Raw genomic sequence first — 72,089 nt, forward strand, 5'->3', positions numbered from 1 at the left:
TTGCTTCTTTTTATCTCACATGGTTTGGCGCACTACCATTTCTTCTAGTCTGACCCTCCGTCACTCTCAAAGATTGTCATACAGGCTTTACATTTTTTTCTTTTTTTACTTCAATTTCCCCTCACTCCAAAAGGCTTTCTCGCACAACGTCAACACCTGTCACGTTGTAAATAGGTCTTTTTTCCCTCCTGTCAGACGTCACCATTCACTATATGACGGCAAATCTTTTTCATACCACTAATTTCTTAGGAATCATAATATTTCAACTCTCAAACACAAGGGAGCATTTTATTTTACTCTGGCGAACAGCAGACGATTTTTTCAGCTTAGAAAATACCGCTTGATGTGAAAGTGTTTATAAATTACTTCTTTATGTGTCTTAATTTCAATGAAGCGACCAGATGAGGGTATATATGCACATGTGGATATTTATACTTTTATAAAAATGATAATTCGTCCATTTCATCGATTCACACTTTGTTATGAATTAAGCGGATATTATGAATGCATGGAATATTCTTAACATACCATGTATCGAGAAGATTTTTAAGCTGAGGGTGTGTTCAAAATTGTTGCAAGCTGGGTGAAATAGGCAAAACAGCTTTATAACTAGCTCTATAACGAGCTGGGGGAAGCGGTGGCTGAATCGGTAGAGAGGCGGCCTGCAATCTTGATGGACCCAGGTTCTAATCCCGACTGGAGCAGGGAACAGTTTAAGGATCTGAATTTCATAAAAGCAGACTTTCCTGATCTACCAGATGATCCGCCGACATGTCATTAAGTACCCCCGCTAATACCAATACACCAATCCTGTATGAGACAGCCCTGGCATGTATTCAATATGGACGGTGAGTGTTAGCGCCGAAGTGGTGACATGTGGAGGAGTAGGAGGACTACTGGGCCTTGAGATAGGCTACTTCCCCCGAAATATAGGCCCTGAAGCCTTTGCCCAAGGTCGGACACTTAAAAAAAAAAATAGCCATGTGAAATTTAATAACACCCTTCTTTCATTTACTGCTGACTGTAGAGAAGAAAAAAATAAACGCGATTTACTATGAGGATCTGTTGTAGTTGTGTAGATGATTTATGGTACGAGTATTTTTAACCATCCAAAACCTACTGTTACTCAGGGGTGACGGTCCGACAAACTTCCAGAGCTTAAATGAGAGGGAAACTCATAGGTAGGAACCTGTGAACTTCGCCACCATGAGCCGATTAGCGAAGGTGCGTTCACTAATACTTTCGCCGGAAAATCCTACTTGGAGCAACCCTGGCTCTGGAGGGCTAACAATTTGCTTCTGTTTGTATCAGGTTATTTCATTTAGCTTAGAATCAGTGAAAAGATCTACATATGTCTCGCAGTGGCTTGGAGAAAGGAGAGAACTTTTTGCTGCTTCATTCACACCATCGTCGGACAACTTTACTCAGGTTAAAAATAATACACAAACATTTAATAAGGGCCTGTATAACAATGTATAATTCTATCACTATTCTTGCTATGACCAGATGATCATAAATAATCTCGGATATAATGACAGAAGCGTACATTATGCCATAGACACACATTACAGACTATTCGCGCAAATACCAGCCAATCTTAATTCAACACAGAAATAACAAATAAATGTATGTGTCATTGCATTAGTACCGGTATTAATACTGTTCTTGAGACTACCAGACGAGCTTAATTCAACTCAGAAATCATGAAGAAGCGTGTTTGTGTCAAAGGAACTTATTAAGTATAATTCACTTCCGTCAGACGAATTCATTCAATCTTTAAATAGCAATGAGACAGAAAATATGCAATTACAACGATTTTAACGAACGATTCTTGCTACTTCGATACAATTATGATCTGATATTAAGAAAATTTAGCTAATTTAAAACTAAATTCTTACTACTGCAAGATGACAGTGATAGGTGGTGGATGCTGTCATTCACTACTTCTTCCTTCACCGTAATCGTTGTATTTCTATATCTGCCCTCCTCTCTTCCTACTTCTCCCTTTCCTACCTGTCATTTTTTATTAGTCTCCTTTCCTCTTTGGATGTTTCTACATTGAGTGACAAATCTAATGGTTTACTGTGACCCAGGAAACTATTTACAACACAGGGTGGTAACCAAAGGTCACTGAGTGAAATTGAGCCTTTTTTTTTTATGCGAGGAAGAAAGAACCAAAGGCTGAGCCCGCATTAATAGTTCCTTCAAAGAAAAAAGACAAAAACAATACAAAAGTGAGCCAAATTCAAGATCCGTTCATTTCGAGATGCCTGAACACACTGCGTTTGAAGGACTGGAGATCATAGGAAGTAGGAAATACAGACAGAGGGAGACAGTTCCAGAGTTGACCCGTTGCATAAATGAAGGACTGGGAGTAACGGTTAACTCTTGCATTAGAGAGTTGGACAGAAAAGGGTTGAGAGTTTGTTGCTAGACGGGTGCTCCACACTCGTCGTAGAGGTGGAGGGACGCAAGCTGACAGTTCAGAGGAGCAGCGACCAATGAAGTAGCGATAGAAAAGAGATAAAGATGCCTACTACGGTTCCCCTGTTAAATGGGTGGAGACGCAAATGAGGTATCCATCCAGAAATCAACCCTTCAAACTTTTCCCTGAGCCTTGCTATGGCGAGGCAATAAATTGTAAGGGAATATGGGTTCACTGCATGAGATGGCCCTACAGAGGCAGTTGCTTGTCTGTTGTTGATGCGTCTGTTCAGCCAAACAAACTGGTGTTGGTCAACAACAATAAAAACTGCAAGACGATTTTAGCTGACTTAAAAATACTGTAGTCGAGAGGCATATCAAAGGTACTTTTTAGAATGATGCCTTCTTAATATTTTACTCTCGCTCTTATGAGATTTATTCAACTCAGAAACAGTTAAACAATATGTAATTTTGGGCTTTTATAGTGAGGGTCACTATTAACATTTTCCTTTAGCTATTCGCAGACGATTTTATTCAATTTGAAATTTCTGTCTGGAAATGGAGGAGTTAAAGAAGGCTTGCCTTTTTATGCGTCCGATTCTGGGCATACGTTTAGCAGGGGTTTGAGGCCTGGCAGTCTGCGTGGCACACATTTCCAAATGTCACCATCTCGGCGCTAACACTCACGGTCTATATCGAATACATGCTAGGGTTGTCTCATGCAAAACTGGTGTATTGGTATTAGCGGGGATGTCTGTACATGTTAGTGGGTCATATGGAAAGTCAGTAGCTCCTGTTTTTAATGAGATTATAATAATTAAACTGTCCCCTGTCCCAGCCGAGAATCGAACTCGCATCAGTTAGGACAGCAGGTCACCTCTCTACCGACTCTGCTACCACTTTCCCTTGAGTGTCATGATACAAATTGTGCTTTTTATTCCAAATAACGTCTACCGAATTTTCTATGCCGAAGAGAATCATAGACGCCAGTAATGTGTACAGCTCTCACGACTAATGTTTTGCCTCCGAACTTCTAATTTAGTTTAAACGTACGGCAGACAATTTTCTCCAGTTCTGAAAATCACCGCAGTCAAGGAACTAATCCGTTCAGTCCGAGACGTAGATATTTTCTTTTTAGTATCTGTTTACGAATTTATTCATATTAAGATAGACTTTTCGAGCTGGAGTACCGTAGTTTGATAAAGTGTTCAGTAACCCTTTCATTACCAAGGGGTCTTCTATTATGGTAACTTAATCTCGTGGTATCATGAATAGAATATAAAAGACTTTCGTGCTGATGAAGCTGTTTGGTGAGAGTAGCAGCACAGCAATAATGCAGTAAATAATAGCACAAAAGTAATAGCACAGAGACTAACAGCGAAGTAATAACGCAGTAATAGCAGAGCAAGTACAAAATAGCACTATGTATTGGCACAGTAAGTATATTCGTACCGACACGTCTACAAGGCGCCGCGTGAGTGAGCTTGCCGGGAGAATGAGAACCACACCCACCCGTGACCACAGGCACACTGAGACCCACTCGCCTGCTGCTGCGACTGGATATATAGACTCCCTTTCTCTCTTCACCGCCTGCTGCTGCGACTGTGTAATAACTCCCTTGTTCTCTTCATAGCCTGCTGCTGCGACAGGGTATATTTGCTCCCTTTCTCTTTCTTCACCACCTGTAGCGTCGGACACGGGGAACCAAAAAGCCACTCGACAAAACCTTAAAGAAAACAAAAAAAATCACCGGCGACCATCCACATCCTGTCATCCTCAGATTTTATTCATCTGCGATCTTTCTCGGCATTAAATACTCGTGTTTTCTTTCATCCACATAGTTCTGATCCATCCTTTATCTTTTATGCTCTCTCTCTCTCTCCACCTTTGGATGGTGTAACGTATAGTCAAGAGTTTTATATATATATATATATATATATATATATATATATATATATATATATGGTAGGCTGCACTCTCATTCACTCACGGTTCAGACCTTTTTTTTTTTTTTTTTTTTTAATGTGTCCGACTCTGGGCAAAGGCTTCAGGTCCTATATCTCGGGGGCAGTAGCCTATCCCAAGGCCCAGTAGTCCTCCTACATCTCCACATGTCACCACTTCGGCACTAACACCCACCGTCATGCTAGGGCTGTCTCATACAGGACTGGTGTATTGGTATTAGCGGGGGTATTTTTACGACATGTCGGCGGATCATCTGGTAGATCAGGAAAGTCTGCTTTTTATGAAATTCAAATCCTTAAACTGTTCCCTGCCCCAGCCGGGATTCGAACCTGCGTCCATCAGGACTGCAGGCCGCCTCTCTACCGATTCAGCCACCGCCTCCCCCTGTGGAATCCTTACTGCCCCACAAACATAACATGCATCCACAATGCATGCTTCAAATCAAGTATCTTCTGAAATCAAATGAGTGAATATTACATCAAAGGGAAGTAATAAAAATTCTTCCATTCATCTCAGTCCGCTGCCAGTTTCCTTGCCTAATCACTATCTATAGCTTGATTTCACACACACACACACTCACACACACACACACACACACACACACACACACACACACACACACACACACACACACACACACACACACACAGATACCATTTTTATCCACCCTCCGAGCCTACCACGTCTCCTCCCACCTTCAACCTCACTCATATCTATTAACAACCTTTCCCCACTAAACGAACATACAATCTAACCACACTCTGTTTGACTTAGGTATCCTCAAATTTCCTTATTTCCCATCTTTCTTGAATCCCCCTATTCCCTTTTCTTCCCCCTCTCCGCAGTCTACACATATTTCTCAACAGCCCCATTTCGCTGCTGTTAGCCTACTTTTGACATTTTATTTTCTATGCCTGGTCATAGTCTCACTGTAGAGACTAAAACTCCTTCATGCAGGCTTCTTGCAGGCGCCACATTCAGACCGCTACTTCATAAAAAACTTTTGTAGCTCCAACTACTTTCCCTGTATCACTCTACTTTCCATCATTTCACACAATTATCGTTATTTTCTACCATTATACACAAGTACTAAAGCTCTCTCACTTATTCAGGTCTTTCCAGTCACCGTAACATCACACTGGGAGTCATCTTCTCTCTCAACACTCATCACCTACTTCACTTTCATCTACACTCACATTCAAGCATGACGGCCGAGACATCCATGAAGCGCTGCACCAGCCTATCAAGCTCTTACTTTACAAGCACTGCCGCATCCTCTTCACCCATTTTCAGCCTCGTCATCCCGAAAAGCCAATAGTATCTTTTTAGCTGTTTTCCCTGCGACACCGCACACTGATTTCCTACTCCCAACTAAGCACTCCTTACATGCATTGCCTCCTCCATTTCTTCCCAAATGATTGACTCCAACTCCTACATTACCTTAACCTGGTAGTCATCTGTCATTATTATATATGTTTCCCAGTTTCTCCACTTTTGGTGTGACTGCTCACCTTTCTCTTTATCCGTATCGCTTCTTTCAGGTTAGCCTTCCATACCAAAATGATACGATCAAACAGACCACCTCGTCCTCCTTTCACCGGCCTCGTATTAGTAGCACCCCTAGCATCTTTTTATTTACAAGCACATAATCAATCAGTCTCCCTGAAGCACTGTTTCCTCTCCCTCTGTACCATGTATATTTGTATGCATGATACTGCCTAAAATGTGTATTGCAAATGCATAAATTACATTCCTGACGCATGTCCATCCAGTAGCCGTCCATTGTCGTTCTTCCCCGTTACCTCATTACTACCCATTAAATCTTTCACAGGACCAGTGTCGTATCTCCTGTTCATGTCACCCATCATGAACGCAGTATAACTCATGGGCATTTGTCCCATCACCCCATCCAGCTGATCATAGAATCTGCCCCTTTCTGCCTCGCCCTAATTGTTGCAGGGACTACGTAACACTTCCACCTTCTCGAAATGGAACTTAACATGCATACACCTCACGCTGACACAATTAAAATAATTCATTCCCCTATGTCATTCATCACTCACCAACAAAGCACCTTCCTCCTTGTACCCTCCACGTGCATTCATTTACGACCTTAGGATATGGCCACACCGAAGGCGACGAGCGGGGAGGCAGTGTCGAGCAATGAGCTGCGAGGTGAGCGTCAACGCAATGCCTGTCCAAATAGCAAGCGGCAACCTCGAGGGCGACGGATAGAAGCTGTTCAACGATGTAGACATGTCATTGTCCAAGCTGTTTATGCTCATCTTAAATGTTAGGAGTCGGACCAACTTGCCTAGCCACGGGCTTCTACGCTCCTCATGGGGCAACACTGGATTAGATGATGAAATAATGAATAAAGCTTCAATATCTAACTGATATGAATGTTTTTATTTGACAATTTCTTAAAGATTATCATGTGACTTATTTTTCTTGATTTTTCATGCGTACTCTTTCATGATGCCAGTTTCTACTGATTTCTTATAATGACACATCCGCTGGACCATTCACTGTCTATTGAATCATATATCATAGACTTAAGTATTGATAAATAATAAATTTTCGATGTTCGTTACATATATACATATGCACACACATATACTGTATATACTTATCTATTACCGGTAATTAGTTTTAAGCCTACGGTGTAACAAAGCGAATAGTGCACTTAATACTAGTATGAATTCTAGACATTAATGGTCTTTGATAGGTTTTATAACAACAGTGGAACAAACGTTAATTAAGCAATCGTATGACAAAATAATGATTGATTTTAACTTACCATCTGTATGCAGTTGTTCACAGACATCTTCCCAGTGTTTCTTCAACACTCTAGTATTTTTGTGGAGTGGATCAGTTGGATACCACACAGCTCTCCTGTGGTACACGGCACCAGTATTTCTGTAGACATATTTACCGTAACCCAATGGCCCCAATACGCAGTACCAACACGACTGAATGATGCAAATGCTTGGGGAGTGGGGATGTGGCGAGGCAGTTCGCGACATTTTGGAACTTTCTGCATTGCGCGTAGCGACTAGAGTGGAGGGTGAGAGGGGCGACAAACCTCCAAGCTCATTCAGTGTGGCCACCCACATATGATTTAGCGAGTTTTATCGTGTCGCCTCATGCCTCCCCACCCAAGGCCCCCCGCTCATCGCGTTCAGTGTGGCCTTACCCTTACACATTTTACACCCTCCCATTCCACCATTCTCACAGCAATTCAGCTTTGTTTCACACAGTGCCATCATGACGTACTATACTACCAGGCACAAAGGTCTCTTCCTTCGGTGGACCAAACTATGAGTCTGAAGCAGCCAGAAAAGTTGCCCTGACAGGGCACCAGATGTCACCCCACATAGCTATGAGGAGAGGACAGCACGGAAGCGAAGGTGTGTGAGTGAAAAGAGAGACAGTTTGTATGGGAGGTGACAAATGAAAACATAAACTGATTACCAGAAATCTGTGATGCTTTAGTGACACTAACACCTTTCGTGACATTTCAGTAAATAGAACCGGAATTGAAGCATGTATAAGGAAAAGCACTAAAACTTTTAAACAACTCTGGTGTAATAGTGCTGATTAATTCCCCTTGGCCGCAATATAGCTGCACTGGTAGACTGAAATGCATTAGTGTTGCACGGAATCACTTGACTATATTCCAAGCCACATAGCGGACACCTGACAACTGATGGAAAAAAGCTGAAAGACAGGAAAAACTCGACTACTGATGGAAGTACAGTTTCTGAAATTCTCTGCTAAATAAATGAGCTTTGGCTTTATCAGATGTGGTAGTGCGTGTCATTGGGTCTCTCGTAAAGCTTGGCAGTGTGAGGTGTAAAAGATGAGTGGTAACATGTGTAGTATTGTAAAACATGGTAGTGTAAATGTAAAGTGTGATAATGTAAGTTGTGATAGTGTGGGGTGTAGCATTGTAAAGTGTGGTAGTGTAAGATATGGTATTGTAAAGTGTAGCACTGAAAGATTTGACAGTGTAAAGAGTGATAATGTCAGATGTGGAAATCAGGTGTGTTAGTGTAAGGTGAGGTATCTTCAGGTGAGGTATGTAAGGTTTGGTACTGTTAGGTGTGGCAGTGTGTGATATGAAACTGAAAGGTGTGGTTGTGTGTGATGTAAAGGTGTGGTAGTGTAAAGCGTGGTTGTGTAAGATGTGGTACTATAAAGTGTAGTATTGTAAGGTGTTGTAATGTGTGGTTGTGTGGTGTGGCAGCATAAGTTGTTGCGTATACGGTGTGTTTGTGTAAGGTGTTGCAGTAAAAAGTGTGATTGTGCAAAGTGCGGTTTCGTAAAGTATTGCAGTGTAATGTGTGGTAGTGTCTGGTGTGATTGTGTGAGGTGTGGTTCTGTAAGGTGTAGTACTATTAATTAAGGTCCATTAGAGACACAGACATCCCTGCACGGTCTGTAAGAAGAGCCACAGATGTTATCGCATTTTGTCCACGGGGGCCACAGACCTAAAGTTTGCAAACCATTGTTCTAAGACTGCAGAAATGTAACGAGAAAAAATATTCGTAGATATATAAACGTATAATCGCCAATGGTGTGCTCAATAATCTGGACAACTATAATGACGTTTCACTTACTTGCAATGAATTATACAGGTAATAATCATCAGTTACAAACAAAAAATCAGTGACTGGCTAATCTAAGCAATATTGTTACACCATTCTTTAATTATGCAGCCTTAGAATGTTCTCAGTATGGACAGTGGGTATTAATAGCGAAGTGGTGACATGTGACGGTGTGACACATACAGGTATTATAGAAGACCGCTGGGCATTGAAGAACGGTGTACCTAGAAGTTAATGATGCAGTCTAATATGTACCCCCTCCACAATATGTCTAACCCCGATGTATATATGTCTCCCCCCCCAATGCATACATGCCCCCACTAAACTTGCTAGGTCAGCACGCTTTCCCACGCCTGAGGAAGGCGTTATTGCATCAGTTAATAGCAGGCAGCCGAGACGGGCAGACTATTTTACTGTGAGCTTGTAATAAACTCCTTATCTAGCTGTTTGTACACGGAGTTTCTATCACCAAAGTATAGCAAGTTACATTGGTAGCACCGGTGTTTCGAACCATCAGATTCTGACCGCCTCCACCGCCTTTTAGTGACATCACAAGATACACGACGTCTCGCATCTGCCAGCCTCGCCCCTCCTCAGTGCCTCTAGTGGTGTAATACCTGGCTGTGCTTTCCGAGTGTACAATTTTCCTCACCAGTGCTCACCTCTCAAACAACCCCACCCATATGCCTTGTTCCTGGCCACATGTGTCACCGTCGCCGACCTACGCACCTGTTGCACCTGTTCCCAGCACCTGTTCCCAGCACCTGTTCCGAACTCATCATAACTCCTGCCCCCACGGTGCCACTTATCACTGTCTGCCCACTGCTTGCCCACCACCATTCTCTGCATTTGCAACTCACCAGCTCTACACCTGCCTTGAATCAACATCTGCCCTCACCACCCACCAACGGCCTCCGCCGCCGCCACATCTGGTCCGCATTACGTGAGCCTCCTAAGACCGCCACTCCCTGCCGGTGCTTCATCGCGGCGTCTCTTCTCCTCTCCGCCCAGCTGTCTCTCCACCGCCGCCCCGCCCAGCCCCGCCCCGCCCCGCCCCAGCCCAGCTACACCCAGCCACCCCTGCACGTCATACATCTCAACACTCCCATCTCTACTGTGTAACTATAGTATATCTTTCCTTTCTATAGAGATTATCCTCGATTTTCTCTACAGATTGGTTATTGTAAATATTCCATCTCATTTCCATTACCCCGTTTTCATCTTCACCTACTTTATTTATACTCTATCTCATCCTTCGCCTTTTATTTAAACCATCCATCCCCGCACCTTCATTCATTTTCACGCCTACTCGTGTATTCCATTCTCTCATTGTTATTTATACATTTTCACCTACGAATCCATCTTCATCCTTTCATCTTCCATTGCCGCATTAAATGTCATACTTTCCACGTCAACCGCTTACCACCAGCCCTTTTGACCCGGAAACATCACCTGCTCATACCTCGTCTGCCGATTCTAACACAATCACTCATTTACGAAGTGGCAAAGAGTACCACCGCCCTGTACCTGAGCCTCCCGTTTCACTTCCCGCAGAATCACTTACTACCCGTCCTACACTCGTAAATCCAGATACCTCCTCCTCTACTCCTGCCTCTACACTCCCTTCTTCCTCTACTCCTTCCCCTGTCGTTCCCTCTCCTGCCTCCCTCCATACCCTGTCTTGCTCACCCTTAACTGCCACTCCCTTCTCTCTCTCCCACACCTCTCCTGCTGCCACTTCTGCACTTCCAGCCATGGCCAACCCTCCACAGTCTATCTATCTCGACGATGCCAATCGTCCCAAATTTACCGGCCAGGACCCAACTTGGTCTGTCTATGATTTCCTCAGAGAAGTCGAAACAGAAATACACAATAGACAAATAACCGATGAATCGCTCAAAGTAGCCTACCTCCTCGGTCGCTTGCACCACGGCAAATCGGACATCGGATCCGCGATCCGTGCAGGACATTTCGATAGCATTCGTACCTTTGCTGATTTTCGTACGGAACTCATCAGCCTTTGTTGCCAGCATTCAAATACCGCATCTCTTATGGGATTCATTAATCTCCTAAACCAACTAGATGAGGACTTGCGCGTTCCAGCGCAATATGCCAAGCTCCTCGAAGCTGCCGCCGCCATGAAAGCAACTAGTAGTGAGATGCTCCAATTACTGGTAGGCACGAATTGGTTAGAAGACAAGAATGGCGTTCCAGTGCTTTCACTCACCAACTTTCCTGACTTAATTGGTTATCTGAGATTCCTTCACTGGCTTACTTCTAAACAGCGAGAGCTAGCCTTGGAAATCGGTTTCAGTCCAGGAGATAAAATTATTCAGGTCATTAAAGCCATTCATGAAAGAACAGGTTCGAACTACACGCGTCAGGGCACCACCCAACCCTTGCCCTCCTCAGTCTGTCACACCTCCACTACCCCAGACCAATCTCGCTCCCGTCCCACCACACGCAGCAGACCTGCCACACATCGCTCTCCTACAGCAGGTCGTGATCAATCTAGCGCCCGACGGAACAGACAATCTTCGATTCTTTGCTGGTACTGTGGTCATCCTGGACATCGAGCATCCAGTTGCGACCGTACATACAGACGTCCTCACTCCCAAACCAGACAGCGTACGCCTTCCCGCTCACGTCGTCCACACTGCAAATACCACAAATCAAGCACGACTCACACCACTGAGGAAAGTCATTACCTCAACCGCCAACAGTCGGGGGAAGCGCCACACCCGTATTGGACCAATATCACTTAGAACCAGACACCCAACTCCCCATCCGCCATGTAGGTCCCATAACATCCTCGGGTTTAGTCATTCTTGGCAGCAGTCACGACATACCACCGTCATTCTTCTTGGACACAGGATCTATAGTAAATCTCATCTCCGAAAATTCCTTACAAATTATTCATCGCCATCACAGCCACGTCAGTTTCCTAGAACCACCAGACATTCACCTATGTGGTGTTGAAGGCTCAGAGTTTAAGGTTAAGGGAAGAGTCACCCTTGAAGTCAAACTCCACAGAGATTTGCCCCCTATCCCCATTGAATTTCATGTCACTAATGACTTGCAGTATCCCGCAGATGCCCTTATTGGTTTCTCCACCATGGCCCAACACTCCATTGCATTATTACCTGCTTGTGGTAGTATCGACATTTCTGGATTCCCGGTTTACACTATGGAATATCCCCATCCTGTTCTTATGATCAAATCAGTCCTTCAATTACCTCTGTCCCTATCACTACCAAAAAGTCCAACCCAGCCCAAACCACCACTATCATCATCTGAGAATACAGAGATCCTTCCTTTACTGACTGCGAGCAAGGACATAAATTCCTCAATGTCTCCTGATACATCATCTCAGCCCTCGAACATGGCTCTTACATCCTCTCCCGACAACACTATCGCTGACTCAGACATGCCTCAGTTACCTACCTCACACAGTCTGAATGATCTTCTCCAACACGCAGAGACGAAACGTGCAGTAACGAATACGTGCACAATTTTGTTACCGCATGAGTTCACCAAAGTCTCTGTTTGTGTTGCCGGTGCGAAAGAAGGAGTGGATGTACTAACACTACCTGAGTCGTGTTGTGTGAATGGCTTGACTTATGAGTCAGCGTGGTGTACAGTCTTAGAGGACAGTTTATGCTACGTGTACTTGCTCAATGTCACAAATGCTCCACTAAAACTTAAAAGTGGTGTAAAGATTGGAGACTTCCTAGTATACCCAGCGGCCGTAAAGGTGTGCCAGGATTCCTCAATTCCTACTATTCACACTGATGATACGCCAATCGGTGTATATACTATTAACTCTACGGGATCTGCACCGACATATTCACCCGACATGCTCTCACATCTCACTTGCACAGATTTCCCAGAAAATACACCTCAACTCCTCGACCTTCTGACCTCGTACAGAAATGTGGTTGCCTTACCCGGTGAACTGATGGGTAGAACAGACCCTGTCAAACATACGATTGAACTACTGCCAGGAACTCAGCCGATTTACATACCAGCGTATCAATTTCCTCACAGCCAGAGAAAGCAGACAGATCAAATGGTACAAAACATGTTAGACCAAGACATTATTGAACCCTCCGTCAGTCCATGGAATAGCCCACTTTTCTTAGTACCAAAGAAGGACGGCAACTTTAGACCAGTAGTCGACTATCATAAGGTCAATTCTGTCACCGTTCCAGACCATTTCCCTTACCCGTCCTCACTGATTTGGTAGAATCCCTTGGTGAAAATAACGTAGTCTTTTCATCTTTAGACCTCCTCAGCGGGTACTGGCAGGTCGAAATGGAAGAATCCTCTCGCCCAGTTACAGCCTTTAGCACCACTTCCGGACATTTTCAGTTTAAGAGACTCCCTTTTGGTCTGAGAAATGCTCCTTCTGGGTTCATGCGACTTATCCATTCAGTCTTCAGCGGTATGATGGGACACACTCTTTTTGCTTACCTAGATGATATCATTGTTGTGAGTAAATCCATCCCTGATCATTTTACCAAACTCCAGCAAGTCTTTGAACGCCTCCAGCTCACAGGCCTGAAAATCAATCTCAGTAAATGTGACTTCCTACGAAAGAAAATCAAATTCCTAGGCCATGTCGTAGATGCACAAGGTATTCATACTAATGAGGATAAAACTAAGGCGATTATTAACTTCCCAGAACCTACCACTACCGATGCTGTACGAAGTTTCCTGGGCCTCAGTGGCTATCATCGTCGCTTCATCCGGGATTATGCAAAGATCGCTGCTCCTCTGACCCACTTACTCAAGCAGAATGTGCCCTTTGTTTGGACTAACGACCAGTCACAGGCCTTCCAAAAGCTAAAGACAGCTCTTGTAAATGCCCCTGTTCTAGCGTTCCCTGATTATACCACACCCTTCCTTCTCTGCACAGACGCCTCAGGCACTGGACTTGGTGCCGTTTTGATGCAACTCGATGAAGCATCAAGGAAGCGTGTAATAGCGTATGCTAGTCACACCCTTACAACCGCTGAACGTAACTACAGTGTCATAGATCTCGAAGAGCTAGCAGTAATCTGGTCCTTGAAACATTTCAGAGATATAGTCTATGGTTATCCAGTGCATATCCAAACAGACCACCTTCCACTATGTGATTTGTTCAAGAATCACAACCTAACAGGTAGACTAGCTAGATGGTCTGTCATCATCCAGGACTTTCATCCCACTTTTCAATATGTACCAGTCAAGTTGAATGTAGTCGCAGACGCACTCTCACGTCACTGCAGCCTGAAGTAACTGCAAACACTACACTAACGTCAGAAGTTGTTCAAAACTTTCAGCACCAAGACCCCATGTGGTCCAAAGTCATTTATTTCCTAGAATCTGGCGATGCCTCGATCTTACCTACTCTGTCAGTATCACTAGATGAGTTCATGCTAGATGATGATCTCTTGTACAGGAAAACACTGCTAACAGGCAAAGATATGCCCAATCGCGAAGTACGTCAACTTGTTGTCCCCACTGCCCTGATACCGAAGGTTCTTCATATTGTTCATAATACTCCTCAAGCTTCCCATCCAGGTAAAGACCAATGCTTGTGCCAAGCACGTCTCAAATACTATTGGCCAATCATGCGCCACGATATCAATGCCCACTGTGACTCTTGCCTCTCCTGCCACCGCCACAAAGGATCCACCAGCTTACCAGCACCTCTCTTACAATACCCAATCCCATCACGACCATGGGAAACTTTCTCAATCGATCTCTTAAAACTACCTCTCACAGAATCTGGCGCTGAGTACTTGTTCATAGCGGTCGACCACTTCTCCCGCTACTGTGTCCTCTTTCCCCTCTCCGACAAGACCGCGAAGGGCGTTGCACGTGCCCTTGTAGATCACGTAATTTGCCCGTTCAGTACCCCTCATACCATTCTTACTGACAACGGTACAGAGTTCAACAATAACTTTCTCAATGAGATCTGTCGCCACTTTCATATCAGTAAGTGCAATGTCGTGCCTAACCATCCGGCTTCCAATGGCCTTGTCGAACGCCACAACCGAAAAATCTTAGAGTGCCTCAGACATCTAGGCTCCCATAGTTCGTCCTGGGATGACTGGATTCCCCAAGTGGCATCCTCCATCAATAGCTCCATCAATGCATCCATTGCTGAATCTCCCTGCTTCGTCCTCTTTGGTTTTGACAAGGACCTCCCATACTATCTCTTATCCTCAAAGCCAGAACCCATCTACAACATGGATGATTATGTTAAACTAAAATTGGCCAACTTCCAGACAATCCACCAGTATGTGTAATCCACTTTGGCTTCCTCTCAGGAGGACATGCTGCAGCGCCAACATAAGTCCGCCTCTCCTGTCACTATCAATATAGGCGATCTTGTCTTTGATCATTCCCATACGCGTTCCTCTAAGTTGGATGACAAATTTACAGGGCCCCACCGCGTCCTCACTCAACAAGGCAACAAATTTCACCTGCAGGACCTGTCCACTAGGGACACCAGATGGGTCCACGTCGATGACTTACAGCGAGCACCCCGTGGCCTTGTGTTGGAAGAGTCACTTACACAACCTCCTGCCCCCTCTTCCCCTCCTGCCATCCCTCAGTCTACCTTGTCTCCACCTATCCCTCAGTCTCCTTCATCTCCACCTCCACCTGCTCATTCATCAACCAATCAATATCGGTCCAAACTGCGCTCTGCCCATCAACCTCTTCTCGACCTCCCCCATTAAATCTACCCTGATTTTCTAGGTACGATGTTAGCGATCTCCCTGCTGGCAGTGCTGACCCTCCTGGGGTCTGGGTCAGGTCAGGACGATGGTGGAGTACGTCCCGGGGCCTTGGTCGGCTCGGGAGGCGAGGTAATGCTCATCGACGACATCGCCTCTTTGCGCTACGGTCTTGCACCCCTGGCTGACGTAGCCATTGCCCTACCTGCCTACGCGCACCAGCTCCACGGAATCAGGAACCATCTCACGGCCCTCATGGGGACACACAACCCGAATGAGTATCTCTATAACCTTTTCCTCCCACTCTCCTGGCAATTGCAATACATAAGTAACAGATTCACTGAGCTCTATGACACATTTTCCATTCAGACACCCGTGGGTCGTTCTCGTGTGAAACGAGGTGTCTTCGACTTTGGCGGTGAGATTCTGAGTGGCTTGTTTGGCGTTGCTCCAGCCCGTGATATTTCTGGCTTCAAATCTGATCTCACTCATTTAGCTTCAGCCCTAGAATCACAACACCGAGTCATTAAAATCCAACACACTATGTTACAGAGGCTCACAACGCAACTCAATGAAGTCACATCTCCTCTAAACAATTTCACCAATATCTTACAACGCCACCTTTCAGATCTCAACGTTATCTCTCAGTTCTTCTACCTCAAACTCAACATGGATAATCTCCAGCTAGCCATTGACTCTCTCTTGTCTCAAGTCTCTGCCTTGGTTCGTATCCTGGTCGATGCTATCAATGGACGTGTCAATGCCGACTTAGTACCTGTCTCAGCTCTCCGTTCTGTCCTGGAATGGGCTCACTCCACCTTCGGTCTCTCCCCAGTCCTCCCTTACTCCTCCCTTGAATATTGTTATCCTGTTCTCGAAGCCACTCTTCTCACCACATACGTCGTCCTCCATATTCCTCTCCGTTCCGCCATAACCTTTAACCTTTTCCACATCATTCCCTACTCCGACCTCTCGTCTCTGTGCTGTCCACCTTTTCGCTATCTTCCCTAGTAGTGCTACACCCTGTGAGTCTGCTTTAGTTTGCAACCATTCCATCTACTCGGCCTGTTGTTTTGTCCCAGCTCCTGACCTCCCGGTCCACCATGCTCACCTCAATCATGTCCAGTACTTCTTCTTTGCTGTTCCCATCTCTGTCACAATCATGTGTCCTGGTTCTTCGGTTCGATCCGTCCCCGCTAGTGGTCTCTACAAAGCACCTGACTATTGTACCATCAAATCAGAGTCCGTCATCACTTCCGCCACTCGCTATCACCAAACTGTCCGTAATCACTCCTATGACATCTTTCAACCACTCGACATACCTTCAACCCTACCATCTGCCAACATTACCATCACCTCCCCTAACTTACGCATGCTAACCTTCCTCAATGACAATGATTTCCTTATGGATCAATTTTCTCTGGCCTTCAGCCATTCATGGGTTCATCCAGCAGTTGTGTTTCCCCCTGTGGTTATCGCTTTCATAGGTTTTCTACTCATCATATGTGCAGTACATTATTGTGTCAGAAAACTGGAACGTCGACTCCAGGAAATCAGAGTCGTTACAGGCATAGTACGCCCTACACACGACGTAGAAACTCCCCGTACTTAGTGCCCTCACATTCAGTGACTACCAATGCCATCTGACAATTAACCAAACTGTGAACAGAACTCTGCCTACTAGAAAATGATGGTATTTCTTTAATGCATTACTGAGTGACAGTGTATTCTACAGAAAATACCAAAAAAACAAAAAAACAAAATGAAGGAAGAACAACAATAGAACTCTCATATCTACTCCTTGTTTATCATGTATCAAACTATTATTGTGTACTTCCCATTATGTTTATATATACCTTCGACTCTTACTGGATTTGTACCTATTATTCCTTGTATATCTTATATGTATATATCCTTCTACTTCCCTCCCCTCAACATGGCCATGTCTCCCCTACTGCCCCTGTATCATACTTATCCCTTGTACAAACCTCCCGGTCCTGCCTTACTACTATACTCAAACACCATTTAACTCCTGGTGTCAGGAGACACCATCTCAGCTACCCGGGGGAGTAGTGAACCCCCTTCACAATATGTCTACCCCCGATTTATATATGTCTCCCCCCCCAATGCATACATGCCCCCACTAAACTTGCTAGGTCAGCACGCTTTCCCACGCCTGAGGAGGGTGTTATTGCATCAGTTCATAGCAGGCAGCCGAGACGGGCAGACTAGTTTGCTGTGAGCTTGTAATAAACTCCTTATTTAGCTGTTTGTACATGGAGTTTCTATCACCAAAGAGCAAGTTACAAATATATATATATATATATATATATATATATATATATGTACCCCCTCCACAATATGTTTACCCCCGATGTATATATTTCCCCCCCCAATGCATACATGCCCCCACTAATTTTGCTAGGCCAGCATGCTCTCCCACGCCTGAAGACGGCGTTATTGCATCAGTTGATATCAGGCAGCCGAGAAGGGTAGACTATTTTACTGTGAGCTTGTAATAAACTCCTTATCTAGCTGTTTGTACACGGAGTTTCTATCACCAAAGTATTGCAAGTTACATTTGGTAGCAGCGGTGTTTCGAACCATCACATTCTGACCGCCTCCTTGGATTTTTAGTGATGCAACAAGATACACGACGCCTCGCATCTGCCAGCCTCGCCCCTCCTCCGTGCCTCTATACCTTGGCTGTGCTTTTCGAGTGTACCATTTTTCTCACCAGTGCTCACCTCTCAAACCACCGCACCCATACGCCTTGTTCCTGACCGCACGTGTCACCGTCGCCGACCTACGCACCTGTTGCACCTGTTCCCAGCACCTGTTCCGGACTCATCATAGCTCCTGCCCCCACGGTGCCACTTATCACTGTCTGCCCGCTGCCTGCCCACCACCATTCTCTGCATTTGCAACTCACCAGCTCTACACCTGCCTTGCGCCGACATCTGCCTCACCACCCACCACCGGCCTCCTCAGTCGCCCGCATCTGGTCTGCATTATGGAGCCTCCTAAGACCGCCACTCCCTGCCGGTGATTCATCGTTGGCGTCTCTTCTCCTCTCTGCCCAGCTGTCTCTCCACCACCGCCCCGCCCCGCCCGCCCCGTCGGCCCGCCCCGCCCCGCCCCGTCGCCCAGCCCCGCCCCAGCCCAGCTACACCCAGCCACCCTGCACGTCACACATCTCGACACTCCCGTTTCTACTGTGTAACTGTAGTATATCTTTCCTTTCTATAGAGATTATCCTTGATTTTCTCTACAGATTGGTTATTGTAAATATTCCATCTCATTTCCATTACCCCGTTTTCATCTTCACCTACGTTATTTATTATCCATCTCATCCTTCGCATTTTATTTACACCATCCATGCCCGCACCTTCATTCATTTTCACACCTACTATCCATTTCAGAGGCGGAGTTGCGCTGTTTATCGCAAATATCTCCTAAACGAATCGTTGGATCAGTATGGTATTTCAACACACTACTTTTGACATCCGGGCCTAATTTATGACCCTTAAACCATATTGCTATTTATTTTATGTGAGGAGTTTACTCGTGAAAAATAACAGAAAGTCGACTAGTCATGTTGACGCATTCGAAGGAAAGTGTTGCCCCCCCAACACCCTCCCAAACTATTCCTTAACTACCCCTACTTCTCCCCCTTCTATCCCCTGTACCTGCTGATGTCATAACCTCGGGAAGGGGAAGGGGGGGTTCCTCAGAGAGGGAGGAAGCGATACGGGAGACTGAGGATATTCAATGAAAGCATAAATTGCTTATTAAAAATAAAAGATGAACAAATAAAGCAACCATGAACGATTTTATCTGGTTGCCCAAAAACAAAACTGACTTCATATTTTTGGTAACCGTAGATACATCGGTAATGAAACGGGCATAACAACGTAATTAGCCAATGATTTTATGGTCGTTTGACCCACTCTGGTTTTCATGGCCACACACAACAGTAGGTAACTGTGTTAAATAATATTACTAATGTATGATAAGTATATACTTACTGTCATATTCAAATATTATGTATGCAATTAGAATGAAAAACGAAAACGGAAGTGCAAAGATGGAAGAGGGATGGTGTGAGTGGGAGTGAAGAGGGAAACGGGGAGGGGGTGAACGCGATATTGGGGGTTAGGGAAGGAATGGTCAGAGGGTTGTTCAGGGTGTTAGTGGAGGAGCTACCCCACACAGTCGCACTCGTCCGATTTTGTATAACACCTTAGATTTGATGACTGGATTAGGCTTAATATCCTTCAGTAAACTCCTAATGTAACATATGTAGCAGTATGGTTTAAGGGTCATAAATTAGGCCCGGATGTCAAAAGTACTGTGTTGAAATATCATACTGATCAAACGATTCGCTTAGGAGATATTTGCGAAAAACAGCGCAACTCCGCCTCTGAAATGGATAGTAGTGTATTCCATTCTCCCATTGTTATTTATACATTTCCACCTACGTATCCATCTTCATCCTTTCATCTTCCATTGCCGCATTAAATGTCATACTTTCCACGTCAATCGCTTACCACCAGCCCTCTCGACCCGGAAACATCACCTGCTCATACCCCGTCTGCCGACTCTAACACAATCACTCATTTACGAAGTGGCAAAGAGTACCACCGCCCTGCACCTGAGACTCCCGTTTCACTTACCGCAGACTCACTTACTACCCGTCGTACCCTCGTAAATCCAGATACCTCCTCCTCTACTCCTGCCTCTACACTCCCTTCTTCTTCCTCTACTCCTTCCCCTGTCGTTCTCTCTCCTGCCTCCCTTCATACCCCGTCTTGCTCACCCTTAACTGCCACTACCTTCTCTCTCTCCCACACCTCTCCTGCCGCCACTTCTACACTTCCAGCCATGGCCAACCCTCCACAGTCTATCTATCTCGACGATGCCAATCGTCCCAAATTTACCGGCCAGGACCCAACTTGGTCTGTCTATGATTTCCTCAGAGAAGTCGAAATAGAAATAAATAATAGACAAATTACCGAGGAATCGCTCAAAGTAGCTTACCTCCTCAGTCGTTTGCATCACGGTAAATCAGACATCGGATCTGCGATCCGTGCAGGACATTTCGATAGCATTCGTACCTTTGCTGATTTTCGTACGGAACTCATCAGCCTTTGTTGCCAGCATTCAAATACCGCGTCTCTCATGGGATTCATTAATCTCCTAAACCAACTAGATGAGGACTTGCGCGTCCCAGCGCAATATGCCAAGCTCCGCGAAGCTGCCGCCGCCATGAAAGCAACTAGTAGTGAGATGCTCCAATTACTGGTAGGCACGAAATGGTTACAAGACAAGAATGGCGTTCCCATGCTTTCACTCACCAACTTTGCTGACTTAATGGGTTACCTCAGATTCCTTCACTGGCTTACTTCTAAACAGCGAGAGCTAGCCTTGGAAATCGGTTTCAATCCAGGAGATAAAATTATTCAGGTCACTAAAGGCATTCATGAAAGAACAGGTTCGAACTACACACGTCAGGGCACCACCCAACCCTTGCCCTCCTCAGTCTGTCACACCTCCACTACCCCAAACCAATCTTGCTCCCGTCCCACCACACGCGGCAGCCCTGCCACACATTGCTCTCCTTCCGCAGGTCGTGGTCAATCTAGCGCCCGACGGAACAGACAATCTTCGATTCTTTGCTGGTACTGTGGTCATCCTGGACATCGAGCATCCAGTTTCGACCGTACATACAGACGTCCTCACTCCCAAACCAGACAGCGTACGCCTTCCCGCTCACGTCGTCCACACTGCAAATACCACAAATCAAGCACGACTCACACCACTGAGGAATGTCGTTACCTCAACCGCCCACAGTCGGGGGAAGCGCCACGCCCGTATCGGACCAATATCACGTAGAACCAGAAACCCAACTCCCCATCCGCCATGTAGGTCCCATAACATCCTCGGGTTTAGTCATTCTCGGAAGCAGTCATGACATACCAACGTCATTCTTCTTGGACACAGGATCTATAGTAAATCTCAACTCCGAAAATTCCTTACAAATTATTCATCGCCATCACAGCCACGTCAGTTTCCTAGAACCACCAGACATTCGCCTATGTGGTGTAAACAGCTCAGAGTTTAAGGTTAAGGGAAGAGTCACCCTTGAAGTCAAACTCCACAGAGCTTTGCCCCCTATCCTCATTGAATTTCATGTCACTAATGACTTGCAGTATCCCGCAGATGCCCTTATTGGTTTCTCCACCATGGCACAACATTCCATTGCATTATTACCTGCTTGTGGTAGTATAGACATTTCTGGATTCCCGGTTTACACTATGGAATGTCCCCGTCCTGTTCTTACGATCAAATCAGTCCTTCAATTACCTCTGTCCCTATCACTACCAAAAAGTCCAACCCAGCCCAAACCACCACTATCATCATCTGAGAATACAGAGATCATTCCTTTACTGACTGCGAGCAAGGACATAAATTCCTCAATGTCCCCTGATACATCATCTCAGCCCTCGAATATAGCTCTTACATCCTCTCCCGACAATACTATCGCTGACTCAGACATGTCTCAGTTACCTACCTCACACAGTCTGAATGATCTTCTCCAACACGCAGAGACGAAACGTGCAGTAACGAATACGTCCACAATTTTGTTACCGCATGAGTTCACCAAAGTCTCTGTTTGTGTTGCCGGTGCGAAAGAAGGAGTAGATGTACTAACCCTACCTGAGACGTGTTGTGTGAATGGCTTGACTTATGAGTCAGCGTGGTGTACAGTCTTAGAGGACAGTTTATGCTACCTGTACTTGCTCAATGTCACAAATGCTCCACTAAAACTTAAAAGTAGTGTAAAGATTGGAGACTTCCTAGTATACCCAGCGGCCGTAAAGGTGTGCCAGGATTCCTCAATTCCTACTATTCAGACTAATGATACGCCAATCGGTGTATGTACTATTAACTCTATGGGATCTGCGCCGACGCATTCACCCGATATGCTCTCACATCTCACTTGCACAGATTTCCCAGAAAATATGCCTCAACTCCTCGACCTTCTGACCTCGTACATAAACGTGGTTGCCTTACCCGGTGAACCGATGGGTAGAACAGACCCTGTCAAACATACGATTGAACTACTATCAGGAACTCAGCCGATTTACATACCAGCGTATCGATTGCCTCACAGCCAGAGAAAGCAAACAGATCAAATGGTACAGAACATGTTAGTCCAGGACATTATTGAACCCTCCGTCAGTCCATGGAATAGCCTACTTTTCTTAGTACGAAAGATGGACGGCAACTTTAGACCAGTAGTCGACTATCGTAAGGTCAATTCTGTCACCGTTCCAGACCGTTTCCCGTTACCAGTCCTCATTGATTTGCTAGAATCCCTTGGTGACAATAACGTAGTCTTTTCATCTTTAGACCTCCTCAGCGGGTACTGGCAGGTCGAAATGGAAGAGTCCTCTCGCCCAGTTACACCCTTTAGCACCACTTCCGGACATTTTCAGTTTAAGAGACTCCCTTTTGGTCTGAGAAATGCTCCCTCCGTGTTCATGTGATTTATCCATTCAGTCTTCAGCGGTATGATGGGACACTCTCTTTTTGCTTACCTAGATGATATCATTGTTGTGAGTAAATCCATCCCTGATCATTTTACCAAACTCCAGCAAGTCTTTGAACGCCTCCAGCTCGCAGGCCTGAAAATCAATCTCGGTAAATGTGACTTCATGCGAAAGAAAATCAAATTCCTAGGCCATGTAGTAGATGCACAAGGCATTCATACTAATGAGGATAAAACTAAGGCGATTATTAACTTCCCAGAACCTACCACTACCGACGCTGTACGAAGTTTCCTGGGCCTCAGTGGCTATTATTGTCACTTCATCCGGGATTATGCGAAGATCGCCGCTCCTCTGACCCACTTACTCAAGCAGAATGTGCCCTTTGGACTAACGACCAGTCACAGGCCTTCCAAAAGCTAAAGACAGCTCTTGTAAATGCCCCTATTCTAGCGTTCCCTGATTATACCACGCCCTTCCTTCTCTGCACAGACGCCTCAGGCACTGGACTTGGTGCCGTTTTGATGCAACTCGATGAAGCATCAAGGAGGCGCGTAATAGCGTATGCTAGTCGCACCCTTACAACCGCTGAACGTAACTACAGTGTCACAGATCTCGAAGCGCTAGCGGTAATCTGGTCCTTGAAACATTTCAGAGATATAGTCTATGGTTATCCAGTGCATATCCAAACAGACCACCTTCCACTATGTGGTTTGTTCAAGAATCGCAACCTAACAGGTAGGTTAGCTAGATGGTCTATCATCATCCAGGACTTTAATCCCACTTTTCAATATGTACCAGGCAAGTTGAATGTAGTCGCAGACGCACTCTCACGTCACGTAGCAGCAGCTATAACATCACTGCAGCCTGAAGTAACTGAAAATACTACACTAACGTCAGAAGTTGTTCGAAACTTTCAACGCCAAGACCCCATGTGGTCCAAAGTCATTTATTTCCTAGAATCTGGCGATGCCTCGACCTTACCTACTCTGCCAGTATCACTAGATGAGTTCATGCTAGATGATGATCTCTTGTACAGGAAAACACTGCTAACAGGCAAAGATATGCCCAGTCGCGAAGTACGCCAACTTGTTGTCCCCACTGCCCTGGTACCGAAGGTTCTTCATATTGTTCATAATACTCCTCAAGCTTCCCATCCAGGTAAAGACCGATGCTTGTGCCAAGCACGTCTCAAATACTATTGGCCAACCATGCGCCACGATATCAATGCCCACTGTGACTCTTGCCTCTCCTGCCACCGCCACAAAGGATCAACCGGCTTACCAGCACCTCTCTTACAATACCCAATCCCATCACGACCATGGGAAACTCTCAATCGATCTCTTAAAACTACCTCTCACAGAATCTGGCGCTGAGTACTTGTTCGTAGCGGTCGATCACTTCTCCCACTACTGTGTCCTCGTTCCCCTCTCCGATAAGACCGCGAAGAGCGTTGCACGTGCCCTTGTAGATCACGTAATTTGCCCGTTCAGTACCCCTCATACCATTCTTACTGATAACGGTACAGAGTTCAACAATAGCCTTCTCGATGAGATCTGTCGCCACCTTCATATCAGTAAGTGCAATGTCGTGCCTAACCATCCGGCTTCCAATGGCCTTGTAGAACGCCACAACTGTAAAATCTTAGAGTGCCTCAGACGTCTAGGCTCCCATAGTTCGTCCTGGGATGACTGGATTCCCCAAGTGGCATCCTCCGTCAATAGTTCCATCAGTGCATTCATTGCTGAATCTCCCTGCTTCGTCCTCTTTGATTTTGACAAGGACCTCCCATACTCTCTCTTATCCTCAAAGCCAGACCCCATCTACAACATGGATGATTATGTTAAACTAAAATTGGCCAACTTCCAGACAATCCACCAGAATGTCCAATCCACTTTGGCTTCCTCTCAGGAGGACATGCTGCAGCGCCAACATAAGTCCGCCTCTCCTATCACTATCAATGTAGGCGATCTTGTCTTTGATCATTCCCATACGCGTTCCTCTAAGTTGGATGACAAATTTACAGGGCCCCACCGCGTCCTCACTCAACAAGGCAACAAATTTCACCTCCAGGACCTGTCCACTAGGGACACCAGATGGGTCCACGTCGATGACTTACAGCGAGCACCCCGTGGCCTCGTGTTGGAAGAGTCACTTACACAACCTCCTGCCCCCTCTTCCCCTCCTCCCATCCCTCAATCTACTTTGTCTCCACCTATCCCTCAGTCTCCTTCCTCTCCATCTCCACCTGCTCATTCATCAATCAATCAATATCGGTCCAAACTGCACTCTGCCCATCAACCTCTTCACGACCTCCAACATTAACTCTACCCTGATTTTCTAGGTACGATGTTAGCGATCTCCCTGCTGGCAGTGCTGACCCTCCTGGGGTCTGGGTCAGGTCAGGACGATGGTGGAGTACGTCCCGGGGACTTGGTCGGCTCGGGAGGCGAGGTAATGCTCATCGACGACATCGCCTCTTTGCGCTACGATCTTGCGCCCTTGGCCGACATAGTCATTGCCCTACCTGCCTACGCGCACCAGCTCCACGGAATCAGGAACCATCTCACGGCCCTCATGGGGACACACAACCCGAATGAGTATCTCTATAACCTTTTCCTCCCACTCTCCTGGCAATTGCAATACATAAGTAACAGATTCACTGAGCTCAATGACACATTTTCCATTCAGACACCCGTGGGTCGTTCTCGTGTGAAACGAGGTGTCTTCGACTTCGGCGGTGAGATTCTGAGTGGCTTGTTTGGCGTTGCTACAGCCCGTGATATTTCTGGCTTCAAATCTGATCTCACTCATTTAGCTTCAGCCCTAGAATCACAATGCCGAGTCCTTAAAATCCAACACACTATGTTACAGAAGCTCACGACCCAACTCAATGAAGTCACGTCCACTCTAAACAATTTCACCGATATCTTACAACGCCACCTTTCAGATCTCAACGTTATCTCTCAGTTTTTCTACCTCAAACTCAACATGGATAATCTCCAATTGGCCGTTGACTCTCTCCTGTCTCAAGTCTCTACCTTGGTTCGTATCCTGGTCGATGCTATCAATGGACGTGTCACTGCCGACTTAGTACCTGTCTCAGCTCACTGTTCTGTCCTGGAATGGGCTCACTCCACCTTCGGTCTCTCCCCAGTCCTCCCTTACTCTTCCCTTGAATATTATTATCCTGTTCTCGAAGCCACTCTTCTCACTACATACGTCGTCGTCCATATTCCTCTCCGTTCTGCCATGACCTTTAACCTTTTCCACATCATTCCCTTCCCTTTCCGCCTCAACAACTCCTTGTTACAGGTATCTGTTCCTTCAGAATATTTCCTCCTCTCCCATGATCATCTTTCCGTTGCCTTCCTTTCTTCCACAGACCTCCAGCAATGTTCCTCCCTTACTCCGACCTTTCGTCTCTGTGCTGCCCACCTTTTCGCTATCTTCCCTAGCAGTGCTACACCCTGTGAGTCTGCTTTAGTTCGCAACCATTCCATCTACTCAGCCTGTTCTTTTGTCCCAGCTCCTGACCTCCCGGTCCACCATGCTCACCTCAACCATGTCCAGTACTTCTTCTTTGCTGTTCCCATCTCTGTCACAATCATGTGTCCTGGTTCTTCCGTTCGCTCCGTCCCCGCTAGTGGTCTCTGCAAAGCACCTGACTATTGTACCGTCACTTCGGAGTCCGTCATCACTTACGCCACTCGCTATCACCAAGCTGTTCGTAAACACTCCTATGACATCTTTCAACCAATCGACATGCCTTCAACCCTACCATCTGCCAACATTACCATCACCTCCTCTCACTTGCGCATGCTCACCTTCCTCAATGACAGTGATTTCATTATGGATCAATTTTCTCTGGCCTTCAGCCGTTCATGGGTTCATCCAACAGTTGTGTTTCCCCCTGTGGTTATCGCTTTCATAGGTTTTCTACTCATCATCTGTGCAGTGCATTGTTGTGTCAGAAAAATGGAACGTCGACTCCAGGAAATCAGAGTCGCTACAGGCATAGTACGCCCTACACACGACGTAGAAACTCCCCGTACTTAGTGCCCTCACATTCAGTGACTAGGAATGCCATCTGACAATTAACCAAACTGTGAACAGCACTCTGCCTACTAGAAAATGATGGTATTTCTTTCATACATTACTGAGTGACAGTGTATCCTACAGAAAATACAAAAAAAAAAAAAAAATGACGGAAGAACAACAATAGAACTCTCATATCTACTCCTTGTTTATCATGTATCAAACTATTATTGTGTAATTCCCATTATATTCATATATCCCTTCGACCCTTACTGGATTTGTACCTATTATTCCTTGTATATCTTATATGTATATATCCTTCTAATTCCCTCCCCTCAAAATGGCCATGTCTCCCCGACTGCCCCTGTATCATACTTACCCCTTGTACAAACCTCCCCGGTCCTGCCTTACTACTATAATCACCCGCCATTTAACTCCTGGTGTCAGGCGACACCATCTCGGCTACCCGGGGGAGTAGTGTACTCCCTCCACAATATGTCTACCCCCGATGTATATATGTTCCCCCACAATGCATACATGCCCCCACTAAATTTGCTAGGTCAGCATGCTCTCCCACGCCTTTAGACGGCGTTATTGCATCAGTTGATATCGGGCAGCCGAGAAGGGTAGACTATTTTACTGTGAGCTTGTAATAAACTCCTTATCTAGCTGTTTGTACACGGAGTTTTATATATATATATATATATATATATATATATATATATATATATATATATATATATATATATATATATATATATATATATATATATATATATATATATAAAATGTGTGTGTATGTTCGACTCTGGGCATAGGCTTCACAGCCTGCTATCAAGGCCCAGTAGTCCTCCTACATTCCATACACCTCTCTACATGTCACCACTTCGGCGCTAACACCCACCGTCCATATTGAATACATGCTAAGGCTGTCTCATACAGGACGGGTATATCATCATCATCAGCCGTTTGAGTATTCACTGCAGGACCGGCCTATCCCGACCGAAATCGAGACGATACAGCCAATGTATCTCTACCAGGAGGCTTAGGCTGTCTGGTAGAGATTGTATGTAGGGTTAAAAGTGCTTTAAGTGTAATTGTAGTCTTGGAGTGGCTTTGGATGTGTGTGTAGTCTGTGAACCAAGTGTAATCGGCCCGCGTAAGCCGACTGGGTGCAAGCATACTTTTGTAGTAAGTGACATTGGTTCAGCCACAGCACCCCTTGTGTCCGCCAATGCAGTACGTGGCCGAGTGAACACTCCCAAAGTTTATTACCCTGGCGGGGCGCGAACTCTGGTTCACCCGCGTACGAATCGCACACTCTACCACTGTACCACAGAGGCTTTCTCTCTCTCTCTCTCTCTCTCTCTCTCTCTCTACTCAGTGCACTTTAATTTGGACAGATATTGCCATCTCATCACTTTGAATGATGAACTGTAACAGCTTAACCCTAGAACGCAACGCTAGTAAAGAAAAGTGCCAAAGCAAACTTGTAGTATTGATCTATTCCGTTACTGAACTCCGGGAACTATTCTGCAAAAACACGGAAATCTCCTTCAAGTTAAGTTGAATGAATTCTACCATTACTTCTTCATCATTGCGTTTGCGAATTCTGGAATGGAAAAATATTCCACTGCCCTGGAAAGGATCTGTAAGTTATCAGTCATCAGACCCTCCAGTACAAGAAGTTTTCCTAAACATCTTCAGTCGAATTGCGTTTTTTCCATTCAATTTTTGGTACACAGGCAAGGTCAGGGGACCAGACTTAATATTCCAACTTGTAAGCCGTACCTCGGCGACTGGGATACTGCCAACCGTCTCAGTCGCCTTCAGGAAAAATTATTGGTGAGATTACGGTTCAATGCCACCGTGATAACACACACGAAACCGTATATGGAAAGACGGTTCCCACCGCACTGTGACATATGTGATGTGGTGTTATCTATCAGTCATATCATCCTGTGCTATCGGCGATTGATTCGTAAACATGCATCTGTTGTATATTACTGCGGCGCAGCAGACGTCCCCTTCACCCTTTCCACCATCCTCAATGATGGGTACATTGTTATGACTGATAAATTGATGGCTTTCCTGAGAGAGACCAGAGTGATCAGAGTGATGTGACTTTTTTACTATATGGTTTTGGTTTTTATCGATTGTAAATATGTATATATTGTACTATAAAGCAGGGTTGACAGTTGACATATTTGAAATAGTTCCTCCTTCCCACTGATCTATTTCTAATATAGATGTCCCCTACATTAAAGCCCGTTCCTCGACTGACAGTCACCAGCTGACGAGTGGAAGTGTGCAATACAGAAAGGTATTGGCACTTGCAGTTGATGGTGGTCTGTTGGGCGAGGTCCTTCACTTTTTGTCCATATTATGTACATACATTATACCATCTTGCTTAAATTATTCTAATTAGGGCCGACAGCTGACGTATATGGAAATGTTCCTGACTCGTCTGGTTCTTTTTCATATACTGATGTCCCCTATAATAGGTTGTGCCTCGACTGACAGTCGCCAGGTGATGAATGCAGGTATGTAATGTAGAAAGGCATTACATATTTGCAGTCGATGGTGTTCTGTTGGTCGAGGTATTTTACCAATAGTGTAGGTCTAGTTATTTGTCTCTTTAGGATTTAGTATAGGTTAGCCATTTGTCTCTTGGGTGATTAGTTTTAGGGTCTTTAGGGTCTTTAGATTAGGCATTATATTATATAAGTAATGTAAGGTCTACAAAATATAAAAACAAGAAAAAAAATAAAAAATATAATTTAAAATGAAAATTACTATATATTATATGTACGTGTGCATGAAAGTGTGTATGTATATATACATGGATGTGTGTATGTGTGTGTATATATATATATATATATATATATATATATATATATATATATATATATATATATATATATATATATCCCATTGGCACCCAGTGTCCTCAATATTGGACGAAACTGGGCATTTTCAGAATTTAATAAAGAAGGGAACCTCCGGGTAGGGATCTGTGAGCTTTGCGACTATGAGCCGACAGGCGGAGGGTGGTACGCCTAGCGCCCTTCCAGCAAAATCCCTGGCACAGGAGTTCCAGGACCCAATGGGATATATATATATATATATATATATATATATATATATATGGCCTTCATGACCAGGAGCTTTGGCCCCAATGGTCGATAGGCCAAAAATGTTAAAAAAAAAAAAAAAGTACATACAGGCAATTTTTCCTCAGCTAAAAGAAGACGTCTTGTTGTGAAAGGGTTAATGAAGACTACTGTATATCTGACCAACGCACTTCGAGAAATTTCTCTAAAAATGACAATTGTCGTACGAAAGCAGCAAAAAAACAAAATGAAACGTAAGTAATAGGACTGGAGCAGAAGGAAAATCGGTTGAAACTGAATTTAGCAGAAGTAACCCTACGAAACTGGCTAACTCTTTCAGTACGAAGACTTTCAGTTTCCTTCTTGATATCTCCTGACGACTTAATCTGCTCAAGGAAAGCGTTTTCGAAAATGAAGGAGTTGAACGTAGCCCCCAACATTCTTTTTACAAGATGAGGAATCTAAAAAAAAAAAAAAAATGAAATAAATTATTTGAAGTTAACAAGAATAGAATGTGAAGAGATGTCATCGTATTAAAGTCGATTAACCAGTTCAGTGAGATGACGCATTTTTCGCTTTCCTTTTGCCTCTGCCAAACGATTTTACTGAACTTTGTGGAGGTATCCTGTACTGTTGTGGTTAATTGAGGCTATATCCACCCCCTCCAACTTAAAATGTGTTTCTTAAGTTGAATAAAATCCCCCGGAGATTGCAAGCATGAAAAAAAAATAAAAATGGTATTTCTCAGTACTGCAGTGCTTAAGGGTCAACTGTACACAACTTCCCACCACACCAGCATCAAGCCTATACAATGCATCTGGTTCTTTGTGTGTGCATAATACTCTCACTCTGACCTGTCTAACGATATATACTGATTAAATAAATCACCAGACTGAAGTGATTAAGGGTGGAGTGTACACAACCTCCCTAGTCAACACCAAGCCTACAGGCTACATTTTCGTCTGCAAATTGCTCTTTGTGTGTGTATTTTGCCCTCAATCTCTGACCCGTCACTCTGGGAATCTAGTTGTCCATTTACTTCAGTGAAAAACGCAAGTCTCCATGCCACCTTGGTTCTAGGAACGAGCGTCGCGTGAACCCTAGTTTGCGGATTGAGCGTTAGGGTCCCCTGCGATCTTGTATCCGGGACTGTTAAAGGAACGAGTGTAGTAGGGGGAATTTGACGATCCTCGCTAACGTAAGCCAATTTAACCTAACCTAACCAAATTTAACTTAACTTCAACTAAATAAAACTAACCTACTCTAACCTAACCAAACCTAACTTAGGCTAACCTAACCTAACCTAACTTAACCTGACCTAACCTAACCTAATCTAATCTAATCATCCATCCATCCATCATCCAATCCTACGTTGCCCCATAAGGAGCGTAGGAGCCCGGGGCTAGGCAGTTGGTCCTGACATTCTGATCAAACTTAAACAAATCTAACCTAACCGAACCAAACCTAATCTTACTTAACAGCTGAACATTTCCTACGCTAACTTAGCATAACCTCATCGAACCGAACCTAATCTAATTTAACTTTAACTCTCGGCCATGAGAACTTCAAGGATTATGTGACAGGTACAAAAGAGAAGAACGTATGTCGCCTGGGTGTCAGAGGAAACGACATCGCACGGATCTTCGCCACAAGTCACACCTGGCGACACTGGGTCCAGGAAGCAGATTTCCGTGCAGTACGAGCATGCCATTTTTACACTAGGCGCTGAGTTTAATTTTTCCAGGATGACCATTCTTCGATAACTTTTTATAAACTTTACTCAAACCTAATGTAACCTTCCCTAGCCTAGCAGATTAACTTAACTAAAAACTAACCTATCCTGATCCTAAGAAATCAAACGTAACCTAGTATAACCTAGATTTTCTTATATTTTGAAAAAAAAAAAAAAATTGAACACAACGAAAATCATGCAGGGTTACGGGACATGGAGGCTTTGCGACATATGTTCCACAAATATTCTCTTCCGTCATGACCAATTCACTCCCTATACTGTGTGTGTTCCCTTGTCTTAGTAGTTCAGGTATCTCCCTTTCAAAATAATTGGAAAAATAAAAAATCAGGATTCAGCACTCCTAACTTCATAAACCAGTTTTACCGCAAGCTCCATGTTTCTGATCCATCATCATCATCATCATCATAACCTTTCCCACGTAAGGATGGCATGAACTATTTGCATGATTCACATATGGGAATAAAGTAAGCAAGTGGGAAATATATCAACCTTGTATCCAGCGAAATGACCCACGAAATTCACACATCATTCAGGTCCTCAAAATCCATGTTACATCTCAGTAGCTTAACAATCTGCACATTTTTTTCGGCAATTTTCTGATCCATGGCCAAAAAAATCTTCGTTAAATGAACCGGAAACAACCATAATATGCCAACCAAATCTTCCAAGTCAGAGCTGTCGATTTTTCTGCAATATTATGAAACTGGGATTGGCTTATTTTTTTCAGTATGGTGACGTGATTTCCTAATTTATTTTTGCAATCTCCAGACAAATGCATTCATTTTCGGAAAGGCTTTTCATATTAAAGGGTTTAATGATAATTATCTGTAACCCCTCCAACTAGAAGTCTCGTACGCTGAATAAAATCTCCTGGAAATAGTATAAGTAAAATGGGTATGTAATTGGACGGCACGTCATGCAGTTTTTGTACAATACAAGCACTTCAGGAAAAGCTGCGACTGAAGTAATACATTTGTGCTGGATATTTTCGGTGCTGCTGGGATTACCCTTTTCATGATTTTTGTTTTCCACGTCCTCACCTAAATGCTTACTGGCGCGGACGAATATGTATGGTACTTCTGTATCACTACAACCCACTCAAATAGCTTCACTGGACGTCGGTGGGTACAGGCGAGAATATATATTGATTACAGATGAAGCAGAACCCCTTCCGTACCAGGAAACATTTGGTGTGGACGAGATCTTACTTGGGCTACCGGCACATGATGTTCCACAAGTTAGGAACACTGACAATGATGAAATTATTGAAGGCTATATCTAACCTCCCCAGTCTTGGAAACGTATCCTTGTGTTAATGAAATCATCCCAAGACGGCAGGGATAACACTGAAATGTGTCATCATAGTATTAGGGTTCAGGACGCTTCCTATAATTTATTACCTCTTCCTTACATGGGTAGGAGGTGGCGACCATCATCCACTCATTTGATGTAGTATTGTCTAATTCCTCTTTCTCATTCTGTCACTGAGTTTGCGCTCCTTTCTTCCTACATCTCACTTTCCTTCCTGTCACTTTTTATTACTCTTCTTTCCACTTCAGGTGGTTCTCCACTGAGTGACAAACCTAATGGTTTCCTGTTAAACAGAAAACTGCTTACAACGCTGGGTGGTGACCATATAATCAAAATGCGGGGTGAAGTGTAGCCTAATATGGTCCCACTGTTATCTGGCTGGAGAGACGCTAATGTGGCGTCCACCCAGGAACCTCCACACTTTTCTTCGCGCATTTCTGTGGAGAGGTGCTGTCATTCGCAAGGGAACACCAGTTCATCGCACGGGACAGCCTTTCTGGAGCAGCAGTTTGCCTGCAGTTGATGAGTCTGCTCGGCCAGACGGATTGGGGTTCATCGACTACAACAACAACAACCTCTTCCTTAAAAATTTATTCTTTTACATGGTGCGTTAATATTTTCTTGTAGTAGTAGTAGTAGTAGTAATGGTAGTAGTAGTAGTAGTAGTAGAAGTAGAAGTAGTAGTAGCAGTACTTGTAGCAGCAGTTGTTTTTACCCGTCCCCGCCCCGGAGAGGCTAGGGGACGGGTATTGTTTTCACTCGGTTTGTCTGTTTGTTTGTTTGTTTGTTTGTTTGTGTATTAACAACTTTACGCGAAAACTACTGGTACGATTTTGACTGAAATTACAGGGATGATGAGCTACGACGTTCTGTTCACCTTATTAAATTTGGGGCCAAACTGGGCAAAGGCCCAGGCAGTAGGCCCCAAAAATGTAAGGAAAAATAGTTCTTTTCCTATAACTCTTTTCAAATTCGTCATATCGACATGAAACCAAAACCTAAAGGTGCATCTTTCAAATCCGCATCCTATAACATGCCTCATTACATTAGGGGGGGTCACCCCTCCGTTAGCTGTAGGGGGGGTCAGTGTCAGGTGGGTCGGACCTAAAATTTCAAATGGGCATAAAATCGTCAATTTTCACCCGATTTACTCCAATAATGAGATGTGTGATTTTTGACTAGATATCCTGTTGTTTTTACGTCAGCACAAAAATGACTGCCGGAGACGGGTTTGCTGTGCCTTGACACCGCTTCTTGTTGTTTCTGTTGTTGTATTCCCAGGTTCATCTCAAACGTGCACCCAGAGGACTGCAGGCTAAAGTTGTCCTCCTGGTGCAGTCCATCGTCCCTTTCTCTAGCTACAGGGAGGGAACTGAGGGGCGTTTGTATAAATAGCCTATGGAGCCACATGGATTTATCGATGTCACCATATCAAAGTGTTCCTCTGGAGTTTCAAATTTTGACTGTATGTTATTTATGTACTCTATACCTGTATCTTACATCATCATCATCATCATCATCATCATCGCCTGATTTCTTAATATTTCGAAATAAATGAGTTCGTCGACGGCGTGACGTGAGTTACTCCAAGAAACTGTAATAGGAGGATTAAAGAAAAGCGCGTGGAGAGCAGTGTTTGAACTGCGGAGGCTTGAGGGGTTTTACATCCCCGTATGCAACGACGACCCATGGAAACAGACGATACAGATGGACCCACCGTGGGCCATAATAACCAAAACAAATACGGGGTGTTCATTGTTGCTGCGAGGGATATATTGAATTTACATATAATTCAGAAAGTGAATAAAAACGTAACCTTTATTATTATCTTCTTAATGTTAAGAAAAACAGCAATTTACCTGCAACCTATAGACAATGTTCATCACACTATGAGGAAGGCTTAGGTTGCAAAGTTGGTCATATTGTCCCAAAACTTAATGCCTGATGATTTTTAGCCAACCTGGCTTAATTATCTTGTATGGTTTTATGTTAATGACATATCTGAAATAAACCGACTTTATTTTTTAGAAATTCACGTCATATACAAAAAAATTTTGAATTGTGGTTTCTTAGAGCTCGCGATTACGGGGAAATTTTGAAGCTGACGCACACCATACATCTACGATACAGGGAATACTGCATCCTGAAGCCTTTAACTCGTGTAGCATCCATTACCTGCTGCATATGACCACATACTGGCTTCCAAGGTTGAAAAAAAAAAAGTGTTAACATCACCCAGCTGTAAACTGCTCGCTATGACTTCCCTTTCCCCCCAACCCCTCCCTTGGAGGGTCGCCATTGCTGAAAATGATCCTATCTATCTATCTATTGCCAGACGCCTCAATCCCGTTTGGGGTGGCCACAAACAAATCGCCTCCAAGTCGCCCTGTCCCCCGCCATTTCACTACCCTGCTCCCAACTCACACCCCCCTCTCTCATATACCTCTCCACCCCATCCCTCCATCTCATCCTCGGTCTCCCCCTCCCTCTTCCACCCTCCACCTCACTCACATACACTCTCTTCGTCAGTCTTTCACCCTCCATCCTCTCCACATGGCCAAACCACCTCAGTGTGTTCCTCACAACGCTTCCTATCACATCCACATCAACACCACAACGCTCCTTTATATCCTCATTCGTCAGCCTGTCTCTCCACGTGACTCCACAAGCTCCTCTTAAATAACTCATTTCCACTGCTCTCACTCTTGACTTGTGTCCTTCCAACAACGTCCAAGCTTCACTTCCGTACGTTAGAGTTGGTATCACAATACTGTCATGTAGTAACTTTTTTACTTCCATGCTTACTTCCCTGTTTCTTATCACTGCTTTCAAGGAACCAGCAACCTTTCTTCCCTGCTGTACCCTTTCAAGCACTTCACCCTCCAAACCTCCATCCTTACTCATCACACTACCCAAATACTTAAACGTACTCACATTTTCCAATTCCTCACCATCCAACCTCGCTATACATTCACTGACTTCACCTCTCTCAAAGACCATCACTTTACTCTTCCCTACATTCACCTTTAGGTTCCGTTTCTTACACACTCTCTCAAACTCATCCACCAAGCCTTGCAGCTCCCCTTCATCTTCACTCAACAACACAGTATCATCTGCAAACAACAGTACAGGGAGTTTCCAAACACTATCCTCTCTCACCAGGGCCACTCCAACATCCACTACCCTACCTTGTACCTCTTTTATTACCCCATCCATGTACAGATTGAACAACCATGGAGACATGACACATCCCTGTTTCAAACCAACTTTCAAAGAGAAAAATTCACTTAGTTCACCATCCACACGCACTGCAGCCTTAGCACCATCATACATACTCTTCACAGCATTCAACAACTTCCCATCTACTCCATATATTCTTAACACTTTCCACAATCCTTGTCTATCCACCCTGTCATATGCTTTCTCCAAATCCATGAAAGCCGCATACAACTTCTTTCCCTTCTCTAGAAACTTTTCCACTAAAGATCTAAGAATGAATATCTGATCTACACAACCTCTTCCCTTCCTAAAGCCTCCCTGTTCTTCTCCAACTAATTTCTCTGTTCTTTCTCTAACTCTGTCTATAAGTATCCTACCATACACTTTTCCTATTATACTAAGAAGACAAATGCCCCTATGATTACCACACACTTCTTTTTCCCCTTTTCCTTTGTACAAGGGAATAATTATACCTGACTTCCAATCCTCCGGGACTCTACCTTCCTCCCAGGCCAATCTGCACATCTTCCACATCCATTCTACTACTATCTCTCCCCCATGCTTCAGCATCTCACCACACACTCCATCAATTCCTGGGGCTTTCCCTGATTTAACTTTCTTCATTGCTTCCACAACCTCTATCCTACTGATTTCTACCTGTCTTCTCACCTCCTCCTTCTCCAAGCCATTCCCCAGCCACTTATACTCGCATTACTTCCATCCTCTACGTTCAACAATTCCTTAAAGTGTTCTCTCCATCTGCTCACTTTTCTTCCTTCTCCACTAGTAATCTACCATGTTTATCTTTCACTCCCCTGCTAACTTCACTTCCACCCTGTCTTACTCTTTTCACTTCTCTCCAGAACATTTTCTTACAGTCCCTCCACTTTACACTCAAATTCCTTCCAAATTCCTCATCCACTCTCTTCTTACTCTCTCTTACTAATCTTTTCACCTCTCTTCCTTTCCACATATAACTCTCTCTTCTGCCTCTCAACTTCTTCCACGCCCCTATTTCTCATCCATTCATTGTATGCTTTCTTCTTTTGTGCCACAGCCTGTTTCACCTCTTCAGTCCACCACGCTGTTCCTTGCACCCCCTCCGTCTTCTCTTCCTTCCACACACCACATCACATGCTGCACATATTTCTTCTGTAAATATCTTACACACACCTTCCACGTCTCCCATCTGCTCCAATTCATATTTGCCCAATCGTTCCTCCACTTCTCTCTTATACTCTGCCTTTTTCTCATCCTCTTGTAACCTTTCCACTCTCCTTGCAACTACTCCTTCCTCTCGTCTTTCCCTTCTTCTATTCCTCCATCTTACTTGCATCCTAATTCTGGCCACCACCAAGTAGTGGTCAGAAAGGCCACTCCCCCAACCTCTATAAACTCTTGCATCCAATATACATCTTCGCATCCTTTCATCCACACACACATAATCAATCATTGCCTTCCTTTCATTCAGTTCACCACCCACCCTTCTCATCACTCGCCATGTATACCTGTGGATCATTTTATGCCTGAAGAGGGTATTGGCTATTACCAACCCCCTCCCAGCACAGATGTCCACTAACGCACTCCCATTCTCATCTATCTCAGCAGGCACACCCCACTCACCAACTATTCCATCCACCTTCACATTACCAACAGTGGTGGAGAGCAATGAAGTGAGTGGGATAGGGTGGAAATCTGGTGGGGACTGAGATCGGGGAAGGAAAATAGTATCTGGAGAATGAGTGTTGTTGATTTAGTGACTTGAGAGAAGTGAAGGTTTATTTCAAAATATTCTCCACGAATGAGTTTCAGGGGAGTAAGGAAGCAGGTGCTGAGGACAAAGAGATGAGTGAGATGAACTGGAATTGTGGTGGGGTGGCGAGGGGTTATGAAAGAATACGCTGTGAATATGGATGTTGTAGGAGAAATTATTTAAGGTTGATTTCAAAGTGTTCTACAATATTAACAACGACAACAATACTGACATCACTTAATCGGGATGATGTGAGGTTGAGAGAGAGAGAGAGAGAGAGAGAGAGAGAGAGATCAAACCGCATGCCCAGTGAAAACAGCCATATAATCACAGCAACCAAACATTCGAAATCCTATCTCCAGGTGATGTACAAAATCATCTGTTCACATTTATTTATTTATTATTTATATGAGGGGCATGGGCTTCCTCCTCCTCCTCTCCATGATCATTTTGATGATGATGATCATCATCATCATCATCATCCTGACCTTTCTTCTCACTTAAATGTGGGACGAGGTACGATTCAGAAAGGAAGGAAGGAGGGCGTAAGAGAAGTAGAAATTTACCGCATATCCAGTGAAATGGGCCACACAGTCATACACACTTTCATTCACGCCGCTGGAATCCTGAATCCTGACAAGCTAACCATGATCTCAGTGTTTCTTTTCCTTTCTTCCTTTTTCGCTTTTTTTTTTTTTTTTTTTTTCCTTTTTTACGCCGTCTGTCAAACCGATTTTCTGGTTTTCATTTTCTCTTCATTGTCCCTCCTATTTTTATTTCGTTTGCTTCGGCGTTTGATGTCCGTGTTTGCATTTTCTTTTCGTCATGATCCCAGCTATTTTCATCTTGTTTCATTCACTGTCGCATATGTTAAGTAGATTTTCCGATTAAATTTTCCTCTTGGCCCCATGTGTTGATCCGACTTTCTGGTTCTTATTTTATTTTCCTTTGTTGTCCCAGTACTTTAAAAAATTTTCCTATTTTAATTTCCTGTACAATAATCTACTGTTTGCGTTTTATTCTTTTTACACAAAGTTGGCTTAAAATTGTCGTTTCTCCGTCTTGAATCCTCAGCTGCAGCAATAGCTTAACACTAAAATATTATGTTAGTCACGAAGAAGTGCTGAGGGAAATATGTACACCAGTAGCATTATCTTGTGTCATTTAGCTACGTGAACTAAGCTGCAAAAGGACGGATATCAAAGCCAAGTTAAGGTAAAACAACTACAATGATGTCGGTGCACATGAACGTATGGGTGGGCGAGACACTGGTTGGACGGCTGGTGGAGAGAGTATGCTTGGGCTGAGAGGGAAGCTGGTTTTTATTTCTATTCTACGTTTACCCATGTTTTCAGGCTGGTTTTCATTTGCTCCATAATTATCCCTAATTATTTTTTGTATTGCTGTTAGCGTTGGTGATGGCGGGACACCTGAACCTAACTTCAGGTGATATCCTGGGTGGGTAGCTGGTGGTGGAGGATCAGCTGGGGTAGGGCGGGTATGCCAGTGTGTATCAGGCCCGCTGCCTCAACACCAACACTTCCCTTGCACTCAAGGTGGAGCGCGCCGGTCGGTCCTCCTTGGAGAACGAGTGGGAGGTGCTGCATGCAGTACGGGGACGCGGCTTGGCCCCCGACCCACACACTTTCATGCGCCTAGACACCCACAACGCCCTCACCATGGACATGAAGGGGCCCAGCCTGAAGGTGGTGGCGGCTGGGGTGGGTGGCAAGCTGAGTGTGGGTGAGGTGAGCCTCTTGGTGGTTCAAATGCTAGGCCTCCTTAAAGGCTTGCACGAGGCAGGGTACATCCACAGGGACATAAAGCCTCACAACTTTGTCCTGGAACACCCCTCCTACACCTACCACACTCACCCACACGTCCCCGTCCCTCTCTACCTGATCGACTTCGGACTGGCCGTCAGGTACCGCGATGATGCAGGGTCGCACCTGGGGTTTCGTTCAGGTGTGCGTCGGCGAGGCACCCTGCAGTATATGAGCATCAGAGGCCACAGAGGGGTGCAGGGGTCACGCCGTGACGACCTCGAGTCTCTTGCCTACACTGCAATGAAGCTTTTGCGTGGCCGCCTCCCGTGGGCCGGAGTAGGGGCCAAGAACCACAGTCAGGCGGCCAGACTCAAGAGGGTGAAGGTGGCCAGGGTACTCTAGAGATACCCGAAGGAGTTCAGTCAGTTCCTGCACTACAGCAGAAATCTTGGTTATGAGGAGGAGCCAGACTACGATCACTGGCGCCGAACTTTTCACACCCTCTCCCGCACTCACACCCACACTGAGCCCCACCAACACTGAGACCAAGTGTATTTGCTGCATCTCACATTTTCACACAAATACACACATATAGTTTCTGTCTCCGTCATAAACATTCCCTCACCCTTATCCTCAATCTTATTTTCACACATACTCGTTGTGTCTTTCCTTACAATATCAGTTTGGTAATCTGTTCGGCATGACTGCATTTAGTCGACTCTTTCATGAAATTGCCCGAAATCGTGCCATAGCCTATATTTGTTGTAGAGCATGAATATGGGTTTAGTCGGAAAATCAAGGAAGTGTTATCAAAATTTTACCACGCATTTACGAATACTGAGTCATTTTTACTTTATTTCGGACATATTTATCATTTATTGCCAAGCCCAACACACTGTGAACATCGTTCCTGAAACTTACGCAGAACAAGGAAAGTAAACATGTATCATAACAATAAGTTCACTTTTTTTTTGCGTCATTATGTGTCGATTCAGCACAAGCCCCAACACTGAAACGTTGTCCATGAAGGCCAAGCAGGAAGATGTATAGAAAACAAGGCGATGCAACGGCTAATGTATGATACAAAATTTCCTATCACTTGGCAACATCATTAAAACTGGTGTAATGGTGAGAAAAGCAATGCAAAATAATGTTAGGAATACGGTAATACCAAAATAATGTTAGAGTCTACCATCACTATAGGCTCTGTAGTCTGTTTATTTCATAGAAAATTACTGCATGGTGTTCATACCATGGGAGACTAATATTTTCATGATCAATCCGTAACTATCGAGTTCTTGCTGTTAGCATTATGCATCCTGCGGTGTCATATCTCTCATTGTGCTCAATGCATTCTTTCCAAGCACCATATATAACGTTCTCTTTCTCATGTCTGGCAGAATGTATTGCCCGCGGCCATGTAACTCACTTGTATATTGTTCTGTTTTACAGCTACCCACTCCTGAAAAACCTTTAGCACCTCAGCGACCTGGTAACATGGGTGATGAGAATTTTACTGAAATGTTGCCATCATCATCACTATTATTCTTACTACACCCCTAATCTCGGTTATACAGCACTATTGGGGAGGACCTCGAAACACAAACGAGGAAGTGTTCATTTGAGAGCAGTATCTTCAAAATGCCAAGCGATTTTAATTTCCTTCGAAGAGCTTTTCCTAACTGGATGGGTTAGATAACGTTGGTATATCCCATCACTATAATAGCTTAGCAGATCTCTTGGTAAATTTCTGCAAAACCAAAACACCGGATTCCTTAGAAATAATAGCGTAAATCTATTAGTTGCACAATTCTAAGTCAACTTCTTCTGTGACGTTTCTTCTGCAAATAAAATGTGAGCGAGATATCGTGGAGTCTTTATTGTGATGTGTTAATTTGCGAAAGAAACATAACAAGAAAGCTGACTTAGAACTGTGCAACGAATTGATTCACGTCATTATTTTCTTATGAATCTGGTGTTATGGTTTTGTAAACATAATCGGGTCGCTGAACAGAGTCACCAGATGGCAGCCTGATTAAAAAATAAACTACGTCATAGTACTGAAATGGATACTCGTTTTACTCTAATTTGGCCTAAATTGACCTCCTTTCATCTTCAAGAGATTAACACTAGAAAATTATACTGGTCATGAAATGTTATCGGAAGACTGTAGAACCCTGATATTGCCCTACTCTGCTACTGGCCTTCACGAAACAGGGTGCAATGAGACGAAAATATGGGCAAAATCAAGGTGAAACGAATACAGTATGCTTACAGTATATCCTTAGTATAGATTGATGTGGCAGTGAAGGCTACGTCCTACTTGGTAATACTGGTGAGTGTGTAGATAATATTGATATAAATGTTATCATTAATTTTCATTCCAGTGCATTTCGTGTTTATAGGTTTGAAGAGAGGCAGTAAAGGCTTTGTTGTTACAGGTTAGGCACATTAATTATTTATCAAGTTTTATTCAGTCTGTCGTTTTTACTGCTACTTACAGGGAACTGATCCACTCCGTAATTTTTTACAAGGAACAGTGAAATGCTTACGTTTTATGTTGTTATCCTGTAGGTTTATTACATTGCTTTCACTATAATTGACTCCAGTATAATTATTACCAAACCACAGACTTATATGAGATACAGGTTAATGTGGAACTGTATCTGTTCTATCATATTATAAATGAATCATTTATTACACTATCAGAAGAGTATATATCTAGGACTAAGCTACTTAGTCGCGACATTTAAGACAGGAGTGACCAGCTGTTCACCTCTTTGTAGTATTATATGAGCAATGAAACCCAACCACTCTCCAGATGTAATCCATTATGGACCATATCCTGATGGAGTGCCTTAATTCGCAGGACCATTAGGAGTATAATTCCTTACATGGTTATTACCCAGAGTAACAAATGGTTTCCTGGGTTGTCAGAAACAATTTGGCTTCTCATTCATTGTAGTCATTAGCTGGCAGCATTACATCAAATGAGTGGATGGTGGTCGCTCCCTCTCATCAAATACCCACTAAATAATACGTGATGAGAGGCAGTGAAGGTGTGTGCTGCATTTAGTCGATTTTATAGCTATGTATTTTTAGTGCTAGTTTTGGCCTATTTGCGTTTATGTTCCTGTCTGCATATGAGTCAAACAGCTGTATGAATGATAGTAAAGGCTGTGTGCTGCGTTGTTCAGTGAGATCAGTAGATATTAGTTTCATTACCGAACCGTCCATGATTAGGGACCTCAGAATCAATCACCATTACGCTCTAATACGAGAAACACAGTTGCTTTGACCTGATAATTTTTGATGAAAGGCCATGAAGTGCGTGTTGTCGTAGGTTCAGTACATTATTTTGCCCGTATCATTCATTTCGATGGTCTCATTTCCTGACTATCGGTTAATACGACTAGCAAATTGGTGTGCCAGTGATATTTGCCCAGTAACATTTGATATGCTGCGTGCTGGTATGGTGTTTAGGTTTACGTTTGAGACCACTGACCAGGCTACCTCGTGCAGGTCTTTTCTCTTGTTTGAAGCTCTCCATGTGCCGCGATTATGAGTCATTTCCTTACTCAGTCCCTTATCCACAATGATTACACACACAGTTTCACCCCATGTTTTCCTCGGCCAATATGGCTTTCTTCGCTCTATATTCATACCTGTGACTCTACTCAACCAGCTACCGTCCCTTTTTCTCTCTATATATGTCCAAACCATCTTAACCGACGGATTCGCATCACCTCTGTAATGCCTTTAATACCATACTTATTACTTAGTTACTTCAGAATAAATCACCGTTAACCCTTAAGGAGAGCCATTTTTCATATTATTAAATCCAGTATAACTTATTTTGACAATTAATGCTGATTCATAGTGGTAGTTGGGGACACCCCCCCACCCACACACTCACTGTAGTGCAAAAATCAGATAAGGAAGTCACATATTGTAATTCATCCCAAACATCAAATTCGATCGCATTCATATGGCAGCAGGGTATCAGAAATGATCGAGCAAAATCTGCCAAACATGGTCTCACTTTTTTTTTTTTTTACCAATTTTAATCCTTTAAGCGGAACGCCTGGGTTTTTAAGATGTCCATGCAAATGAGCTGCCCTAAAAAATCCTGGCTACAATATATTTGTCCCATGACAGTTTTTGCTTACATTTAGCATTGTCATTTTATTCATTTATTTATTATTTTTTTGTTATTTTCCAGGTGAATGGTGTTACATAGCCTATGATTTCATCATCCCTTGTATAATTCTAACTTATGATACAGTTTTGTTCATGATTGCATCATCCTTTGTATGATCCTAATGTACAGTATGCTGCATGTTTGTTCACGATTCGCCACATGACTTCCATAGTGACCAGCCTTGCGTGTTCTACCTCACTCCCCCCTTCTGCCCCTTATAGTAGAGTAAGTCGTTCTTTCTGTTGTTCAGAGCAGGATTGTTAACTCTTCGTCCTCTATGCCTTCATTCGCGCGTCCTTCTTACAAGTTGAATCAAGCTCTGCCGGCCCCCTATATAATGAGCTCAGTCTCTGCATTAGTTGCCACCTAGATCTACTCATTCTGTTCACATCTCTGTCCTCCCCTGTACAGTATATTATTATTTTTGTGAGTGCTCAGGAAGTCTCCAACCATCTAGCTGCTGTATAATTTGAGTATAAGTGTTATTATCATTTTTCTTATACTGTATAGCCTAAGGGGTTAATTCTTAAGCCTGGTAAAGTTTTTATGATTCATATTGGTTCTATACTGTCAGCCAGTATTAGTAATAGTCTGTATCTGTAATAATATTATATCTTGTTTAACTGAGCATTATCCGGTTCTCTCATTTTATCAGGGCTGACTTAGATAAATTTGCTCTTGCTAATTTCGTGTTAATAGAGGCTATTGCAGTTAACCATATATGTAACCTGTTTTGCCATTACATTATCCTTATGGATCCTGAATGTTTAGTTGTTAGTTTGAGCATTAAACTTTAACTTGTAATTTTACCTAAGTCTTTTGTTTTGAACCTGGAACTTTGCGGGACAGTAGTGATTTTAGTATTCTCACTTGAAGTGTTCATTATCTCTCTCTTTCCGTAACATTAATTTGGCGACCCCTTATCAGGATATTCAGGATATTATCATAAGGATATTGCTTGACATTTTGTGACTGATTTATTCATGATGTCTACTATTACTACTCTTGATGAAGCCAAAGATTTTTTGTCAAATGTGCAAACAGTTTGTGATGTAGAAAACAGAACAAAGGATGAACTTAAGCTTGTTGCTCAGCAATTGGGAATTGCTGTTCACTTTCATCATTCTAAAGATCAAATTGTTGGCATGATTAATAAAAGCTTGTTTAATGTAACTCCTCCAGATGAGCAAACGCAGATTGAAATAGCTAAGTTTCAGCTAGCCCTGAAGGAGGCTCGTGCTAAGGAGGCTGAGTTTCAGGCTCATGCTAAGGAGGCAGAGTTTAAGGCACGTGCTAAGGAGGCTGAGTCTCAGGCTCGTATTCAGGAGGCACAGGCACAGGCTCAGGCACAAATTGAACTTACTAGGATTCAGGCAGACCATGAGTATCGCATGAAACAACGTGGAACTGGATCATCTAGCTCTGATGCTTTTGATGTGGCTAAAAATGTTAAACTTGTCCCTCCTTTTAATGAATCTGATTTTACAAAGTATTTTCAGTTGTTTGAGAGGGTAGCTACAGGTTTTAATTGGCCCAAAAAGTATTGGCCAGTACTCTTTCAGAGTGTTCTCACCAGTAAAGCTCAAGTAACTTATGCATCTTTGCCTCAGGATCAATCTGATAATTATGATGTAGTTAAGAGCTTGATTCTTAAGGCCTATGAGCTTGTTCCTGAAGCCTATAGAGTAAAATTTAGGACAACTTAGAAGCGAGATAAGCAATCCCATGTTGAGTATGTAAAAATCAAAGAAGATCTGTTAGAGCAGTGGTTAAATTCTAAGAATGTAAATTCTGATTTTGATAAATTTAAGCAGATGATTTTGCTGGAGGACTTCAAAAGGTGTATTAATAAAGACATAAGCCTATATCTTGATGAGAAAAGAATAGATAATTTGTCTGATGCTGTAGTTTTAGCTGATGAATATGTTCTCACTCACAAGAGATATTCTAAAGAAAAAAGGAAAGCTGAGAGTAAGTACGTTGCCTCTACTCAGAGTACAGGTAACAGGAAAGAGGATAAAGATGATGTTTCTCAGGAAGTAAATACCAGCTCCACCTCTAGATTTCAGAAAAGTAAATGTACTTATTGTAGTTAGCTTGGTCATACTACGGAGAAATGTTTCAGGAGACAGCGTGATGTGAACAAAAGGGAGTCTTTAAATATTCAGTCAATTGGTCTAGTGTCCACCCTTGAGAGTTCCCAGAATACTTTACCCAAGTTAACTGAACCTGCTTTGAGGGGTAAATGAAATGATGAAGCTCCTGTTTTGAGCAGTAACGTGGGTGACACTCTCAAGAGTTCATGTGTTAATATCCTGTCTGATGGTCTTGTCAGTCCTCTGGACAGTAATGACAGGAAATCAGTTAAAATATATCGTGATACAGGTGCTTGCCAATCCCTTATGCTGACCAGTGTTCTAGGCTCTAATGTTAATTCCTCTGATGAAACTGTAATCTTACAAGGTGTAGGGAATAATTTCTTCTCTGTCCCTCTGTGCAGAGCGAATTTAGAGTCTGATTTTGCTAATGGTTCCGTTATGGTTGGGTTGGTTGAGACACTCGCAATGTCAGGTGTAACTTTCTTACTTGGAAATGATATTGGTGGAAGTCAAGTGTGTCCAGCTCCTCAGTTGTCTAGTGAACCAGTGACTTCGACCCAAGACTGTGATGTCCCTGATGTGTTCTCTGCATGTGCTGTCACTAGGGCTAAGTCTAAAGTTACTGGTGACTTAGAGGATAATGATGATGATGATTTTATCCTAGCTGACACTTTTCTTGCTAATTTTGACCACTCACCAGATGAGGCAGTACCCCGTAGTGTTGATAATTTGTCTCGTCAAGAGTTAGTTGAGTTGCAGGTTGCTGACCCTGAGTTGAAAGGTCTAGCTAACTCTGCTTGCAGTGAGGAAGAGTCAGCTGGTGCTTCTACTTGTTATTATATAAAGTCAGGAGTACTTATGAGGAAGTGGAGACCCCCAACAGCATCAGCCGACTGTGAATGGGAGGTTGTACATCAAGTTGTCATCCCTCGTGTTTGTAGGCAGGATATCATTAGAGTGGCTCATGATTCCAGTTTGGCAGGACACCTTGGAGTGAGGAAGACTGTGGTACGCATTTTGAAACACTTCTACTGGCCAGGTATCTTCAGAGATGTTTCCTGGTATTGTAAGTCTTGTCACACCTGTCAAGTTGTGGGGAAGTGTAATCAAACCGAAAAGGTTGCACCTCTAGTTCCCATTCCCCCTTTTGAGGCGCCATTCACCCGTGTGTTGGTGGATATTGTGGGCCCTCTTCCTAAGACTTCTTCAGGATTTTCTTATGTGTTGACCCTGATTGATATGGCTACTCGTTTTCCTGAAGCCATTCCACTTAGAAATATCTCAGCAAAGAACGTGGTTAAGGAAATGCTAGGGTTCTTCACCAAGTTTGGTCTGCCCAAGGAGGTACAGTCAGACCGGGGAAGTAATTTCATGTCAAATGTTTTCAAGCAGTCTCTGAAAGAGTTGGGCATCACCCAGATCACGTCTTCAGCTTACCATCCCCAGACCCAAGGAGCGCTGGAGAGATATCATCAAACACTCAAATCGATGCTCAGGAAATACTGTTTGGAACATCAGAAAGATTGGGATAAAGGTCTTCCATTCGTTGTATTTGCCATAAGAGAATCTCCAAATGAATCACTGGGCTTCTCACCCTTTGAACTACTGTTTGGCCATGAAGTAAGAGGACCCCTTAAGCTACTCAAGGAATGCTGGCTGTCGGAGGAAGATGACGTCAACCTGCTGGAGTATGTGATGAGGTTCAAAGAACGGCTGTCCACTGCTTTACAGCTGGCGAGAGAGAATTTAGGAGCTGCTCAGGAGAAGATGAAGACTTGGTATGATAAGAAGTCCAGGATACGCCACTTTCAGCCAGGAGATCAGGTTTTGATTCTGCTACCAGTGCATGGGCAACCTCTTCAAGCCAAGTTTAGTGGTCCTTATTTCGTGGAGAAGAAACGCAGTGATGTCAACTATGTCATCGCCACACCAGATCGTAGAAAGAACAAGCAACTTTGTTAAATCAACATGCTAAAGTTATATCACAGGCGGGACGAAAATAACCCAGTCTGCACTGTAGCTGTTCCACCCGAGTCTGCAAGTGAAGCTCTCCCATGCAGTATGAGCCTGAGTGATAGTTTGGGGAAGAATCCTGATATCATGAATGATCTCCAGACTAAGCTTTCTCATCTAGCTCTCGAGGAAAGGTAGGAGTTTTCAGCATTACTGCAGGAGTACCCGCTAGTGTTCCGTGCCACTCCGGGAAGAACCACTGTGTTGATGCATGTTGTCGATGTTGGAGACACAAAGCCAATTAAACTGCCTCCTTACTGTGTGAACCCAGTGAAAGTTCTTCTCATCCAGAAGGAGCTTGGCTACCTGTTGGACCACAAGATGATTGAACCCTGTCAGAGCGAGTGGAGTTCTCCTGTCACTCAAGTCCATAAGCCAGGTGGGTCACAGTGGCTTTGCATCGACTACAGACGTGTTAATCAGATAACCAAAACAGACACTTACCCTCTCCCTCGCGTGGAAGATTGCATAGACAAGATCGGAAAGGCTAGGTACATAAGTAAGTTTGATTTGTTAAAGGGATACTGGCAAGTACCTATGACTGAACGTGCTAGGGAGATTTCATGTTTTGTAACACTAGGAAAGACTTTTGCATGTTCTGTAATGCCATATGGTATGAAGCATGCACCAGCCACTTTTCAGAAGCTCATGAATGTTGTAACAGGGTTTGGCAGGGTGTGTTGTTTATATTGATGATGTATTAATCTTCAGTGACAACTGGAAAGATCACCTATGCCATGTCAGTAAATTTCTTGAACGTTTGGTTCAGGCTAATCTTGTAGCTAATTTATCAAAGTGAGAGTTTGGTCAAGCTAAAGTTCAGTACCTTGGGTACGTAATTGGTGATGGACACGTTGCACCACCAGGAGCTAAGGTTCAGGTTATAAGTGATCTTCCCAGACCTAAAAGTAGGAAAGAGCTACAAAGATTTTTGGGAATGGTAGGTTATTACAGGAGATTTGTTCTTTTCAATTCTTGTATCACCACTTACAGACCTACTAAAAAAGGGAGTTAAATTTGTCTGGACCAATAACTGTGAATCCTCTTTCAGTAAACTTAAAGCTATCCCATTAAGTCAGCCAGTGCTCGCTACTCCAAATTTTGCTAAGCCTTTTAAGATGGCTGTTGACGCAAGTGATACAGGAGCTGGGGCTGTTTTGCTGCAAGAGGATGATCAGGGTATTGAACACCCTGTATCTTATTACAGTAAGAAGTTCACTCCACCTCAAAAGAACTACTCAACTATTGAGAAAGAGCTTTTGGCCTTGATTTTGGGTTTACAGCATTTTTCATTTTATTTGTGTTCTGGTTTTGACCCCATAGTCATTTATACCGATCATAACCCACTGAAATTCCTTAGTAAGTTTAAAGATAAAAATCTGAGATTGACAAGATGGAGTCAACTGCTTCAGGAGTATTCATTAGACATACAACATGTCAAGGGGAAAGAAAATGTTATTGCAGATTGCTTATCTAGACTTTAGACAGATTGTTTTAGGGTAATAAGAAATTTGCTTTGTAAATTTCTTCTTCTTTGTAGGGAGGTGTTACATAGCCTATGATTTCATCATCCCTTGTATAATTCTAACTTATGATACAGTTTTGTTCATGATTGCATCATCCTTTGTATGATCCTAATGCACAGTATGCTGCATGTTTGTTCACGATTCGCCACGTGGCTTCCATAGTGACCAGCCTTGCGTGTTCTACCTCACTCCCCCCTTATCCCCCTTATAGTAGAGTGAGTCGTTCTTTCTGTTGTTCAGAGCAGGATTGTTAACTCTTCGTCCTCTATGCCTTGATTTGCGCGTCATTCTTACAAGTTGAATCAAGCTCTGCCGGCCCCCTATATAATGAGCTCAGTCTCTGCATTAGTTGCCACTTAGATCTACTCCTCATTCTGTTCACATCTCTGTCCTCCCCTGTACAGTATATTATTATTTTTGTGAGTGCTCAAGAAGTCTCCAGCCATCTAGCTGCTGTATAATTTGAGTATAAGTGTTATTATCATTTTTCTTGTACTGTTCAGCCTAGGGCGTTAATTCTTAAGCCTGGTAAAGTTTTTATGATTCATATTGGTTCCATACTGTCAGCCAGGATTAGTAATATTTTGTATCTGTAATAATATTATATCTTGCTTTAACTGAGCATTATCCGGTTCTCTCATTTTTCAGGGCTGACTTAGATAAATTTGTTCTTGCTAAATTCGTGTTAAGTGAGGCTATTGTAGTTAACCATATATGTAACCTGTTTTGCCATTACATTATCCTTATGAGTTCTGAATGTTTAGTTGGTAGTTTGAGCATTAAACTTTAACTTGTAATTTTACCTAAGTCTTTTGTTTTGAACCTGGAACTTTGCGGGACAGTAGTGATTTTAGTATTCTCACTTGAAGTGTTCATTCTCTCTCTCTGTTCCGTAACAGTGGTCATGTTAAGTTTTCATGAGGATTTCAACAAGGTGTAATATATAGAACTGTCTCCCTCTGTCTATTTTTCCTACTGGCCACGATCTCCAATCTTTCAAACGCAGTGTGTCATGGCATCTCGAAATGAATTGATCTTGAATTTGGCTCTCTGTTGTCTTGTTTTTGTTTTGGCTCTCTGTTGTCTCTCTCTCTCTTTTTTTTTTTTTTTTTTTTTTTCAGGCCACTGGCTTTTGGCTCCTTCTTCCTTGCATATATATAATATCTGCAGGTTCAGCATTTCCGCAAAACTATACGATCAGAGGCTCTTTGAGTTGACTCTTCCTCTTACCCTTTGGACTTGCATTGTACGTGTTTTCCCTCGCTTCCTTGAATAATTAATTACTAATTATACACTCAAATATGATCTTTCAGGCTTACATTATGTCCCAGTAAACCTAATCACCCAGTGGTCTGTGGTGGTAGGTGGTAGCGACCATCTTCCATGTACTCATTTGATGTAGTGCTTCCTGCTTTTACCTTCACCGTAATCCTTTTTTCTGTGTCTGCTCTTCTTTTCCTATTTCTCCCAACATTCCTCTCGCTTTTACTGCTCATCTTTCCATTTAAGTTGGCTGTGCACTGAATGACAAGCCAAATGATTTCCAATAATCCAGGAAACCATTTACAATGCTAGATGGTAACCATATAGCCAATTCACGGGGTGATGTGGAACCTAGTAGAGTGCCTGTTAAATGGCTGGAGCGACACAAATGTGGCATTTATCCGGGAACTAAACTTCCACACTCTTCCCCGAGCCCCACTCTGGTGAACCGCTATCTGCAGCAAGGGAACACTGGCTCACTGCAGAGGACAGCCCTGCAGGTGCGGTTGCTGGACCTGTTCAGCCAGAAACTGGGGTTACTCAAAAACATCCTAGTGCACTGGTTTGTCCCCTCTGTGTCATGTTTACGACTCTTCCTGCACAACACGGGCACGCCACCAGCTAACACTATTGCATTGTGTATTTCTGTCTGGATATTTATGGAAGTATGAATGTATGTAATCTTTTGCCTTGCACTCTGTGTGGTATTTGCAGCTACTCAGGTAAGACCCACAGGTATGTACTGGACTAGATCTCTTATATTTTGCAACTCTCTCTCTCTCTCTCTCTCTCTCTCTCTGTATGTACGAATTTAATGCTGTTTGTCCTGCCTCTTTGTGTCATTTTTACGGATATTTCGGAACGCTGTCGGAAAGCGGTCGATCAATACTCTTGTACTGTGTATTCTCTGTGTGTATGTATGCAAGTATATATATTTATAATTATACACTCTCATAACTCAGCACACCCCCATATGGCTTGGACCCCATCTTTCAAAAGGGAACGGTCATTGACTATGTGAATGAGATGGTGAGTGAGAGAAAGAGCGACACAGTGACGGACATAGATTGTACACCTCGTCCATCTGGCTGCGGCAAAAAAAAAAAGTAAATAAATAAATGAATAAATAAGTGAAAAAATAAATTATAAACCTGAGGGGGTAAATAGCTTGTAGTCCTTCCCTTTTCTTTGCTACTCCTTTCTTATTCTTCTTTTCCTACTCCTCCTTTTATACACCATTTTTTCATCTCCGCCCTACTTCTTCGCCCTTCCCAGTTATTGCCCCCTTCTCATTTTTCCTCCTGTTGCTTTCCTGCATTTCCTGCTCTCCCCCTCCCCCTCCCTCCTTCTCACCTCCACGTAATTCTATCCTCCTCCTAGTCTTTACTTCCTCAACTTTCTTCTCCCTGCTGCTCCTCCTTTTCTCCATTTCCTTTTTTTTCCTTCTTCCCCTTCCTGCCTGCCGCTCCTATTTCCCTCCGTCTTCTTTCATCTTTCTTTCCTCCTTATCCTTCTTCCCTCATTTATTTTTCTTATTGTCTTATCCTTCATTCCGTCTGAGAAAAGAAGCCTAGTGATTCTACAGTATGTACATTTTTGTATCCTACAATGAGTGTAAACTTGATAGCCCGTTCTCTGAGGTCCAGCAAAAATCTCTAAATGGTCCGCACACTTTAATATGTCATCACTGAGACTAAAATTCACCGTCCATATTGAATACATGTTACAGGTGTCTTATTTAGGACTACTGTATCTAATATTAGTTGTGATGTTTTTAGGACATGTCATTAGGTGTCGCGGAAGATCAGGAAACTCTGTACAAATGAAAATTAAATAAAACTTTGTCCTGTCGAAACCTGGGGTCGAACTCATGTCCTTTCAGACAGATGACAATTATTTTGACTACACGACCACCACATTACTCATGAGGAGGCAGAGTCACAAGCACAAAGACATCGAGTGGAACTGGGAATATTAACGACATTCTTAACAATACAAGGCAAAACTAGTAATGATAATGCCTACTCATACTAGCTCCGTACAGATTAAAAAACAATTGCTTAAGTGAAAGGAAGATATTTTTCATTATTTTCCTGTACCTTTTCAACAGCTCTGTGGGCTTTGTATGTAATTAAATACCAACTGGTGTTTGTAAGTTTATTTTCATTTTCGGTAGGGTCAGATGAATTATATTCATCTTAGGAAAGACTGAAGACTCTTGGAAGGGGTTCATATAGGCTTCATTAACCTTATCATTATCAGAGTGCTCTCCTAAATTGAAGAACAATCACCTGGTAATAATAAAAGTATAAATAATTAAAGTATATAGGTTGTAGTGTAACGTAAGGGAAGTTGTGAAAAGGATGTAGAACTGGCAATAAGCTACATGGAATAAGCTGCAAAAGAACGAATAATTCTGCCAAGCTAATGTGGAGGAGCTGCAGATCATGATGCTGATCTTCAAGAAGTGCAATGAGAAGGATGTAGAGCCGACGTATTGTCCTAACCTGCCACCGAGCCATAGGCAACAGATTGCAAAGAAACTAATAACTCTTATTTTCGGACAATCTGTGTAATATGATGCTAGCCACAAAGAAGGGCAAAGGGAATGATATAGAACAATCACAATGTCATATTTTGTCACACTGAACTGCAGTGAATAAACTGCAATCGGAAAAGTATTCCCATCAAATAAAGGTGAAAGAATTATACGAATATTATGGTCAAGGTAAGGTGGAAGAACTATATGGTGCTAGTCACCAAGATGTGTCATGGAATGGATGTAGAATTTTAAAATTGTTTTACTCCGACCTGAAATACGTAAAATAAGCTGCGAAATGAATATATCCACCAAGTTAGTCACCAAGACGTGCTGTGAAAAGGATGTAAAACTGCAGTAGTGTCTCATTCTGCTTCGAAGCTACGTGGAATAGGCTGCGAAAGGACTAATATATTCACCACATGATGGTGCACTAATACATCCCCTGCAGCGTGTCTCGGGGGCAAAACAGATATACCGGTTAAGTAGCCTAAACTCTGTCCTACCCGAGGCTACTACCACGTTTTAGTGCAGGCACTTTATGTGTAAGAGCCAGATTATTGTGGAGCTTTCAAACTGGTTTGGATCAGTCTAGCCTAGCCCCGTGGACTTTCTGGCGAGACAGTTTAAGGCAAATTAGACCGGTCGGCATTGGTCTAAACCGATCGGCACTCAGAGTCATGCCTGGGTTACCTAGTCCTGCGCACAAGAATGCCAGGTAATACTGGCAGTAAGGACAGCCATGGGCGTCCTGTGCCCTGGGTAAACAGCTGATATAGCAAAAATGGCGAACATAAGTAAAAATTAAATGTTAATTAGAAAATTGAATTCGCACAAATGGCAGCCAACAATGACATGGGACATTGATATAAATGTAAATGTTTCTTGAAATGAATATTTGTTTAAACCTGAACTGTAAAAGTTGATCTGTTGCGGCTGAATAAGTGAGAAAATAATGTCTAGAGAGAAAAGTAAATTTTGTGAGTGTGTATGGGTTATTATGAGGTAATGAAGGCACTTACAACAATTCCCCAGCAACAATTTCTTAAGGATGACCACTGTATCCTTTGCCACCAAGCATTACAGATCTGTATTAAATGAAGTGGTAAGCTGCACGTTTTCACTTCATAGCGTAATGAGAACTTATTATCATGATTCACATGGTAACATACTGGTGAGTTGTCATATTTCTTTTATGTAGCGTAGATGCAGGTACTGTATATCCTACGGTAAGAACGACAATATTCATACTAAACTCTCTTTACAGAACTCAGCTGATTCCGTCATGGCTCCGACCACCCGATATTCAGCCAACAGGAGCACTACTGGTTTAAAATCCATTCTCACGAGCAACAGGTAGGTCCAGAAAACTTAGGCTGGTCTCGAATGGTCTTAAAAAAAAAAAAAAAGCACCACGAAAACGCGCCTAAACTCCTGAGCTGAACCACTTCCTTCCCATGACATATTTTTAGTCTAATTTTCCTACCACCACACAATTCTCTTAGGACAAGACTCTAATAGCGAAAACTATTATTGCCTATTACATATCAAATTCGTAATTTGACTGAAGGGGCTAGAGTAGGTGTTCTTTAAGTAGTACTTCGATACCCTCACGGGGTATGAAATATGTTGTAGAGGGTGTCCAGAAAGGCATCCTGAAAAAATATATTCTTGTATGGATGAACATTCAAACAAAAAATAATTTGTGTATGAGATATTTTAGAGAAAATCAAAATATATGAGTCCATAGAATTCAGTTATTTTTACAAAGCCATTCTTATTTCTCTTTTTGCTTAGAGGAAACTGAAAAGAAATGAAGCAGTAATATTACAGGCGGGGGTATCAAGCTGACTTGGAGTTGAACCTGGGCTTATCGGGGCTGAAAAAGTTTAAAAACCACTGGGCTGGAGTGTTTATTATGGTGACGCTACACGGAGCCAACAATGTGATGGAGTGCAAGTGGTGCAGTCGGTAGTGTGTGGCTGTTGTGCATGAGGCAGTGTGTGGTAGTGATGGAGTGGTGGTGGTGCAGTGTGTGGTGAGGATGGAGTGGTGGTGTAGGAGACAGTGTGTCGTGGGGATGGATTGGTGGTGCAGGAGACAGCGTTTGGTGGAGACGCTAAACGGTGACTATAACGATGGAATGGTGATGCAAGAGGTAGTGAGCCGGACCCAGCTGGATGAGTCGATATCCCAGCTCAGTAACACTGTCTCTCAATGCATCTAAGTCAAAGAATTGACTCAGTTGACTTTCCCGATACAACAGCATCTGAAAATCAAGAATTGATTTAGAAGTGTTATTAATCAACTACTATATTTTCATTTAGTTTCTGTTCCTGCTGTATCCGTCAGTCTAGCTTGTACACATTTCAGTTCATTGTCTTGAAGAGTGAATTGGACTGTTTTGGTTTAACTTTTTCTACCCAATGCCATGAGTATTGTAAATAAGCCCTTATACATATACAGATAGATAGATAGATATAGATATAGATATAGATACTGTATATATGCAAGTAAGTGTGTATGATAAGAAAATATTTTTTATGAAATTTGTGTAGGTCTGGGAAAATGATATTGGATTTTGCAGTAGTGCAGATCGATTAAAGATCAAGGTCCAAGATCGGGTATAGTGCCGCTCCCCTCTCTAGACACTCTTTGTTTTTGATATCTGCAAAAGATTTTATCCACCTCTGGATCGGCTGCGCAAAATAAAAGTATTAAGTATAGTTTTCATTAACCCCTCCACTACTAGAAGTCTGTCCGAAATTGAATAACGTCGTCAGTTTGGAGGAAGGAATAATATGTAATGACTATACTGAGGAAAACGGTATTATGTCACTTGTATATAATCAAGCAGATAACAAGTAGGCAGAAAAGATGGCAGTCCTCAGTTTCACAGACTCTTTGATATAACTGTCAGTCTATCAATCTATCTACCTATCTATCTATTTATATATCTACCTGTCTGTCTATTTGTCTATTTATATATCTATCTACCTATATATCTATCTATCTATTTATTTATTTATCTACCTGCCTATTTATTTCTTTGTCTATATGTCTATCTACCTACCTATCTACCTACCTGCCTAAATAATTATCTGTCTATCTATCAACCTACAAAATGTGTTCAACTGTGCCCAGTCTTGCTTAAAGACTGTTCCCTAACGTTCAGCAATCGTCCTAAGTCTGACATACCTTCAAATGTAAGTACTTAAGCAATTACACGCACCTCCATAATGAATACATGCTAAAGCTGTCCCAGTAAGGATTCGGGTGATAATCTGCTATTATGACCTAATGTTGGATGTTGTGGAAGATGAGTAAACACTATAAAAAAAAAAATCATCATATTGAACCGTGCCCTAACCTGGCCATCCAATAATTACTATAGCACTAGCAGTGTAATTCACCGGGTCGGTCAGGATCACCTGATGGTCGTGATCGTCAGCTTTTTACCCTCCCGGAAGGGAGCTGAGAGCTCATATAGTCCGATCTAAGGGCAAGGCTGTGACCTTCACACACGCACACACCCGTCCCCTTGCTCAAGGGGGACAGTAACCACCCACTTCGTCAGTGAAACTTTTCTCAACATGAGCGAGGCGCGAACTCCCGTCTACCAGATGGCAAGCGAGAACGTTACCACTGCACCAGCGAGCGGTGTGTGTGTGTGTGTGTGTGTGTGTGTGTGTGTTTTGGGCAGCCGAAACTACACATTCAAATCGCACAAAATTTGGCACAAAAATCGCAAAAAATTCACTGATGCGAAATAACTTGGTCCCGTCACGATTGAAAAACTTTTATTATATTTAATGAGCGATCACATTTTGACCAAAAAACGCTGATCCGGGCGCCCGGCATAGGATCTCCGCAGAATTTTTGCCCGTAGGTACAACTAAAATAAACTACGGCAACGCGAGAGCCCTCCGCAGGAGCAAGTGCGAGGGGCCCCGAGCACTTGTACAAACAACAGCAATAGTCCCCTCCCCATCTGACTCCGGCCTCAGCATGCCTCCTACACACAGCAGCAGTAATTACCACTCAGCACCCTTGTTTAGACAGTGGTATTTATGCTCACCTTCCTGTGTTTCGATCTTTTTCTCCGCCTCCTCCTCCTCCTCCTCACCACTCCTCTTCTCTCCTCCTCCTCCTCCTCCTCCTCCTCCTCTTCTCCTCCTCCTCTTCTTCTTCTCCTCCTCCTCCTCTTCTCCTTTTTTTTTCTTCTTCTTCTTCTCTTCCTCCTTCTCCTTCTTCTCCTGCTCCTGCTCCTCCAAATTCTCTTCATCTACTTCTTTTATTTCATCCACTTCTTTATTTTCCTCCTCCTCCTCCTCCTCCTCCTTCTCTTCTTCTTCTTCTTCTTCAACTTCTCCTTTATCTTCAAGTTCTGCTACATTTTCACCACCACCACCACCACCATCATCATCATCATCATCATCATCATCGTCATTATCACCATCATCATCATCATCATCATCTTCATTTTCATCATCATTATCTTCATCATCATCATCATCCTGCTTTTCATTCCCCTCCTCTTCTTCCTCTTCTTCTTCATGATCATCATCATCGTCATCATCATCATCATCATCATCTTCATCATCATCATCATCATCAACATCATCATCTTTAGTATCATCATCAACATCATGATCACCTTTATCTCATCTTTATCATCATCATCATCATCTTCTTCTTCCTCTGCTTCATCTTCTTTTTCTTCTTCTTCCTCTGCTTCATCTTCTTTTTCTTCTTCTTCCTCTGCTTCATCTTCTTTTTCTTCTTCTTCCTCTGCTTCATCTTCTTTTTCTTCTTCTTCCTCTGCTTCATCTTCTTTTTCTTCTTCTTCTTCCCCTATTCTCCTCGTTGTCTTCCTCTCCTCGTCCTTCCGTTGCACCATCATCATCATCATCATCATCATCATTATCACACTTCTTTTTCGTCCAGTGATGATACGATCATTGCCCGTATTTTTGTTTGGTTGACTGGCTTTCTGACCCTTCTTTCATAGCGATTTATTTCGAATATTGCACCTTATATTTCTGTGTGTGTGTGTGTGTGTGTGTGTGTGTGTGTGTGTGTGTGTGTGTGTAGTCCAAGGAACAACACTGCAGATCTTCGATCCCCTCAAACTGGAAGGTGGTGTTTTGATCATGTAATACCAAAAGCGGATGTCGGCTGGTCAACTGTCTTTCACTGTACTGGATTCTGGCAGCCTAATCCTGAAGTGGTTAACATGTAGTTGTAGCTGTTTTTTACCTAAATATATTTTATGTAAAAAAAGAAAAAGCAGAAAGAAGTGAAGAACATGTTTCGTTAACGGATGCAAAAATAAAAAAATACCGGTAAGTAAATAAATTAACAATTGCTTTGGGAAAACTGCAAGGGCGTAGCGAAAGGGGGGGTGGCCCCCTCCTCCGTCACCCCCGTTCGCTACGCCCCTGCAGTTTTCCTAAAGCAATTGTTAATTTATTTTCTTACCGGTATTTGTTTATTTTTGCATCCGTTAACGAAACATGTTTTTCACTTCCTTCTGCTTTTTCTTTTTCATCCCATATGATTTCAAGGGACTAAGAAAAAAAGTAATCTCTAAAAATCAATAAAGGAATAAATAAATAAATCACTTGAGAGAGAGAGAGAGAGAGAGAGAGAGAGAGAGAGAGAGAGAGAGAGAGAGAATGATGATGATGAGGCTCCAAGATGCATTGCTGTTCATTTATTCCATAAAGATCATAATAAGAAAAAATTTTCAGTCAAAATCATTTTCTAGCTCTATTTTTCGCCATTTTCACTATAGTTATCATCTAAATATCCCAATATATTCCATCATAGACCTCAGAAAGCCCCTAAAAGTAATTAATTTTCAAAAATTTTCCTGGAGGGGCTCACAGCGCCCCCCCAGATCTCCTTACTGCAGAGACTCCCTTTGCTCACCTCCCACCACCTTTTCAAGAATCTACACATCTTTCTCCTCCCCCCTTCTTGTGAACTTTCTGGCTCCGCCCCTGGAAAATTGATAGACAACCTCCAAAGCGACCAGGCTTCGATGACGTATAAATATATATATATATATATATATATATATATATATATATATATATATATATATATATATATATATATAGCAGCATATTATACTACAAAGCAGCCGTGGCTCAGTGGTAAACCACTCTGACCGAAGGGTCGAATCCACCCAAGGGTCATTGGTAGACATCAGGAAGGGCATCCGGCCATAAAATGTTACACCCTCCAATCCAAAAGTCCTCTACTCAGGGGCAACGCCTTAGCCCCTCGGGGATACCTGGCGTAAAACCAAATTTATTATATATATATTTACCCTCTACCTGACGAAGTCAGAGGAGGGTATTATCACTGGGGTCAACAAGTTCAGGTGGTATAGAGATTTATTTTACGGGGCAAATCTCAGAAAGTATTAACTACAGAGTCATCAAATTTCTCATTGTTATATGTCTTATAGTGAACTGGTGCTTTTTGATAGGAAGAAAGCTTTGATTTAAGTTGATTTTTTTCTTTTAATACTGAAAAAGCAGAAAAAAAAAATTGTTCTCAGAGATTAAAATGAGACCTTCCATATCTCTTTTACACAGGGAGGGGGAAGGGTTGGGGCGTTATGAGCTTGGTTAGGTGTGCAGGGAGGTGGGGGTATGTGTCTGGTCATGTGGAGTGTTGCAGCATCGTAGGTTGCCTATGTTTTATTCTTGGATGACATCTGCTTAGCTTAATGGTGATCCATTATTGTGAAAGGGTTAACAGAGATTATAGTTATCTCATCCAGCTTCAAATGTTTCACCTCAGTTAAACAGAATTATCTGACGATAGCACGAATAAGGCTTTGGAATATAATAAAAAATTGGAGTTTTAACTCCAATAAGGTCGTTCACGTAAATATTTTCATTAATGCAACTGTACCCCCTCCACAATATGTCTACCCCCGATGTATATATGTCCCCCCCCAGTGCATACATGCCCCCACTAAACTTGCTAGGTCAGCACGCTTTCCCAGGGCCCAAGCTTGGGCAGACGGCGTTACTGCGTCAGTTGATAGCAGGCAGCCTAGACGGGCAGACTATTTTGCTGTGAGCTTGTAATAAACTCCTTATCTAGCTGTTTGTACACGGAGTTTCTATCACCAAAGTATTGCAAGTTACATTTGGTAGCAGCGGTGTTTCGAACCATCAGATTCTGACCGCCTCCACCGATTTAGTGACATCACAAGATACACGACGTCTCGCATCTGCCAGCCTCGCCCCTCCTCAGTGCCTCTAGTGGTGTAATACCTGGCTGTGCTTTCCGAGTGTACAATTTTTCTCACCAGTGCTCACCTCTCAAACAACCCCACCCACACGCCTTGTTCCTGACCGCAAGTGTCACCGTCGCCGAACTACGCACCTGTTGCACCTGTTCCCAGCACCTGTTCCCAGCACCTGTTCCGAACTCATCATAGCTCCTGCCCCCACGGTGCCACTTATCACTGTCTGCCCACTGCCTGCCGTCCACCATTCTCTGCATTTGCAACTCAACAGCTCTGCACCTGCCTTGAACCAACATCTGCCCTCACCACCCACCACCGGCCTCCACCGCCGCCACATCTGGTCTGCATTACGGAGCCTCCTAAGACCGCCACTCCCTGCCGATGCTTCATCGCGGCGTCTCTTCTCCTCTCCACCCAGCTGTCTCTCCACTGCCGCCCCACCTCGCCCCGCCCAGCCCAGCCCAGCCCCGCCCCGCCCCACCCCGCCCCAGCCCAGCTACGCCCAGCCACCCCTGCACGTCATACATCTCAACACTTCCATCTCTACTGTGTAACTATAGTATATCTTTCCTTTCTATAGAGATTATCCTCGATTTTCTCTACAGATTGGTTATTGTAAATATTCCATCTCATTTCCATTACCCCGTTTTCATCTTCACCTACGTTATTTATACTCCATCTCATCCTTCGCCTTTTATTTAAGCCATCCATCCCCGCACCTTCATTCATTTTCACACCTACTCGTGTATTCCATTCTCTCATTGTTATACTATACATTTCCACCTACGTATCCATCTTCATCCTTTCATCTTCCATTGCCGCATTAAATGTCATACTTTCCACGTCAACCGCTTAACGCCAGCCCTCTCGACCTGGAAATATCACCTGATCATACCTCGTCTGCCGACTCTAACACAATCACTCATTTACGAAGTGGCAAAGAGTACCACCGCCCTGTACCTGAGACTCCCATTTCACTTCCCGCAGAATCACTTACTACCCATCCTACACTCGTAAATCCAGATACCTCCTCCTCTACTCCTGCCTCTACTCTCCCTTCTTCTTCCTCTACTCCTTCCCCTGTCGTTCCCTCTCCTGCCTCCCTTCATACCCCGTCTTGTCGCCCTTAACTGCCACTACCTTCTCTCTCTCCCACACCTTTCCTGCCGCCACATCTACACTTCCAGCCATGGCCAACCCTCCACAGTCTATCTATCTCGACGATGCCAATCGTCCCAAATTTACTGGCCAGGACCCAACTTGGTCTGTCTATGATTTCCTCAGAGAAGTCGAAACAGAAATACACAATAGACAAATAACCGATAAATCGCTCAAAGTAGCCTACCTCCTCGGTCGCTTGCACCACGGCAAATCGGACATCGGATCCGCGATCCGTGCAGGACATTTCGATAGCATTCGTACCTTTGCTGATTTTCGTACGGAACTCATCAGCCTTTGTTGCCAGCATTCAAATACCGCGTCTCTCATGGGATTCATTAATCTCCTAAACCAACTAGGTGAGGACTTGCGCGTCCCAGCACAATATGCCAAGCTCCGCGAAGCTGCCGCCGCCATGAAAGCAACTAGTAGCGAGATGCTCCAATTACTGGTAGGCACGAATTGGTTAGAAGACAAGAATGGCGTTCCAATGCTTTCACTCACCAACTTTGCTGACTTAATTGGTTACCTGAGATTCCTTCACTGGCTTACTCCTAAACAGCGAGAGCTCGCCTTGGAAATAGGTTTCAATCCAGGAGATAAAATTATTCAGGTCACTAAAGCCATTCATGAAAGAACAGGTTCGAACTACACGCATCAGGGCACCACCCAACCCTTGGCCTCCTCAGTCTGTCACACCTCCACTACCCCAGACCAATCTCGCTCCCGTCCCACCACACGCGGCAGACCTGCTACACATCGTTCTCCTACCGCGGGTCGTGATCAATCTAGCGCCCAACGGAACAGACAATCTTCGATTCTTTGCTGGTACTGTGGTCATCCTGGACATTGAGCATCCAGTTGTGACCGTACATACAGACGTCCTCACTCCCAAACCAGACAGCGTACCCCTTCCTGCTCACGTCGTCCACACTGCAAATACCACAAATCAAGCACGACTCATACCACTGAAGAATGTCGTTACCTCAACCGCCCACAGTCGGGGGAAGCGCCGCGCCCGTATCGGACCAATCTCACATAGAACCAGAAACCCAACTCCCCATCCGCCATGTTGGTCCCATAACATCCTCGGGTTTAGTCATTCTCGGAAGCAGTCATGACATACCAACGTCATTCTTCTTGGACACAAGATCTATAGTAAATCTCATCTCCGAAAATTCCTTACAAATTATTCATCGCCATCACAACCACGTCAGTTTCCTAGAACCACCAGACATTCGCCTATGTGGTATCAACGGCTCAGAGTTTAAGGTTAAGGGAAGAGTCACCCTTGAAGTCAAACTCCACAGAGATTTGCCCCCTATCCTCATTGAATTTCATGTCACTAATGACTTGCAGTATCCCGCAGCGTTTCTCCACCATGGCACAACACTCCATTGCATTATTACCTGCTTGTGGTAGTATAGACATTTCTGGATTCCCAGTTTACACTATGGAATGTCCCCATCCTGTTCTTACGATCAAATCAGTCCTTCAATTACCTCTGTCCCTATCACTACCAACAAGTCCAACCCAGCCCAAACCACCACTATCATCATCATCTGAGAATACAGACATCATTCCTTTACTGACTGCGAGCAAGGACATAAATTCCTTAATGTCTCCTGATACATCATCTCAGCCCTCGAACATGGCTCTTACCTCCTCTCCCGACAACACTATCGCTGACTCAGACATGTCTCAGTTACCTACCTCACACAGTCTGAATGATCTTCTCCAACACACAGAGACGAAACGTGCAGTAAAGAATACGTGCACAATTTTGTTACCGCATGAGTTCACCAAAGTCTCTGTTTGTGTTGCCGGTGTGAAAGAAGGAGTGGATGTACTAACCCTACCTGAGACGTGTTGTGTGAATGGCTTGACTTATGAGTCAGCGTGGTGTACAGTCTTAGACGACAGTTTATGCTACCTGTACTTGCTCACAAATGCTCCACTAAAACTTAAAAGTGGTGTAAAGATTGGAGACTTCCTAGTATACCCAGCGGCCGTAAAGGTGTGCCAGGAGTCCTCAATTCCTACTATTCAGACTGATGATACGCCAATCGGTGTATGTACTATTAACTCTACGGGATCTGCGCCAACATATGCACCCGATATGCTCTCACATCTCACTTGCACAGATTTCCCAGAAAATATGCCTCAATTCCTCGACCTTCTGACCTCGTACAGAAACGTGGTTGCCTTACCCGGTGAACCAATAGGTAGAACCGACCTTGTCAAACATATGATTGAACTGCTACCAGGAACTCAGCCAATTTACATACCAGAGTATCGATTTCCTCACAGCCAGCAAAAGCAGACAGATCAAATGGTACAGAACATGTTAGACCAGGACATTATTGAACCCTCCGTCAGTCCATGGAATAGCCCACTTTTCTTAGTACCAAAGAAGGACGGCAACTTTAGACCAGTAGTCGACTATCGTAAGGTCAATTCTGTCACCGTTCCAGACCGTTTCCCGTTACCTGTCCTCACTGATTTGCTAGAATCCCTTGGTGACAATAACGTAGTCTTTTCATCTTTAGACCTCCTCAGCGGGTACTGGCAGATCGAAATGGAAGAATCCTCTCTCCCAGTTACAGCCTTTAGCACCCCTTCCGGACGTTTTCAGTTTAAGAGACTCCCTTTTGGTCTGAGAAATGCTCCTTCTGTGTTCATGCGACTTATCCATTCAGTCTTCAGCGGTAAGATGGGACACTCTCTTTTTGCTTACCAAGATATCATTGTTGTGAGTAAATCCATCCCTGATCATTTTACCAAACTCCAGCAAGTCTTTGAACACCTCCAGCTCGCAGGCCTGAAAATCAATCTCAGTAAATGTGACTTCCTGCGAAAGAAAATCAAATTCCTAGGCAATGTCGTAGATGCACAAGGCATTCATACTAATGAGGATAAAACTAAGGCGATTATTAACTTCCCAGAACCTACCACTACCGAAGCTGTACGAAGTTTCCTGGGCCTCAGTGGCTATTATCGTTGCTTTATCCAGGATTATGCAAAGATCGCCGCTCCTCTGACCCACTTACTCAAGCAGAATGTGCCCTTTGTTTGGACTAACGACCAGTCACAGGCTTTCCAAAAGCTAAAGACAGCTCTTGTTAATGCCCCTGTTCTAGCGTTCCCTGATTATACCACACCCTTCCTTCTCTGCACAGACGCCTCAGGCACTGGACTTGGTGCCGTTTTGATGCAACTCGATGAAGCATCAAGGAAGCGCGTAATAGTGTATGCTAGTCGCACCCTTACAACCGCTGAACGTAACTACAGTGTCACAGATCTCGAAGCGCTAGCGGTAGTCTGGTCCTTGAAACATTTCAGAGATATAGTCTATGGTTATCCAGTGATATCCAAACAGACCACCTTCCACTATGTGATTTGTTCAAGAATCGCAACCTAACAGGTAGACTAGCTAGATAGTCTGTCATCATCCAGAACTTTAATCCCACTTTTCAATATGTACCAGGCAAGTTGAATGTAGTTGCAGACGCACTCTCACGTCACGTAGCAGCAGCTATAACATCACTGCAGCCTGAAGTAAATGAAAACACTACACTAACGTCAGAAGTTGTTCGAAACTTTCAGCGCCAAGACCCCATGTGGTCCAAAGTCATTTATTTCCTAGAATCTGACGATGCCTCGACCTTACCTAACTCTGCCAGTATCACTAGATGAGTTCATGCTAGATGATGATCTCTTGTACAGGAAAACACTGCTAACAGGCAAAGATATGCCCAATCGCGAAGTACGCCAACTTGTTGTCCCCACTGCCCTGATACCAAAGGTTCTTCATATTGTTCATAATACTCCTCAAGCTTCCCATCCAGGTAAAGACCGATGCTTGCGCCAAGCACGTCTCAAATACTATTGGCCAACCATGCGCGGCGATATCAATGCCCACTGTGACTCTTGCCTCTCCTGCCACCGCCACAAAGGATCAACCGGCTTACCAGCCCCTCTCATACAATACCCAATCCCATCACGACCATGGGAAACTGTCTCAATTGATCTCTTAAAACTACCTCTCTCAGAATCTGGCACTGAATACTTGTTCGTAGCGGTCGACCACTTCTCCCGCTACTGTGTCCTCGTTCCCCTCTCCGACAAGACCGCGAAGAGCGTTGCACGTGCCCTTGTAGATCACGTAATTTGCCCGTTCAGTACCCCTCATACCGTTCTTACTGACAATGGTACAAAGTTCAACAATAGCCTTCTCGATGAGATCTGTCGCCACTTTCATATCAGTAAGTGTAATGTCGTGCCTAACCATCCGGCTTCCAATGGCCTTGTAGAACGCCACAACCGAAAAATCTTAGAGTGCCTCAGACATCTAGGCTCCCATATTTCGTCCTGGGATGACTGGATTCCCCAAGTGGCATCCTCCATCAATAGTTCCATCAATGCATCCATTGCTGAATCTCCCTACTTCGTCCTCTTTGGTTTTGACAAGGATCTCCCATACTCTCTCTTATCCTCAAAGCCAGCACCCATCTACGACATGGATGATTATGTTAAACTAAAATTGGCCAACTTCCAGACAATCCACCAGTATGTCCAATCCATTTTGGCTTCCTCTCAGGAGGACATGCGCAGCGCTAACATAAGTCCGCCTCTCCTATCACTATCAATGTAGGCGATCTTGTCTTTGCTCATTCCCATACGCGTTCCTCTAAGTTAGATGACAAATTTACAGGGCCCCACCGCGTCCTCTCTCAACAAGGCAACAAATTTCACCTCCAGGACCTGTTCACTAGGGACACCAGATGGGTCCACGTCGATGACTTAAAGCGAGCACCCCGTGGCCTCGTGTTGGAAGAGTCACTTACACAACCTCCTACCCCCTCTTCCCCTCCTCCCATCCCTCAGTCTACCTTGTCTCCACCTATCCCTCAGTCTCCTTCATCTCCACCTCCACCTGCTCCTTCATCACTCAATCAATATCGGTCCAAACTGCGCTCTGCCCATCAACCTCTTCACGACCTCCCCCATTAACTCTACCCTGATTTTCTAGGTACGATGTTAGCGATCTCCCTGCTGGAAGTGCTGACCCTCCTGGGGTCTGGGTCAGGTCAGGACAATGGTGAAGTATGTCCCGGGGCCTTGGTCAGCTTGGGAGGCGAGGTAATGCTTATCGAAGACGCAGCCTCTTTGCGCTACGATCTTGCGCCCCTGGCCGACGTGGCCATTGCCCTACCTGCCTACGCGCACCAGCTCCACGGAATCAAGACCCATCTCACGGCCCTCATGGCGACACACAACCCGAATGAGTATCTCTATAACCTTTTCCTCCCACTCTCCTGGCAATTGCAATACATAAGTAACAGATTCACTGAGCTCAACAACACATTTTCCATTCAGACACCCGTGGGTCGTTCTCGTGTGAAATGAGGTCTCTTTGGCTTCGGCGGTGAGATTCTGAGTGGCTTGTTTGGCGTTGCTACAGCCCGTGACATTTCTGGCTTCAAATCTGATCTCACTCATTTAGCTTCAGCCCTAGAATCACAATGCCGAGTCATTAAACTCCAACACATTATGTTACAGAAGCTCACGACCCAACTAAATGAAGTTACGTCCACTTTAAACAATTTCACCGATATCTTACAACGCCACCTTTCAGATCTCAATGTTATCTCTCAGTTCTTCTACCTCAAACTCAACATGGATAATCTCCAACTAGCCATTGACTCTCTCTTGTCTCAAGTCTCTGCCTTGGTTCGTATCCTGGTCGATGCTATCAATGGACGTGTCACTGCCGACTTAGTACCTGTCTCAGCTCTCCGTTCTGTCCTGGAATGGGCTCACTCCACCTTCGGTCTCTCCCCAGTCCTCCCTTACTCCTCCCTTGAATATTATTATCCTGTTCTCGAAGCCACTCTTCTCACCACATACGTCGTCGTCCATGTTCCTCTCCATTCTGCCATAACCTTTAACCTTTTCCACATCATTCCCTTCCCTTTCCGCCTCAACAACTCCTTGTTACAGGTATCTGTTCCTTCAGAATATTTCCTCCTCTCCCATGATCATCTTTCCGTTGCCTTCCTTTCTTCCACAGACCTCCAGCAATGTTCCTCCCTTACTCCGACCTCTCGTCTCTGTGCTGCCCACCTTTTCGCTAACTTCCCTAGCAGTGCTACACCCTGTGAGTCTGCTTTAGTTCGCAACCATTCCATCTACTCGGCCTGTTCTTTTGTCCCAGCTCCTGACCTCCCGGTCCACCATGCTCACCTCAACCATGTCCAGTACTTCTTTGCTGTTCCCATCTCTGTCAGAATCATGTGTCCTGGTTCTTCGGTTCGATCCGTCCCCGCTAGTGGTCTCTACAAAGCACCTGATTATTGTATCGTCAAATCAGAGTCCGTCATCACTTACGGCACTCGCTATCACCAAGCTATCCGTAATCACTCCTATGACATCTTTCAACCACTCGACATGCCTTCAACCCTACCATCTGCCAACATTACCATCACCTCCCTTAACTTGCGCATGCTAACCTTCCTCAATGACAGTGATTTCATTATGGATCAATTTTCTTTGGCCTTCAGCTGTTCATGGGTTCATCTAACAGTTGTGTTTCCCCCTGTGGTTATCGCTTTCATAGGTTTTCTACTCATCATATGTGCAGTGCATTGTTGTGTCAGAAAAATGGAATGTCGACTCCAGGAAATCAGAGTTGCTACAGGCATAGTACGCCCTACACACGATGTAGAAACTCCCCATACTTAGTGCCCTCACATTTAGTGACTACCAGTGCCATCTGACAATTAACCAAACTGTGAACAGAACTCTGCCTACTAGAAAATGATGGTATTTCTTTAATGCATTACTGAGTGCCAGTGTATCCTACAGAAAATACAAAAAAAAAAAAAAAATTAAGGAAGAACAACAACAGAACTCTCATATCTACTCCTTGTTTATCATGTATCAAACTATTATTGTGTAATTCCCATTATGTCTTAATCCTTGTATATCTTATATGTATATATCCTTCTAATTCCCTCCCCTCAACATGGCCATGTCTCCCCTACTGCCCCTGTATCATGCTTATACCTTGTACAACCCTCCCCGGTCCTGCCTTACTACTGTAATCAAAACCCATTTAATTCCTGGTGTCAGGAGACACCATCTGAGCTACCCGGGGGAGTAGTGTACCCCCTCCACAATATGTCTACCCCCGATGTATATATGTACCCCCCCCCCCTAATGCATACATGCCCCCACTAAACTTGCTAGGTCAGCACGCTTTCCCAGGGCCCAAGCTTGGGCAGACAGCGTTACTGCATCAGTTGATAGCAGGCAGCCTAGACGGGCAGACTATTTTACTGTGAGCTTGTAATAAACTCCTTATCTAGCTGTTTGTACACGGAGTTTCTATCACCAAAGTATTGCAAGTTACACAACATCTGAATGATTTTATTTAAATTAGGCGTAACTTATCTAACTGGAGCGGTAAGACATGACTTAAGATAATTTTTAAATACCATTTCTTCAATAGAGTCGTTCAAAGCAACTGCCTTCTGGAAGAAAACAAAAGTCATTAGAGTGACGACAATAACAGACGAGACTTGACCGCTGGGCAACGTGTAGAAAGTATCTACTGTATAATTATGCAACTATTATGGAAAATACTGAACTCAGCATGTTTGGTCTACTGACTCATTTTTTTTTAGCCTGTTGAATCTGGTGAGGCATATTTTTTTCATCCACGCTCTCTTAGTGAGAAGGTGAGTTATGTTTTTAATTCTCTCTCTCTCTCTCTCTCTCTCTCTCTCTCTCTATCTCTCACACACACACTCAGTGTGTGTGTGTGTGTGTGTGTGTGTGTGTGTGTGTGTGTGTGTGTTAACAAACTAACTCATTTTTAAAATTCCGTTTTATCTAAGCGTGGCTGAACGGATGAGGGTCAGCTAAGGAGTAGACCTCCTATTTTAAGAAAAATAGGTCAAAAGTCAGTCATTGTGCAAGATCAACTTTTTTTTTTTTCTGATTTAGACCATACCTTGTGGAAGTGTTCAAACAATGCAACAAAACAAGCGTCACCTTTTGATAACCTCACTCACCCCTTCAGTATTGTATGGAGAAGAAATGCTTGTTTACGGAGAAGATGGAGGGACGATCAGTGGGCATCCCACCCTCTATAAACTCTGGTCCAGATGTAAATCAATCACTGGGCAGAGTTTTCTGTGTCAACATAAAAACTGGCATTTTCCCCTATTGTTGGCAGTTCCTCTTCTCGTGAGGGGTAGCCATCGAGATCACACCTTGCCTAAAGTGTGGCCGGGGTTAACATCTACCAGTATGCAAAATTACGTTGTTTCTTTCTTTTCTTTTTTTTTTACCATGACTGTGCATAAAGGCTTTCCCACGACCCCAGTGCCAACCCCCCCCTCCCCTCTGTTTGGGAGCCTTTGGGAGCCTCACCCAACTTAAAGCGCGGTCCCAGTAAAGATCTGTCATCGCAAAACTTTTCCTGTTCTTGATTAAAAAAAAAATAAAATAAAAAAAAAACTATGGCATTCTTCTCTTTCCCCCCTGCACTTGCGGATGAACTCATACCCATAAATTTTGTGTACCTAGGTTAAAAGCTATGGCCGTGTGTAATGGCTTTGCGACGAACACTGTGGCCTATCCTCTTCTTTGTGAGGGCTGAACTTAGGTGGTTCAACCCTTCCCACTACGCGACCTCGGTAAACTTTATATCAGTAGGCAAAATATCAAGCTTTTCAGGTAAAAGCTTTGGTTGGGCATAACTTTGACCAAGAACACCACTCGCCTTGTGAAAGATGGGCATATATCTGGCATGAATGCCTAACTGTTTAGGGTGGTACACCCAAGGGCCGCCATCCGCTGGGGGTCCCTCCTTGCCTGAAACCTTGCCCAGGAGAGGGTCTGCCACTGTGCAATTCTACGTATTCCTAACTCTCGTCCTATACAGCCTGGACCCCATTCCAAAAGAAAGTATAGTGAGTGATTCAGTGCGAGAGTGAGTGAGTGAGCGAGGCAGTGACAAAATTAGGGGCAGGCATTATATTTGGCCGCCCTTGCTGGTGCAGCGAATATTAAAGAAGTAATTTTCTAAAACAACCAATCAAAGATCGAGGTCAGTATTCGATCCGTGTGTCTCCGTGTGAACCAAATAAATGAACTGGATCACTTAATGGATGAGCTGACGATTATTCACGCTGTATACATATTGCTTTTGTGAACAACAGATCAACGCCAAAATAAATGGCAAAGTAAACACAATATTCTTTTCTGATGTAGATTAAACTTTGTGGTAGGGATTAGGTTGAAAATGTATAAACATAATTAATTTTGAGAAGTCATTCAAAGGTTACGGTCCCAGGGAAAGATCATATGTAAAGGTCACTAGGCAAAGCCAGCTTAAATAGATGTGATCTGATTTGAACCAATGTTGGTTGAAGAGTTAAAGGTTACAAAAGGACGAAGTAATACAGTTAAAAGAGTAATCTGTCGAAGTCAGATATTTGGCCCTTAGCCCAGTTGGTGGGCGAGGGTGCTGCACTATTAATGTTCCTTCTTGCTTCTGAATTTAGTCTTGCTTCTCCCAAATGGTTTTGCTAGTCGTAAGGCAAGTCTTACAGCTCTAGTCATTAGACAGACCCTTCAGTAACCACTTTCATACAAGACGTCTATCCTAAGTTAAGCTACATCTTTGGAGGTAGCAAGAATAATGATAAAATACAAATCGGACTGAGGAGATAGGTATGAAAAATCAACATAACCAAAATATGTCTGGGTTCAC

General features: G+C 43.7%; 1 pseudogene; it reads left to right on the plus strand.

Annotated features, from left to right (window-relative positions):
• Positions 1 to 6,509: 6,509 nt before the first annotated feature.
• On the plus strand, positions 6,510 to 40,776 carry LOC145401686 (casein kinase I-like; annotated as a pseudogene).
• Positions 40,777 to 72,089: the final 31,313 nt, after the last annotated feature.

The sequence above is a fragment of the Coenobita brevimanus genome, chromosome 56 (assembly GCF_032717465.1).
Source record: "Coenobita brevimanus isolate Jiangsu-jjx chromosome 56, ASM3271746v2, whole genome shotgun sequence".
NCBI classification, from domain to species: Eukaryota; Metazoa; Arthropoda; class Malacostraca; order Decapoda; family Coenobitidae; genus Coenobita; species Coenobita brevimanus.